This window comes from Blennius ocellaris (assembly GCF_963422515.1).
Source record: "Blennius ocellaris genome assembly, chromosome: 18".
Lineage (NCBI taxonomy): Eukaryota > Metazoa > Chordata > Actinopteri > Blenniiformes > Blenniidae > Blennius > Blennius ocellaris.
The window spans coordinates 5,712,765-5,782,930 of record NC_137667.1 but is presented as its reverse complement, the minus strand read 5'-3'; the positions used below and the strand labels follow the sequence as shown (position 1 = coordinate 5,782,930).

General features: G+C 45.1%; 6 protein-coding genes across 6 annotated transcripts; 4 read left to right on the top strand and 2 right to left on the bottom strand.

Annotated features, from left to right (window-relative positions):
• Nucleotides 1-10,307: 10,307 nt before the first annotated feature.
• Nucleotides 10,308-11,745, bottom strand: LOC308143002 (homeobox protein OTX2-like; the record flags this gene model as incomplete). Its single annotated transcript, XM_080513646.1, has 3 exons — nt 10,308-10,979; nt 11,321-11,472; nt 11,649-11,745. 3 exons carry the CDS (start codon nt 11,743-11,745, stop codon nt 10,308-10,310), a joined length of 921 nt encoding a protein of 306 aa, XP_080369772.1.
• Nucleotides 11,746-29,916: 18,171 nt separating this feature from the next.
• Nucleotides 29,917-34,010, top strand: naa30 (N-alpha-acetyltransferase 30, NatC catalytic subunit; the record flags this gene model as incomplete). Its single annotated transcript, XM_080513847.1, has 4 exons — nt 29,917-30,901; nt 31,538-31,661; nt 31,782-31,837; nt 33,873-34,010. The coding sequence occupies exons 1-4, from the start codon at nt 30,065-30,067 to the stop codon at nt 34,008-34,010; spliced, it is 1,155 nt and encodes a 384-aa protein (XP_080369973.1). The 5' UTR covers nt 29,917-30,064.
• Nucleotides 34,011-39,629: 5,619 nt separating this feature from the next.
• On the bottom strand, nt 39,630-45,831 carry armh4 (armadillo like helical domain containing 4). The gene is made up of 8 exons (XM_080513998.1): nt 45,707-45,831; nt 43,742-44,580; nt 42,178-42,570; nt 41,244-41,384; nt 40,974-41,132; nt 40,768-40,799; nt 39,822-39,971; nt 39,630-39,715 (listed from the first exon to the last, which is right to left on the bottom strand). Exons 2-8 carry the CDS (start codon nt 44,559-44,561, stop codon nt 39,641-39,643), a joined length of 1,770 nt encoding a protein of 589 aa, XP_080370124.1. The 5' UTR covers nt 44,562-44,580; nt 45,707-45,831; the 3' UTR covers nt 39,630-39,640.
• Nucleotides 45,832-46,768: 937 nt separating this feature from the next.
• On the top strand, nt 46,769-52,639 carry actr10 (actin related protein 10). Its single transcript, XM_080513697.1, has 13 exons — nt 46,769-46,949; nt 47,885-47,957; nt 48,056-48,138; nt 48,408-48,516; nt 48,810-48,917; nt 49,039-49,106; nt 49,210-49,289; nt 49,766-49,801; nt 50,121-50,200; nt 50,287-50,360; nt 50,458-50,539; nt 51,029-51,230; nt 51,553-52,639. The coding sequence occupies exons 1-13, from the start codon at nt 46,873-46,875 to the stop codon at nt 51,732-51,734; spliced, it is 1,254 nt and encodes a 417-aa protein (XP_080369823.1). The 5' UTR covers nt 46,769-46,872; the 3' UTR covers nt 51,735-52,639.
• Nucleotides 52,640-54,308: 1,669 nt separating this feature from the next.
• On the top strand, nt 54,309-60,966 carry LOC308143145 (vascular endothelial growth factor A-like). The gene is made up of 7 exons (XM_080513855.1): nt 54,309-54,391; nt 56,089-56,218; nt 56,293-56,489; nt 56,574-56,650; nt 56,734-56,763; nt 56,833-56,898; nt 60,384-60,966. Exons 3-7 carry the CDS (start codon nt 56,295-56,297, stop codon nt 60,418-60,420), a joined length of 405 nt encoding a protein of 134 aa, XP_080369981.1. The 5' UTR covers nt 54,309-54,391; nt 56,089-56,218; nt 56,293-56,294; the 3' UTR covers nt 60,421-60,966.
• Nucleotides 60,967-63,133: 2,167 nt separating this feature from the next.
• cipcb (CLOCK-interacting pacemaker b) lies at nt 63,134-67,194 on the top strand. The gene is made up of 4 exons (XM_080514552.1): nt 63,134-63,264; nt 63,992-64,181; nt 64,267-64,451; nt 65,335-67,194. Exons 2-4 carry the CDS (start codon nt 64,073-64,075, stop codon nt 66,256-66,258), a joined length of 1,218 nt encoding a protein of 405 aa, XP_080370678.1. The 5' UTR covers nt 63,134-63,264; nt 63,992-64,072; the 3' UTR covers nt 66,259-67,194.
• Nucleotides 67,195-70,166: the final 2,972 nt, after the last annotated feature.

Sequence of the window (70,166 nt, the reverse complement as noted above, 5' to 3'; positions counted from 1 at the left end):
ACAAGGTCAAAATGATTAAATGCCCTTGAGCAGTGCTGATAGTTAGTGTGGGGCTGATGATTATTATTATTTATTTTATTTTTTTTGGCTGTACTCCACGATCTTGGCTTCCATTTACATCACTTTACTGTAATTTTAGCGCTCGCTTTAGTTCAGCCGTGCCATTAGAATATATTTGGATGACAAAAAAGCCGCCGAATTACATCATGCACACAGAGGCAAGTGATTCAATTTGGCACGGCAGGAATTGATGGCGACTCTCAAAGCCCCTGGGTGCTGTTTGTAATATTGCTCGCTTTTATTCCTTCACTCCTGACATTTCCTTCATTCACGTCTCTGTTTCGTATGAGGAAGTAAAGGGAATTAAAGGGAATGCACCTGTTTTATTTTGGTTTTTTTAGCAGAAATCACCCCCGGACTCAAAAACAGGCCACAGGAAATGAGGACGTCCAACAGCGAGATCCGTCAAACCACATAGACCTTCAAATGAAGCGTTTTAAAAAACAGTTCCCGGGTGGGTAATCACGTACGTTGCTGCTATTGTGTTGTTATCATCTCACATCATTAGGAGCCTTTAATGAACACTTAGGCATGCGACCAAGCAAAGGGCTCTTCGTGCTTCACTGAGTCACTGAGCCCCCGTTTCCCTTTGCTGACATTGTGAGGTAAAGTCCTTCTGGGTAATCTTTAAAGAGGTGCCATTTGTGTTATACGTGGCACTTTAGCGCACCAGCGATGGCCTTCAGTGGCAGTTTTAGTTGTTTGTCCACTTTACGTACTCGGGGCGGCCCGTCGGTCAACGCTTGTAGACGTCACGCTGTTTTTATGGTTCAAAAGTAGGACAGCAGATCTGCTGTGAGTCACAACAAACGGGGAAAAACATCTCACACACACACACAGAGAAAGAAGCAGTAAAGCAGTTGGAACATACAGAGATGAATTGGCAGAGCAGAAACACACTCGCAGCTTCAATCAGCACAAATAGAAATATCACCTCCCATGTCGTGCAGCGCGCCCCAAGTCATCGCATCCCAAACTGTGAAAATATTGGAGATGCTAAAAGCGATTAGCGGTAAGGCCGTCCGGTGTGAGTGTGTGTGTGTGTGTGTGTGTCCTTTGTTGGCCGAGGGCATATTTGTGTTTGTGTATCTCCATTGTGACGCGTGTAATCCGCATGCTCTCTAATCCCAGAGCAGGTGGCCAGGCGTTTGGTGGCTGTGGGGGTGCATGAGGGGACACATGCCTCCTGCTCCCCTCAACACACACACACACACACACACGCGTGTGTGTGCTTACTCACACACGTATCCACGATTGATCTACAAACCCCATGGACGCATCGATGCTCGCTTGCTGATCATTCCCTTCTTTTTTGAACTGCAATCAGAGAGGAGGTGGTCCACTGCACTGGTCAAAAACCTTTGAAATGCACACGCACACACACACACACACGCACGCACACATGCTGGATGTTACTGGAGGAAGGCCTCCGTGGGGAAGCACGTGCCGGCGTTCCCAGCCGGGGCCCTCCCTGGCCGCCTCCTCCCCTGCGTGTGTCCACAACAGACACGCTCGCCTTCCCAGGAGCTCCACTTGCTGCCCTTAACAGGTGGGCCGGGCCGGGCCGGGCCGGGCCGGGCCGGGGCGGGGCGGGGCGGGGCGGGGCAGGGCGGGAGGAGAGGCATCTGTCGGCAAACTGTGCCTCCGTCCTCCTAGCAGTCCGCTACCTCTCCATCTGCCCAGAAAGAATGAGAAAGGTCATTGACGCAGGGGGTATTATTAGGTGACTGTAATCATGAGGCTCCTCCTGTGGTGTTACAGTTTGTCGGCCCTCTTTATTTTCATGGCCCACTTTTTTTTTTTTTTTTGGGAGCTGGATATGAATGTGAATGGGTTTTTTTTTTCTCTCTCTCTCTCTCTCTCTCTATCTCTCTGTCTCTGTCTGTCTCGCTTGAAAAGCAATGGGGGCCCCCTTGACCTTTGACCCCTGTATTGTAGCAACAGTACAGGAAGAGGACTGGTGGTTGAGGTGTCTGCATGTCTAACAAGTTGTCCACTTAGTGAGCTATGATGTGACCTTATTATAAGGTGCTGCCACAGCTGCTGTGAGCTGCAAATAGGGTCAGGCACACACACACACACACACACATATACAGACACGTACGCACACACACATATACAGAAACAACCTGCCACTGAACCTCACCCACTGTGTTGAAACCCTGAACACCATGTAATAAGACGGGTTCATGCGTGAGCTGTGTGGAAGTATTAAAGGTATTTTGTGTACCTAGGTTTTTAAATGTCATTCGACATTTTCAAACATTTGTGTTATTTATTTTGTGCAATTTGGCCCCCCTGTGGTCATTCTGAAGCACTTTATATATAAACAGATTAATGAAGTGTGTGGGTGGATTAAATAAAAACGGACGAGAGCCGCTGTGTAAAAAAACACTTTATGGCATGGATAGTAGGGTGTTTGGCACGGAGATGGTTAAAACCACATCTCACACCTGTATGATTTATTATTGGGATTGTTTACCAGGGTTTCTGACGTCCAACCGCTCATAAAAGTCAAGTGTGAGCTGATGACAGCCTGTTAATGTTATGAAATATTATGGGGAACAGCTGATTGGATCTGCAGACGGATCACTTATCGCATGTTGGTCGGATGATGACAATCACCTTTCAGCTGCTTGCTCCCTTCACAAGTCACATCAGTGGATAGAAGGAACTATTTGACAAGTGTTGTCGCTGCAGGGCGAGACTTTTAGTGGACTTCAACAGATTTGGTGCTCAAATCCCATTTTTTTCCAGTGCAAAGCTCGCTGCCCTGACCTTTAGTCCATCACTGCCCCCCTATAATGTTATACAAAGCCTTTTTTTTTAGTTTGATTAAAATCAGTTCTTAAGAGTCATACTTGACCTTGTCATTATCATGATTTCAAAATAAAACTACTAAAGTCTTGCGTAACAATGGCGACCCTGGTGACCCACATTGTTTTCTGATGTTTTGTGAATCCAGATGATTTGAATACAAAAGGCCAAGTGACTAACCCCCCCCCCCCCCCCCAGGTATCTTCCTCCACTCTCTCAGATTCTCTTAGAGTCTCTTAAAATAAAGGCCCAGCAATTGTATCTGTGCTGTGGTAGAGAAAAAACCCAACAAAAAAACATTATACTTCATTTTACAAGTGAAATCCTGAAAGAAACTCAATTTCCATCGAGCGTTATTTCACTCACAGCGCCTCCTCCTCATCGACGCTCTCGTGCCCGACGCTGAAACTTCCTTGACAGAGATTTCCTCAATCATCTGTTTACGCTTTGAGCTCGAGCTTATGGATGTAAATTTGGCCATTAAATGCATGTAATCTGTTATTAAAACATCTCCCCATTGCTTGTATAAGGAGATTTAAGTATTTTTTTCCCCCGTCCCATGCTAATGGTGTGTTCTCATAAGGGCAGGAGTGCTTTGTTGGCTGAATGTCCACATAATCCAGGCTGGTATGGTCTGGGGGCTAAATGGATGCCTTGTAAAGTGGAGAGACAGAAACATTAACTAGGCATTAACTTTATGTAAAGCATTAATTCTCTAATGGAAACTCATTCTTTTACATATGCTGGATGTTCTGTAAACCTGTAATCAGCTTTCTGCTTCGCATGCATGTTGCGTATGTGACGTTTAAGTGTGTTTTTAGCGCGGCGGCGACTCGTCTAACGTCAACATTTCAGCATTATGTGTATCGTGTCTTGTGTGTCACAACAAATCACATGATGGAGACTCAAATCCCAGCACCATTAACAAAAAAAAAAAAAAAAAAACCCTTCGGTTTGATATTTTGCTTTTTGTTTCGTAAGAGGTTTACACACATTCGGAACCAGCTCATGTCTTGGAAATCAGTTAATTCTACATAAATTAAGTTATCATTGGATGAGATTAGTTGCACAGAGATTATGAGACAAATCTGATAAGTTTCTATGATTTCACAGGGCGCCTGTAACGGGATTTTCTTAGATTGTGTCGTCGGGAAAATAAAACGACTTAGAAATCAATCAGTATTTTAAATGATTTATTTTTTTTTTTGTTAAAAAATGAGTTTGGAAAAGAGATAACAACAGTTAAATGTCATGTTTTGTTGTTTTTTGGGTTTTTTTTTATTAACTGTTCCCACATGGGGTTGGCCATGGAACAAAAATAGCCCAAACAGAAGCCAAAATCAGCCATTATTGTTGCTGGAGCACCACTCGGCAGGTCCAGTTAGAGAGCGATTTGTACAGCGATTTTCATCCTAACCTGGAATAAAGCCAAACCGACGAGGCAATAAAACACCCCAGTGATCTCCGGGGGGGGGGGGGGACCTGATAAATGCAGCTGAAAACCATCTGTTACGCCAAACATGCTCACGACAATCAACAGATTAATTCAGTTTGAACCAAAAGGTTGTTGCAGAGTTTCCATATTATGAAACCAGCTGTGTCAGAATTAGTCTATTTAAATTGTCCATTGCATTATTGTACAATGTATTTTAGTATTCTGTATACATTTTAGGAATCCAGGTGATTGGTTGTAATGGTTATTGCAAATGCTCATAATATTGTTACTAATTTTACTGTTGCTTATATTTATAATTTGTATTGTAATGTTGTGTCCCAGCTCTTGGCGTTGTTTTTATAATGTATTGCGTAAGATTATTTTGTATTCTGTGTGAATTTTATGAAACCTGGCCATACATTTGAATGGTTATTGCTAATGTGACACATTTTTTTTTACTGTAGGTTATATTTGTAATATGTTTTATAATATTGGCAACTCGCTACGTCTAAATCTAATACAAATCATCCTTTCTCTAAGATTATTGTTTTTCTGCACATGATCCCTGAAAAATAAGGAACAGAGAAAGGTGCTTGTCAATAAAATGAGAAAAACAAGCACCTTTACTTTCAAAACGTTAACTCGTAAACGTTAATTTCCTCTTTTAATTTCCTCTCTACATTCCCACACCTGAGTGTATTTATTTCCCTTCTGACGTTCCCAGTCTGGGATGTAAAGGCCAAACGATGTGTCGTCATTGGGATTCGAACTCGTGACCTTCTAGTTATAATCCTGACTCTCACTTTCACACTAAGTCTTATTGTGATTGAAGTTTAGTTTTTTTTTTAACAATTAAAATACACGTGATGAGCAAATCCAATTTCTCTCTGGGACTATAGAGGAAGAATTGGTCACCTGTGCTTGTTTAGCTTTAATGTTTAGATTCGTCTCTCCAGTGACAAGCTCGAGGAGGGTTAGTGGCTTCGTCACCCGGGGGGCCGGGATTTGAACCTCGCTGCCTCTGGGACCCTCAGTCAAAGCCCTTAATCGTCATCGCCTCCCCATGTGCTCCACGAGAGCCGCCCTCTCCTCCTGGTTACATGTACTTCAAAATGGGATTTAATGCATTGACCCCCAAGGGCGTCAATAAATAGGCTGGCTGGTTAAAAAGAATTTGGAAAAGTCACAATTGAAAGTGGCGGCTGTTTCTCTCCCCTTTATTTATTTAAAGAAATCAATTTGGATTAGAGAAGAACAAAGTTATTATTGGAGATTTTGTGTAGTCAACATACAGAAACAGACGTGTGTATAATAAATGATAATGAAACTGAGTTTAGATGAGAACAAACCAAACAGACATAATGGAATTTAAATTCAAATTTGCAGTAAAGATGGGGACTCAGATTTTCCAGGTCCAGGACTAAATGTCACCTTGGCATTTGACCAAATCGTGGCATGATAATCAAGATGACATGAGTCTCAGCAAATACCATCTGCACTGCTCATTTTTTAAAACAATGTGTTCAGGATCAAGACATGTTGTAATCTATTATATCACTCCGAGAAATTTTGCACAGTTGGCATGTCGAATGGTGGAACTGCACGACTGTATATCAAATTTAAAATGACTATACAACCTTGAATCAAACACATTGTACTTTGCCCGGCCAAGTTTGTGACACTCAATCCAATCATACACAATTTTTTGATGACAACATCATATATGATGAAGCAGTATCACACAGGATAGAATCGTCTGCATAGAGTACTAATTGGGGAAGCTCTGTAGTCCAAGGTATAGATCATTTGTGGATAATACTGAAAAAGTAGAGGTCCCAGGTAGCTGCCTTGTGGTATGCCACCCTCAAGGCCTCTGCTATACTGGACAGAGTTGCCATACAGCAAAACCTGCTGTAATCTGAAAAAACGTACTTCACAAGCATAACATAGAAGTTTTGCTCAAATCGCAAAACAATGGTCTATAGCTGAAGCATCAATAGCCTCTGAACAGTGAGCGGTTATGTGAATTTGATCATCATTATACTATTCATTATAATAAAAAAAAAAAATAAACAAGCAATTTAGCAATTACGCCTTTTAATTCCATTGAGCTTTCATGAGAGGAAAGGAAAACATTAGGATAACTCGAGCGCTTGACTGAACAACAAAGCCAAACATGTAAATTCAGTTTACTTTTATCAGCCACTTTAATGAAGTGTAACAGCAACAGAAGCTGAGATTTATCATCCTTTAATCGCACTCCAGTAACTATAGCGACAAAGACACTCTCAAACAGTTCTCCTGATAAAGTCCCCCATTGTCCTCTTGGTGTATTTACCGAGTCGATGCGCCACTGCTGAGCTTTTCTAACAAAAAATAACAGCAGCACTAACAGGTTCAACAGCTCAACAGGCGCCGCCGCCATTAACACCAGAATAAGGGGGCGGTTGCAAAGTGAAAGCAAATTCAAAATGAGCTCAGCGACGTCGCGGGCGTAAAGTCAAATTCGAGTTCAGTGTCGCGGGAGCAATTAACGGGATATTTTTAGTCCCATTAAAACATCAACATGTCGACGTTTAGTGTGCGCGTCCCATAGAATTTAGCTCTAATCTCACCAAATTGCATAATCCACGAGATGAAATCATTCCGCACGCCGCGTGGCTTAACGGGGACGGAAAGGGGTCGTGAAGTGTTAACGCCACTTTTAACCATTTACCATATTCCTCAACTGTCAAGTCTGACGAGAGCACAGGAACACTATTGTTTTCATTCATTTAAATGAGATTCCACAACTGCTGTTCGCTGCAGATGAATTATGTATGCGTTTGCTGTGTGTGGATATGTGATAGACAAACTTGCCTCCCTGGGAATGTAGGACACATAGTTATGCATAACAATGGTCTTCAGTTATATTCTCACCCAATTGTTTATCTTGAATGTTGTTGTCTTCATAAGAGAAAGTCTGTTCAGTTTATCTTGGGCAGGCTGCATGGGTTTTACAGCTGCTGCTGAGAAATGCTGGGTCACTTTCTCAAAGTGGCGGTTTGGGGGGGTGTCGCCCCAATACTTTCACTAGTATCTCTTCATCCTTTGAAAATGGCACATGCAGTCACATGACCATCAGTGAAAATGAGCGTTGACTTTTTTCCTTTTGTTTGTTTGTTTGTTTTAAATCATCTTGGAGTATTTATTTTTGATGAACTTTCAGAATCCTTTTTTTTAATTATTATTATTATTCTGCAGAATTCACTAATGCAATAAATCTGAGCTTTTAAAAAGTACGGTTTCATGAATAGGTTTGTAAAGCATGAATAGATCTGTGTGGGTGGATGATGGATGATTGATGATAAGCGGATGACGTGAATTGATGAAAATTTAAAAGAAAAATACTGGAAATTTGCGATCAAATGTAAAACTGCTCATGCTGTTATCAGTTATAAGTAAAAATGCGATTAAGTAGAGAAGTCCTCTAAAACTACTCAAAGTAGAGGTGTTTTATTTAATTAGCAGTGGCAGTCATTGGATTCACTGTTTATAAAAATATCAAGGCTCAAAACACAAGTCATCGAAGTCTAATGTTTAAAAAGGAAAACGCCGCAATTTGTTTCACAAACGTAAACACACACAAATGTTCTCTATTGATAAGAATAAAGTTTACGTGAATTAAAAAAAAAGATTATATTGTGTAGGAAGCATGAGTAAAGTAATCTGGATTATTCATGGGTGGATGGATGGATGGATGGATGGATGGATGGATGGATGATAGATAGATAGATAGATAGATAGATAGATAGATAGATGGGGGGGTGGCCAGGTAAGCCCTGCCTTGGGCAACAAATCGTGCTCTCTCTCTCTCTCTCTCTCCTCTTTTTCTTTTTGTTTAACATCCTTAAATGCGACGAGAGGATTATTGAAGCGCGTCTGCCTGGCCCATATGTCCTCTTTAGTGGCGTTTGTGCGTAATTAAAACCGAATGGATACTGTGCCCCCCCCCAACCCCCCCTAAACCTAACTTTCTGCTCTTTACCGACATTTATGATAAAACCTGTTGAAGTTGTGAATTGTTAAGAAGCACAGGGTTGGATATATTTTTTCCTCAATATATTAAAGATGAATATTTATGTGAAATGTTAATTAGGTTTCTGTCTTTCTTTCTTTCAACTTCAAATTAAAGGTTGACTTTAATCCAAAGAGCCAAGATCATTTGTAGTTCTCGGGCAATAACGCAGTCCCTTTTTTTCATCTCCAGATTTCTCAGGTCCAATAGGAAACACAAAAAAGCCCTTAAACTGCGGCGGAAAGTCAAAGCGAGACTTGTAAAGACCGTCTTTGACGTCTCTTGTCACATCCTAATTAGAGCAAATGCTTTAATCCATGCACAAGTCCCAGGACTCTCTCGAGGAGGCCCCCCCAGGATTCAGGCCCCCTTATGTTCAGCAGGGCTAATCCCAATCTCTCAATCTGATCAAATCATTGTAATGTTGCTCTATGTTCCGGAGCAAAGAATAACTTTGAAAAATAAAAAAATAAATCAGCAAATTTAAGTTTTTCTGACTTTAATCTTTCTGTTAATCCAATTTTAACCATATTTTTACTAAAGAACGGTCTATTTTTTCTGTTTGTTTGTTTGTTTACACGGGTTTTTAGCCCTTTAAAAGTCGTGTTTGTTTAACCTTCTGTGTTGTCTTGTTGCTAAACTCCTGTTTACCGTCGGACTCTTCCAGCAGAGTTTGCACATTTGTGTGAACTGGCCAGCGTCGGGGGTTACGGGACCCAAAGCTGTCAATAAAAATGTTGGATTATCCGCTTTATGAGACGGGATTAACATAGCTCTCTCGTAATTCCCCATTCCTGTCCAGGCAGGTGGAAATAGTTGTCGAGTTGTGAAAGTGGCAGCAGCGAGAGAACAAAAAAATGACACTGAACATGTTTAATGTATATCAGCAAAATTTATAACAGCCCCAAAACACCCTTCCCTTTGAATCTTGTTGACATGTTGTGCTCTGAAACAACCAGACAGAATTGGATGGATTTACACATGCAGCCAAGTTGGGTCAGGTCAAATTGCCTTTATTGTTATATTTAGTGTTTGTGACTCCCCCCACACACCACTTTACAAATATAACCCTGCTTTTTTTTTTTTTTTTTACTGCTGGCTTGATACAACCCTGCACTCCCTAGTCTCTCTCAGCTAGTCTGTCCTCATAATAATTTAGCATTTAACACTGGAGACATGGAAATAAAAATCAAATTCACAGCTGGCTTGTGGCAGAAAAAAAAATAAGAATCGAGAAAAAAGGGGAGGGAAAAAAATTGCATACAACTTACAAAAAATAATTACAACTTTGAAAAAAAAAAAACTATGACAAAGGAAAGGGGAGGGGGGTGCAGAAACACATTAAAGAAGCATTTCTCCTCACACGCAAACAGACTGATTGTCTCATAACTAATCTGCAACATATTTTCCTCATAAATTAAATAGTGCATCGAGATTCATGCCAGGGCGACACACACACACACACACACACACACACACACACACACACACACACACACACACACACACACACACACACACACACACACACACACACACACACACACACAGCTTTGATCAAAGGGACTCCAGCGTGCCAACAAAATTAAAAAAAAAAAAAAGAGAGAGAGAGAGAGAGAAGAGGGGAGTCCTTAAGGAGCTTAAAGAAGAAAAAAGCCTGACCTATCCCTCAAACTTAACCGGGTTAGGCCTGGATCTCTCGCTCTCTTGATCCTTTTCTTTCCCCCTTCTTTTGGTCAACACGTTTGTTCCGTGCCCGTGATCAAAGTTGGAGAGAAGTCAGTGTTTCTCAATAAGTTAGTCCAGCTCTGCTCGGGCCCGAGGTAGAAGTCAGGGCCCGCGGGCGTGACGCGTCGATTGGCCGTCCTGTTATTCTGCAAGTTTGTTTTGTTTTTGTTTGTTATGTTTTTGTTTTTTCCCCCCCTCAAAATTGTCAACTCACAACACTTGAAATTTCCACGCTGCTTGGTCTTTGTAATCCAGACAGTCCGCGTTGAAGTTGAGCTTCCACGACGAGGCCGTTTGGTCCTTATAGTCCAGGCAGTCCGCCGCGCCGCCGAAGCCGAGCCCCGCCGCTCCGTACGCAGAAGCCGGGCTGAGGTGGCTGGACACCCCGCCGCCGCCGCCACCGCCGACGCCCATGGGGCTCATGGCGGGGCCCGCCGCGGCCAGCTGGTGGTGCATGGGCGAGAGGTAGGAGCCGCAGTCCATCCCCGTGAAGTAGGACGAGGAGCCCGTGTAGGCCTGGTTGTAGCCCGTCGCCTGGGTGTAGGTCATCGGGTAGGAGCGCTGCATGCAGGAGGAGGAGGAGGAGGAGGAGGTGGACAGCGGGTCCGACAGCGGGGAGATGGAGGCTGGGCTCCAGATCGACACCGGCGCGGCGGCGCCGCCGTTGCCGCCGCCGCCGTTGCTGCTGCTGCTGCTCACGGCCGGCAGCGAGGTGGTGGTGGAGGGCGGGGTGAACTGGCCGCTGGCCCCGCTCTCCGAGCTGGCCTCTCGGACCGGGGAACCCTTCTTCTTCACCGGCCTGCTCACCGCCTTGTTCTGCGCCCCGGTCTGAGTCTGCTGGGCCTGCTGGCGATGTTTGGCCCGTCTGTTTTTGAACCATACCTGGAGGGGAAGAAGAAAAAGAAAACACACCATATAAATTCAATGTAAATATGACTTGATCATAATATTTTTTTCCCTATATAAAAATGAAATGCGATCCAATCAATATGTTTTACTTAATTCACCCCCAACTGAATTTGTTGTCCAAAAAATTAGTACATTTTCACCATTATTTTACACAACTTTTAGTAAAGAACGAAAAACATGATATCGAACGTCCATCCATATTATAAGGCCTGGATTTATATATTTTGCTCATCACACTTCCCTAATCCACTTCTAAAAACTATGTGATTTAGGATCATTATCTTAGTTTTTTTTGTTTTTTTTTTGTTACTCACTTGGACTCTGGATTCAGGCAGGTTGATCTTCAAGGCGACCTCCTCCCTCATGAAGATGTCAGGATAGCGAGTCTTGCCGAACAGATTCTCCAGCACGTCGAGTTGGGCCCGGGTGAAGGTCGTCCTCTCCCTCCTCTGTTTCCGAGGGGCCCCTGATAACAACGGAGCCACACTTTGTTAAGGCCACAGCGAAATTCAACGTCCTCACTCGACTGGGCTGCAATAATTTTGAGCCGGCGAATGCATTTATTTACGGATAAATGTGCAATTTACAGGAGGACGGATTTTAAGTGGTGATTTAAGATAGATCGAAACGGTTCTACGTTACCTTGGTATCCAACTGACGGGTGCAGCAGGTCCACTCCCGAGGCAGACAAACTCAGTCCGTTCACCGTGTACGGTGGTTGTTTCAAATAGGACATCATGCTTGCGATCGGTTGATGGAAAAACAAAAAGAAAAGGGAAAAAAAAAAAAGAAGAAAAATAGGGAAGAAAAATAATCCTCTCGTCCGTTCGTCCAGAACCTAAAATAAGACACGGGGGAAAAAAAGATAATGGTCTTTTTTGTTATTGTTGTTGTTTTTTGAAGAGCGTAAATAAGTCTGCCGGTCCGTCCGTTTTTTTGTTTTTTTTTATTTAACGCACAACCTTTTACGCACAGCGGTGGGTATAAAGAAGTGGGCGTCCTCGAACTCGCCGAGCTCTTAAAGCCAAGTGGAGACCCCCAGCTGTCCCTGCTGGACTGAAGATGCTCTGTGTGGTTGACAGGCGTTTACGCCACCAAACACACACACACACACACACACTACGATAACTCCGCCCCCCACATAAGCCCCCCCACCACACAACACTCTGCTCCTCCTCTTCTAGTGCCCGAAAACAAACCATTGTCGTTAAAATGCGCACACTCTCAGCGCCCCAACCGGGCTTCTCAATTAGCATATACCCACAGGTTGGGCGAAACTAAATAAGACAGCTGATTTGGGGGGGTTGGGGGGGGGGGGGGGGGGTGCATTTGCAGAAACAAAGCCCAGTGTTGACCGATAAGTAATGCTGATAACAAAAGACTTTAGGGCGCAAACAAAGAAGCCAATCCTGCAAACTGAGCACTCATTGAAAAAAAAACACCCCAACCACCGTCATTTCTATATATCGCGCCTATTGTTGGGTTCAACCTAATTCCTTGTTACATTCAAATGTGACATGATTAAAATAAGAAGGGACGTTTCGCCGAATGTTTCGACGTTCCCTTCCAAAGTGGGGGGGACGATAACTGCGCAGTCTTATCGGGTCTCTGGGTGTGATTACCACACAACTCCACTAATGAATCGCTCCCGGTAATTAGATTTGGGAAGGTGAGAAGTGTTGACTCGAGAGGAGCACTTCATCAAAACAAACGACGAGAGGGACCCATGGCTACTGGAAGACAGTTTACAGGAAAACAATCAATCAATAAATGATGCCTCATTTGTTAAAATGAAAATAATAATAATAAAGTGAAACGTTTAGGACAATATACAAGAAGGGGAAAAAAATTGCAAAACGTATATCGTTTTTAGCTATGTCTGAATATTTGGGTCACTGTACAAGTTCAATTTATTTGTATTATCATAATAAATTCCGATATTAAAACGTCCGAATTCGGAATTTATTTGGCTTAATTTTGGTCAAACTAATAACCCACAAAGAGTAAAAAAAACAAACAAAAACAATATTTTTTAACATTGTTTTTCTTATTTTAAATCAAGTAATTAGGCACAATTTTACGGTGAGGCCAGTCCTTGATTTTCCAGTGTGTCCTACCTGTAGAGTGAGTTTCCCAGGCCCCCGGTGCGCTCCTGTGTGCGGCCCCGGACCCCTGCACGCCTTTATACAGCCAATAACGGCCACTCCTCTACTCAATCTGTCACTTCTTGCACCCCCGGCTACCGGTTGCTCCACATCCGTTCAATAATAAATACCCAGCCCAGCTATTAATTATTATTGGCTACTCGAGTTTTTTTTTTTTTTTTTTTTTTTTTTTTTTCTTTCTGTAAGAAATTAACGAGATAATCCGGACGGCACGCGCTGGCCTGATTACAGGACGCCAGCCACGACTCCGCATTCAGGCCTCCTCAATTTTCTGCGTCACGAAAATAAAACAAAGCATGGCATTGTATTTATCAGACCAGCTGACTGCCAGACAACCCCCCCCCCTCCCCCCCATACACACAAATATACACACCGCCTCCTACCCACCCTCCACCACCAGAACCCATTTCCCCCAAAACCTCACCGCCAGCAACCCTGCAACTCACTTTCCCAAACGGACACGCTCACGCTCTTATTATTATTATTATTATTATTATTATTATTAATTATTATTATTAATTATTATTATTATATTAAATGGCCCATTAAAATTTTGCGTGGTGTCCCAATGGCTTCTGTTTACTCCATTAGTTTGATTATATACGTTAAATCCTCTCTTGTTATAAGCATTTTATTACTGCCCATGGTGTATACATCAAATTATAATTATTATTTATTTCGCATCAAAGTGCATATTGCATAATCCCAAATGAAAATGTATGTACACGCATTATTGCTGTGTGCCTACACTGTTGATATTGCTCTGTACTTCAGGTTGGATGCAAGTCGACGCGCACAATGAACAAAAATAAATAAATAAATAAAGATTTAATCCACAAAAGCTTTAAAGAATCGGGACTTTCGGTGTGTTTCTTCCCATAAGTCACTCCAGTCGTCAGTGTATTATCTGGAGTTGTGGATCGGTCTACTGTCCCGCTATTAATCGGATGAATGCCCCTTTTGCTCCGCGCCCACAGGGGCAACAGAGGAAAAGAAAAGTTCTGTTCCAAACACGCCTCCCCAATGATCCCCCTGCAGACACCCCCACCCCCAGCCCCCCAACCCCAACCTCCTCTCTGCACAGTCCCTCACATCTTTTTAGAAAGTCAATCTCCAATCTGAGAGGAGACAAAAAAAATATGAAAGCGGAAGTTGCAAAAGACACTTACTGGAGTCGTGAGGTTTAAAATGCCTTGATTAGTCTCCTCCCGGTAAAACCCGCTGCGTTTGGAGAATCGTAAGAGATGCTCGGGTATTTATGGTGTGTGTGTGTGTGTGTGTGTGTGTGTGTGTGTGTGTGTGTGTGTGTGTGTGTGTGTGTGTGTGTGTGTGTGTGTGTGTGTGTGTGTGTGTGTGTGTGTGTGTGTGTGATAAAGAGAGAGAGGGTGAGCGAGAGAGGGTGAGAAATGTTTGCAGCCAATGGAAACGAGAGGAACAGCGACGGGCAGAGGTGTCACAGGCTGCAGCTGGAATTAAACAACATCTGGGGCACCTCTGATTATATAAAGCCAGTGTGTGAATAAGTGTGTTTGATAACAAATGACAAAAGGAATTCCCTGCAACAATAATGAACGTGTGTGCGCACTGATTCTGAGATCTCATATGGAGAACTGAACCGCAAGGAAGAACCAATCAGAAATAACCAAGGGTTTTATTTTTTTATTATTTTTTTCTTTCTTTTTTTTATAAAGAGCTTTCAGTTCAGTGGGCAGGGGGATTTTATTGATACAACACCATTCAGACAAAAGACAATTGCTTTCAAGTGGAACCAAGGAAATACAATACAGTAGCAGTTATTTCCTGTATGAAAAAAGTACATCATTAAAAATAAATCACAGCTGCATGTTTTAGTCAGAACAAAATGATCAAGCACATGTTATTGTTGCATTTGGTGAAAATACCTTTTAGAAGACCTGTTCTTGTTTTATATGTGTAGATTTATCTTTGTAGATTTAAAGAAGGCCTTTAAAACAGTAGCTTGACATTTATGCATCCACAGTCCCACCACTTGGACATGTTTATATATATATATATATATATATATATATATATATATATATATATATATATATATATATATAATAATTTTTTCTCATTTGGACCATGCTGTGTTTTCATCTGAGATGATTGGACTTGCATTTCAAGATTACATAAACCTCTGCTTGGATTATCAATGGAGTTAATCCCGCCCTGCCCTTTCAGCCGATCTGCAGCTCTCATTCAAATCCAGACCAGTGGGAATTTATATATATTTATTAGCTGATTTTTAATTTTTTTTAATTTTTGGTTTTTATTTTTGAATATACCAAACTTTGGCAGCAGTGGATGAGAGGTTGGTGATTGATGCTCCCAAACAAGCAGCAGGTTAGAGAACTAATTAGGAGTCTATGTGCCAGATGAACAGACTGTGAGGCTGATGGGAAAATCAATAGGACCCATGCACTCCAATCATTCATAGCATTTATGTCATTTTTTTTCAAGAGTTACATCATTTTATTGCATCAAAATATATACGAAAAAATACAACAATATGAGATAATATGAGAATAAGATTTTTAAACTATATATTAACGTGATCAAATTCTAATAGTAGCGCTTTTCTCACTCTCCTCATATGCAGATTTACTGTAAGTGGAGTTTTCCTATTCCCCTCCTTCAACGATCAGACTAAAACAAACAGCCTAACGGGGCTTAAATATCTGCTCCCCTTGTTGTCCCACAGCTATGTTCTTGGCGCACGCAGAGGCCTTTCATCTTCAGCTCTTGATATATAATTCATCGGGAAAATATCTAATAGCCCTGGGGAGCGTTTCGGCTAAACGGAGCCGCGGTTGTTAAAAGGTGAAGTTGCTTGTTAATGTCTGTGGCAATACGCCCTCCCCCTGTCTCCCGGCGAATCGACCAAGTCACGGTTTCCCCTGCTGTTATGGGGAGACGAATCGGAGGCTAAGAATCGTGGGACTGAGACGCGCTCTCACGGCGCGCGTAACGCCGGCTGGCATCACGCGAATACTAAAAAAGAAAAAAATAAATAAATAACCCAACCAAAAACATCCTCTAAAAACTGCTCCACGTCCACACAGGTTCCCGGGTCCCCCTTCGTCCACGTCGCATCACTGTACGAGTTCATATTTCTTGATGCTCACTGCACAACCACGACACCCCCCCCCCCCCCCCCCCCCCCCCCCCCGTCCATATCAAGGTCAAATCAATGACTTGGACCACTACACCGATCGCCATATGTCACACACACTGACAGAAATCTGTGATTTTTTTTTGTTTTTTTGTTTTCCTCTGCCATCTGCACCGAATATTCATGGATTTATCGATAGGCTGTTGGTGGAGTATTGATAATCACAAGGAACCGAAATGAGCGTCTACGAATATTGAACTGCGGCGTTATGGGAGAGGTTCCGCGAGCGCTTCAGACAGCAGGTGTTTCAGGGGAAAACAACAGGGATGAAGCTTGAGATTGCATCGCAAAGAATGCAGTAGAAGTAGTGATTTATGTCTGGTTTCTTTAGAGGAAGCATACGAACAGTTGGCTGCACAGATTTTGTCCTGTCTTGACAAAGTTTCATTCATTTTCCTCCCCAAAAAACAAAAAAACAGCATCCATACCATTAAATATACATGTAAAAGTTTCTTAGTTTCCTTCAGTTTAGCATGTATAGCCAGTAAATTGCCAATATATTACCAAAAAACTGATTGACGATTGACACATACTACTGCTACTAATACTACTACTTCTATTATTACAGCTCCTGATACTAATAACCGCCTGAGGATGCTGCTTGGCAAAACAGCAAACACTGCTAACTGTGAGCGGTTTACTGATCTCTATAGTGTACAGTAGGTCAAAGGAAATCCTTATTCGGCTGCAGGAAATATGAGAAATTGAGAAAAATGTGAGCTTATTTAAGCTTGATTTAATTGGATTGTTCATCCCAGACAAGTGTGTCTTAATTTTTTTTCCTCAAATTGAATCAAACAACCACCTTGTTATTTCTGTGAGCCGTTTCAAAGGATGTAATCGACGTCCTTCACTGGGAGACGCACAGTATTTTCAGGTTAATGCATGTGACGCGAACACAAATCAGTACAGTCGCAGAAAAAGTTTGAAATTTGCATGTCGATTTTAGGTTGCGTCTTCAACGTCCCGGCTGAAAACGGAGAATCAGTGACCGTGCCACTTTTCTAACAGGGTAAGACCTTCTGAGATATTATGAGATACCGTTGTTGGATTGATTTTGTACTTGCTTTATGTAATGAATACATGAACTAAAGAAATGTTCCCACAAACATTATAAAAGTTGGTGAGCCAAGACCTTTTCCAGGAAATCGCCATGATGGATGATTTGTCTTTGATAGCCATGGATCCATTCTGTTTTTCATATTACACCTGCAGTGCAGCACTTTTTTTTTTTGGTTCAACCCCCCCTTTGGTGCCCATTGCCCTATAGCCTGTATTACATCACATTCATGCCCTTCATTGAGATACATCCACCACTTGTGGTTCGCCCAGGGGAGGGTCGGGTGTCTTGTGCCTGCTGGTACCTCGTTAACCTCCCACGGCCTGTGGCTATAGTGTTAGCCAAACTGAGAGACCTCATACCTGGGCCCCGGTCAGCAGGGTCTGGCCCCGGGGGGGGGCGCGGACCCCCCAGCGGGCGAGGGGCGGGACGCAGGCCGGACAGAGGAGGGCCAAACAAAAAAACACAACCTGGCATCCCTACGGCAAACAGCCCACCTACTGTCAGCCGGCATCTGGGGCACAGCACACACACACAGCCCCTCTATTCACATTCTGATTGACGGAACACACACACACACACACACACACACACACACACACACACACACACACACACACACACACACACACACACGAAATAAAGTAAGATAACAATCGCAACTGAAACCGTCATTTGTTTCACTCTATAGCCGAGTTGCAACCCATCAAATTCTGCAAAAAAACCTAAAAATATATGTATTTTCCTTTCATTTCTTTTTTTTTTTTTCCCAAATCCATCTATCCAGCTTAATGCCGCGAACGAACACATTCAAGAGAATAAAGTGAACGTGGGGAGAAAAAGTTCTGAAATTGTGAGATAGAAACAGACCGGGGGAGAAAGTGACAGAGAGAAATAAGGAGGAGGAGGAGGAGGAGGAGGAGTGTAAAGTTAATCCAGTCTGAATTGATGGGCCCGGCTGCAGGAGTGACACTGAAAACAGTTTTTCTTTTCTTTCTTTTCTCTGCAAATTTGCTCTCTCTCTCTCTCTCTCCCGCTCTCTCTTTGCTTCCTCCCGTGCCTCTCGCTATTTTTCCTGCCTTCTTATCCTTTTTAATTAGAGGGGCTATTCTACCGCACAGAGGACCTTAATCCCCAACTGACCAACAATGTAAAAAGCCAGCCTTTGAACAGCCGACCCGCACCCCTCTCTCGGCCCCCCCCCCCCCGAAACTCCGCCAGCCCCATCGCCACCAATCAGCTCGCCGCCCGGCCACTCCACTGCAGGCCGCTGTGGGGAAGCAGAAGAAGAAAAAAAAAAACCCCAGACCCTCTCCTCTCCATCTCTTCCAACATCTTGGACACGACGCGCCCGGGGAAAAAGGCGAATTCGCAATGAGAGCTCGTCTGAAAGAGCGATTCAGTCTCCGTCAAGGTCCTCAAAAGGGCTTCGGTCGGGCGCCGAGACAAAGCCCCCCCCCCCCCCCGAGGTCAAACGGCAGGTGACTTTCGGTCGCTAAAATAATCGCCTGGCGTCTGACGGACATGGAAGAGAGCCGAAGGTTACCAGGAAAATAGAGAACGGGGGTTGAAAGAGTGAAGATCGGCGCTTTTGTTTGGTTTATAAGTTACAATTTTGTTTTCTTGCCGTCACAGTTCTGCAATAAAATAAAGGAAAGAGACGTATAAAGGAGCGGCTCGCTCTCACAAAAGAAGCGGGTTTAAAGGAGATCAGTGGAGGAAGCAGAGGCTCTTCAGCGGATCTTCACATTTCCCCTCTGGGTCTTATTTCCATATGATCTCCAGATTGAGTCTATTAACAATCCCCTGTTGTCTTGTTCCATGATTATGCGGATTATTAGTGAATTACCTCCAGATCAAAATAATAAGTCAGGGTCACAGGGCAGGGAACACCAACAGGGTTCTATATTAAAAAAGAAACGAAAAAGAAGTTCATACGAGAATAGAAGTTTATCAATTAATCATCTCCCAAGTTACGTTTGGATTCTGAATTTGTTATTAACTGAAAGGAGTCCAGATATTTATAACATGAAGGGGCGAAAAAATAATTTGCTTTCGCAGTGCCGGCAGTGCCGTAACAAAACCGCTAAACTCTGCCTGAAAGTAACTGAACTAATTTTCCTGTAATTTCGTTCAAGCCGATTTCCTGTCAACATTTTGCCAACATAGCAGTCTGACAAATTGCCACTGGAGCACAATAACAGCCCTCGTGCTTTCAACCCCGCTCCGCATTGCAAATGACAGGCAAAAAAAAAAAAAACCTCTTTCTCCGCCGACGGCTGCGCGTTCCTATTTTTTTTTTTTTCCGACAACGGGCACGCTGGCGCGACAGAGTCCCTCACACAGACAGGCCAGCCAAACCCTCTGCCTGGCTAATCACAGGCCCAATATTTTCCATAGCAGGCAATTAGCATCTCGCTTTTATGTGCGGAATGGCTGAGGCGAGAGACGGAGAGAGTCGGGGAGAGAGGCAGAGTAGAAACGGGGAGAGAATAAAAGAGCAATTAAGATGTTGGGTGAGCAGAGGACAGAGACAGGCAGTCTGCTGCCGTGTGATTTGAGGCTTGCGGGCCCGGTAATTAGCCCTTCATTGTGAGATAATGGACTTGGCCGATCTTCCCGGTTCCCCGAGCCGCCCGGCTCGACTCGACCCGAGGAAGGTCAAAGGGCACAATGTGCAGTTTGGCTCCCTATATTTCCATGTGTATGTGTGTGTGTGTGTGTGTGTGTGTGTGACTGAGGCTCGCAAAGCATCCAGTAAAGTTCAACTCGGGGGGGGGGGGGGGGGGGGAGAAAAACAAAGCATTAAGGTGAGTTTACAATCTCCCTTGGTTGGATAAGTCTGCTTTGGCGTTTGGCTGGCTGCAGGCATCGGGAGTCATGGCCCTCCCGGCCTATCACTCCTTTCTCCCACCATCTTTAGAGGAGCGGGTAATCTGTGAACCCTGAATCAGAAGCTTTGGGTAAATCTATGTAATACGGGTAATTCGATGAAGCAGTATTTTCCTGGTGAGAGGGGGGGGGGAGAAAAAAAAATCCTGTTGACTATTCAGGGATTGAATCATCCAACAGTAATGCCATTAGACCAGTGCCACGGATTCCTCAGAAAATGCTGTTTAATTGCCAGTAACCAGCCATTGTTTGGTGACGGGTAAACACTAGCCGGGGGGGGCGGCGGCGGGGGCGGCGGCGGCGGCGGCGGCGGTGGTGTTCGTGTTGGCGATTGTGAGTGATGAAGCGTGTGAAAAAAGATGGCCCCTTCGGCTCCAGCCAATCGCCGCTGAGAGACGGATTTACTCGATGAAGCCCGCGCCGCAAAGTGGCAGCGGCACTGGCTTAACTAAAGTCTTCAAGAGTATAAATGCAGAGTAACCCTTTCCTTTTAATACAGGATTTGCTCAACAATACGATTTAGGGTGGTGGTGGTGGGGGGGTTGTCTATTCAAGATAGACATTTTTTTTTTTTTTTTTTTTTGTGAAGTGGCAAGGTTTTTAAGGATCAGGCCTTGTTGCTCACGTTTATTAGCGCAGGACTCCGCAGCTCAGGGATTGTGGTCGTTGTAATCGTGGCGCAGTTTATCCATGTTTGTGTTTGGCTTTATGTATATGCACCCTGACACTAAGTCCCATTCTTCTGCGGAAAATCTTCAAGAACAATACCCCCTACCTACTCTCAGCCGCTATTCTAAGCCAACGCTGATTCCCACTTTTTTTTTTTTTTGAAACAATAAATACCGATATTAACTGTCTAAATCAACACAAAATCATCTAAAGCTTACTTTTACTTGCTAATCCAATTCTCACCACACAGGGACTTGGGGTTTTTTGTTGTTTTTTTTTTTTTTATGAGAATTTGAACATTTTTGAGGCGCATTGTTGTGCCTCCCCGTGGTCCTGGGCTTTCAGGGCCCGTCCTGGAGGAGGCAGATTGGAAGTGAGAGGTGTGGCGGCCGAGGCTCTCCTCCATTGTGAGCCGGTGCCTGGGAGACGAGCAGCACTGCCAGACCAGACACTGATTGGGTCTGACACTGCGTCCAGGAGGCGAGAGAGGCTTTTCTTTTGCTCTTTTTTTTTTTTTTCTTCCCTGCTATAAGTAAAAGAACCCCCTATTTTTGTAAGAAATGCCCCTCCTCTCTTCTTTCCTCCAGCTCCCCCCGCCACCCGGCTCTGTTGTGCTGCTCGCCCTCCTCCTCGGTCTCTTTCTCACTCCTCTCTTTACATTCCTATGACTCCCCCAGTTTTTTTTTTTTTTTTTTTTAATTCTCAGATTAAAACCGACGGACTTCTGTTTCTTTTGTCTCCCTCTTTCATTGTCCCTCTCACTTGGATGTTGACCAGTAAATTCTGATCCTCTGCATCACAACATCACAGAATTACTTTTTTTTGTCACCGAGTCCCTAAAGCAGAATCGGCGATGACTGTTACAGTTAATTGTAGCCCACAAACACGGAGGGCAAACTGAAACAGGTCTCCCCTCCGTACGCCCGGCACTGCGCCCCATACTGAGCCCTACACCGAGTCCTCGGGCGCACGCCTTGCCACATAATGCTCCCTAAGCGCCGCCGCCTCAGGCTATGATCACACACCGCTCAATATCGGGCTTTTACACGAGCTTTATCCTGCCATTTACTTTGCATGCGACACATTTCGTTCACAAATAGTACAGCGCGCAATGGATTTCTGTCTTTCTAATGTCATTTTGAACCAGTAGTTTGACGCACTGGGCTCCAGCCAGATGGCGGTGAAGGGAAGAGCATCATCGAGTTGGACATGTCATGATATAAATCTGCCTGACAGCACATACAGACATTGTGGGATATAATAGAGCTATTTACCGACTGGCCGTGAGTTAAATTAGCAGGGCAAGGAACAGTTTACATGTGTAAAGTGAATCATGAGGTAGACATAATGTACACTCAATTTTGGGGCTTAAATCAGGAAACAATTACCAGTAAAAGTTGGGTTGACAAAAAGATTTGAGGAAAAGTACAAAGTACTCTTTTACAAATTCACCCAATTTACTCTGCTGACTAAAATGCGGTGGCATATTTAGTCTGATCAGGTGGTTTGAAAATTAAATGTTGGCTTACTCAATGGCAACGTGTAGTTTTTAGGAGCAGTATAAACACATTACATACTTTAAATAAGTTATAATACTTCACCATGAGTAAAGTACAGACATGAAAGAACTCATAATTACTACTCAATTGCAATAATATGCACTTCTGGTTTTTTTCTTACATCCTCCCCTGTTATTAACAGACAAAAGCTTAAATCTGTTAAGGTGCGTGACCCAAGTGCAGAATGCAGTTTTCACTTTTTTTTTTTTTATGTTTAAACTGAGATTACACAGTCTGATATTAATAACGAGCTGTACATGGATGTTAGTTTTATTCAGACACATTTAGATGAAGTTTAGTAACTTTTTTTATTCCCCTTTGATTGTTGTTTCCAATGTATGGCTTCAGGGCAAAATCATCTTCTCAAACTTTTTTTTTTTTATCACCTTACTTACTGCTTACATGGCACCATTAATGTGGTGCAACCACGACCTGCGACTAAACAACGCAACAGTGAACTCACATGGGTCGTACGATTAAAAAAAATGGACAAATGTCACAAACAACCACGCAGAGATTTTACATCCAAAAGTGTTTCCTCGGGCCAGAATGCATCACTGGAGTCTGCAAATAGATTCAGATTATCGGTGGCTGAACTTCAACGTTGCCTCAATGCTCCTCTAAGGCCGCCGACATCAGAGGCTCTCGGAAGGTGAACTTTTCTTGGAAATGATTTATCTTCCACGCGGATCACCAGAGCGGAGCGCCACCATCTCGATCCGCTTAATGGAGCCACTAATGACGAGGCCCATTAGTTTAATACATGCTTTTATCACTGTGCCCTTAGATGACTGTAGCGTTTCATTAGACATGTCTGCCTCATATCTCACTTTGCACCCAGAGGAAACTGTGAAGGGATTAATTTTATGATGGACCCCCTGCTTCTTCCTTGCTCCCCTCCTCCCCTCCCCTCCCTCCCCGCCTCCCTCTCTCCCTCCCTCCCCATCCTCCCCTCCTCGACTCAGCTCGCAGCCGCAGCCATGGGGACCCAGGAGGAATAGTGTCTTTGTCGTCCTGCCGTTTTTTTCGAAGTTGAGGAACAAGAGGAGTTTAATCCTTATTGTCCAGGAGACTGCAGAGGGTGAAGGGGGGTCCTCCGGCTGTAAAATGATCCAACTGGCCTCAGCTAATCCCCTCCTAACCCCCCCCAACTCCGCCGGGCCTGACCCCCCCCCACCCCCCCTCCCGGCCATAATTCACGCCCCCCCCTCCTCCCTTATACTTGCACAGTATCATACTATAAACACACCAGTCCATGCTCGTCGATTCGGGAACAAACACGCTCCTTCAAAAGACATAAAAACAAGCCAGTGATGACGGGATTCACCCGGAATATGAGTCCGCCAGTCGTCTTAGTGTGACGCCCCTTTCAAATATGCACGCTGCAAAAATACTGTCATTCATAGTTATTCACTAAGTGGTTTAGGGGGATATGTTTAAGTGGGATTTAACTTAATCACCTGCACACGGGCTTAATCAGGCACTCGCCCAGTCGGAGGATCTTCCCCATCAGGCGAGGTGTCGAATTGGCTCCGATAGCGGGGAGACAACCTCCCGGCTCGGCTGTGATCACAAAGTTGTTGGGAGGGGGGAAAAAAAAAAAAAAACGGCCTCGGCTTGTTCTCAGAACTTGCCGAGACGAACACTCTGCGTGGACGCGTGTGGCGTCGGCGACAGGAAAGACGAACGACAAAGTGTCTCGCGTCGTCGTCGGTGAGATTAGAAGCGATGACAGTGCGTGCGCGCACCGACTTTTGGCGAGTGGAAATAAAAACAAGCAAATTCGCCCAATTTCATTGTTGCTCTTATTAACTGGGGGATTATTTGGAGATCAGACGGGACGGGGCCGGACATCTATTTGACGTTAAGTCTTTCTCTAACAAGACGGAGGCTCTCCACTCCGTGCAAATCTTCGCCTTTCAATTTCCCCACCTTGTGCAGAAGCCCTCCCCTCCTCCTCCTCCGCCTCCTCCTTCTCCTCCTCCTCCTCCTCGAGGCCCACTCCCGTTCTCTCTTTATTTCTCTTCTGTTTCTCTCTCCCCTCCTCTCTTTCTTTTTCTGCGCTCCTCCCTGAGTGACAGCTCAATACCCAGCTCTCCCAGGCTTATCTAGCCTCAGCAGATGGTTGACTTGGATCACTGTTCATACGCCACGATCTGGGCTGTTGATAAAGACTGCTACAGAGGGAATATATGCTATCTCCTCTTTAGCGTGCGCTTTCTTCCCTTTCACTCCTTCTCCTCTCACCTCCCCTTGATGTGCACGGTCGCTTTCTCCCTCTCCACCTGTCTCTTTTTCAACTCCTTCACTCGGCACCCCCTCTCTCTCTCTCTCTCTTTCTCTCTCGCCGTTTCCACCTCAACTTCTCTGCTCTTCCCCTTGCCGTGTCCTCCACCTTGTTCTCAGCTGTCCTGTTTGTCCCCCCCCCCACCCTCCCCTCCCCTCTATCCCACCCCTTCTGCGTCTCCTCATCTCCCACCATCCTTCTATCTCAGCGCGTTGAATCTGGTGCTGCGTGATTGTCTCTGGTTCCCTGCTGGGCTGGCGCCTGTCTAAAGGGCCCCAGGACCCTCACACACCAAGGGGCTCCAGCCATTGCCAGAGACGTCTCTCCTCTCCTGTCCTCTCCTCTCCTCTCCTCTCCTCTCCTCTCCTCTCCTCTCCTCTCCTCTCCTCATCACTTCATCTGGTCCCCCCCCCCCACTCTCTCTTTCTCAACAGGGTTGTTTTCTGTCTTCTTCTTCTTTTTTATTTAATTTTTTTTTTTTGCACTTCCTCTGCACTATAACCAAACTTGTTTGTTTACGCTGTCTATACTATGCGCCGCCTCCGAGTTGCAGAAATACGCCACAGGAACAATAAAACACACAGTTAACCTTCAAAGTGCTGCAGCCTTCAGTTGTTTCGTTTACACGATCACTTCATTTGAGCAACTGATGTTGGCTTCATAGGCCATTGGTTGCCCATTTTATGTACACTTCACTTGTTCGGACCGGTCATTTGATGTCTCCCTCACATTTTTTTTTTTTTTCATTACGCACAGCCAAAGCAAAGGGGAAGGGTATAGCTGCCTCTCGCAGATGAAAAACAAGGGACTGAGTGCTGGGAGCGATATGAATGACAACATACAACGCAGGCACCTTGTATGGCAGCGGGGAAAAACGCACTGGCAGAGACATCACTTGCACGCACCATACATTATCTGCCGTGTGATGTGTGCCAGTGTAATGTGAGACGGGGGGTGGGGGGGGGAACATGAAAGCGAACGGTGAGTCGAGTGAACGCGAGGCAGTTCCTCGTGGAGAACGCAAAAGGAAAGGGCTGCTGAAATTCGTCACGTGAGAGGAACAGTGATGCCAAAAGAAATCTGGGTGCGTAAAGGAAGCCAGCCGTCCCATATGTGGTGAAAATTACCGGTGGCTCTCGCTCTCTCCTTAAATACTCCAGACAATTTACGGCCATCTATATCTGAACGGTGGTATCTGGCAACCTCTCCGGAGCACCTGCATCCGTCCAGCCTGACCCGCTTTTGTTCGGGTCCGACCCCCTAACTTTAGCCCCTAATTAACCCAACAGAAACTAATTAAATACAGCTCTAGTGGACCAGACGCCAGACAAAAAAAAAAAAAAAAAGAGGAGGAGGAGGACATAGGGAAGTGAGCAAAGTGAGGGGAGCAAGCCAATGTGACAGGCAGGAGTAGGAGGGGGGGGGGGGGGTCCAAAGCTTGGCCTCCAGCCCCTGAGACCGGTTCAGATAGACAGAAAGACACAGTGACTCAAAGGAGGAGAGAATCTGGGTGTCAGTCTCAGCCTGAGATGTCCTGAACTCCTTCCCTGACCCGACACCTCCTTTTAACGCGCTGTCATTTTTGTAATTTTTTTTTCTCCAAGGTATTTTGGGTTCTTCCTCGTAGATTAATACGTGTTGCCAACCCGCCGTAATCGCAAGCACACCAGTCACATGATGCAACCGACACCCCGGAGATATTTGGAAAGGGCTGGAGATGGGATGGGGAGAACCACGGAGAGACAAGAGGAGCATACAATGAAAGCGGGAGGGAAAGGGGGGGGGGGGTGGTGTAGTCGGCGGAGGGGGAGAAGGTATGGGACCGGCTTGTGAGAAAGAAGATAGGCCTATATAAATATGGGTTCAAACCAGCCAAATGTCTCTGGCAAGACACTGCTGCTCTCCCAGGCACCGCTCGCTAAGTGATAGAGAAAGTAATTAAGAGAAGCCTGTTCAAGTAGATAGGCCTGTAAAGGAGATTTGAAGAGGGGAACTGATTGTGCATGTCTGATTCCAGCTCTTCAGAGAGTTCTCAGCCCCAAGGCTTAACTTGAAAAGGCCCCGTCTCTCTCCTCCTCTATCGCTCTGTCTCTGTAATGTATATTTCTAAACAAAATACTCTTCTCCTTTATTAGCAAGACCTTGATTTATTATTGACTGCAGAATGGGACGCTGAAAGAAAGACAACGCAACGTGTCAGCGTCTTAATGGAGGCACCCACCCCTCATCTATCTATCTATCTATCTATCTATCTATCTATCTATCTATCTATCTATCTATCTATCTATCTATCTATCTATCTATCTATCTATCTATCTATCTATCTATCTATCTATCTATCTATCTATCTATCTATCTATCTATCTATCTATCTATCTATCTATCTATCTATCTATCTATCTATCTATCCATCCATAATGCAAAAAGTAAAATCTTGGCAAGATATCATTTCTTAAATTAAGTGAAAGATTACTTGTTTTTTGATGAATAAGTCATTTTTGCTTAAAACAAAATTGTCCGCTAAGATAATTATTCTAGTTTTAAGATGATTATTACTTAATTTTCTTATTAGCTAGAATGGTCATATATATACAATGGTTATAAGTTCTGTTTGACTTAAAACAAGCATTTTTCTCATTTTATGATGACTGATCAGCAATCAAAGGACCTGAAGTAAGCCCAATCTTATTTTAAGTTTTGAAAATAATAACACATGAAAATAATACTTGTTTTAAGTCCAAAAATGCTATTTTCAAGACGCTGGGTCACATGGGGCTAGAATTATTTTCTTATTTTTGAAAATCTTGTCAAGTAAAAATTTCTTGTTCAGTTGGCAAATAATTTAGCTTATTTTAAGTATTAATTTTCTTGTTTTAGTATTTTTTTTCTGGAGAAATTTTTGCAGTGTAGCTATCTATTTATTAATATGACAGCCGGTTTTTCTGTGTTCGCCTGACTTTCACGGTCACCTGTGTACATTTGGATGTAGTGAAATGAAAATGATGTGCAATGGGGGTAATCCTATCATGACACCATGGTGGGGGAAAAACAACATATATATATATATATAATATATATAATTTTTTTGTTTAATTTCAGGACTGTCGGTTTTGGGGAAAGATTAATTTGGCTGTGATGGTGCAGTACGTATGGTTTAATTCTACGATCACTTGGACAGGCCAAATACCTGAATAAGATTGTTTGGTGCAGCAAACAGGGCAAAGGTTATTTGGGGAAAACAAATAACTGAATCGAATTTGATCAATGTGAATGTCGTCACTTGCAGGTACAGTCTTGAAAAGCAAAATGCAGAAGGGATCTGAAGCATGAAGTTCACACGCCAAATGCATTTTCCAGCTGATTCAACAAGCTGAAGGTTATAGAGAAAATGACCGGAACTAAAAAAAATATTTTTCCTTTATTGTTTTTTTCTTCTTTAGTGTCATGCAAAACTTTAAATAAATTGCAATTATTTTCCTCTTTAAGCTCTTAACAGCCAGCTTCTATCACATCTCTCGTAACATATAAGCCCACCTGAACACCTTGCTCTCAGACTGAAGTTAAATGGCATGCCATTTAACTTTAGTCAAGTTAAATGGCATGTAGACTCCACTGTCGTGGGACGAGCTTTGAGTTTCAGTTTGGGAAGTAAACACGGTACTTTTTAATGAAATTCATAGTTCTTGTTGGCTCTCATCACACCGGGCCATTACCCAGGTCTGGCATTTAATTTTTTTTTATTTTGAGTGTATTTTTGCTGTTTACTCTTGAAATATTTATACGATACCATTAGATGTCACTAACACCGTACCTTCCTGCAGGGCCTCGGCTGCTCCCATGAAGTCTGTGGTGAGTTGACTCGCTTGTAACTTGGTTACTTTCTGTCCTTTTCCTCTTTTTCCAACTCCAACCAAAGCAAACAGATCACTGCTCCCCCTCTGTAATAACATACGGTCCGCTTGCGACACCTGCTGGAAGAGCTGCAGGATTGCTGCCTCTCCCGAATTTACTGAGGGTTTGTCGCCCTCTGCCGATCAATCCCAGGAAAGCACATGTAAACGCGGCAAGAAATGCATTTACAGATCTGCTATGATTTTTGACCTTGATCTAATATCGACATAGAGAAGATAATATCTAACGTCATCAGGAAAAGTGCTTAATCTATATTGGGAAGACTCTTTCATCTGGACATTTAGTAGGCTTTAATGATAATTTCCCTTAAGAAATTAATCTACTTTTAAATGTTTAAGTCAATCTGGTAAGAATTGAGAGAGTTATAGCTATTTCTGGGTAATAACCTCTTCTTTAATGAAATAGAATTATCTGCTATGTTGTGTTGTGTAGTTTTGTGAGAGACTCTTTTTGACTGGGACGTTTCGAAATCAGAGGATTATTGATTTTTGTTTCCCCTTCGTGCTTTGTGTGTTTTCATTTTGCAATAAAAATGAACTACACGTGAGCCAAAAATGGGCCATCAAATCTCTGCTTTACGTTTCTTAATTTTTTCCCCATTGCTCTTGGTCTGTTGGTAAAAAAGAAAAAAAAAAGAAAAAAAAGTGGAGCCATTAACAACCCAGGATATCAATACAATAAGTAAAAATTGAAAGCCAATTTGATATTGTGCTCAAAAGTGTTCTCAATTCACTGCCAGAAGGTAATTAATTATATACAGTCTGTAACTGTCATATTTGTTACAATTGTGGTTTTGCACTGAAGCCCATTTTTCTATCTTTTTTTTATGGTTAATTACATTTACAAGAAATTAATTCGTAGAATAGAATAGAATAGAATAGCTTTATTAATAAAATTAAAAAAACATCATCTGACCATGTGGCCCCTCGAGGAGACCCTCACCTCTAAAACCACACACTTTCGGACCAAATACTACTATGAAATGTATTTATAAGCTTTCGACAACGGAAAACAAGAAAACAAGGCATATGTAGTGTGCGTGCGCGTGCGCGAGCCTCGGCTGTCATGCGTCCCTCCACTGTCGTAAAACGTCTCTGACTGCTGTTGCAATGGCGTTTGCTGCGACAGCACTTTGCGGCAGCGGGGAGACCGAGGAGAAAGCGGCGAGAAGCGTCTCCAGCGGAAAACGCCTCAGAAAGCCGGTGAATTCATGTCGAATTCGGTAAACCGACCCCCACACTGACTGCAGAGCCCCTCGCTTCGCGGATGAAATTGCGTCCAAACGTTTCCCCAGCGCGAATCTCGTCCTTAATGCGGTGGGATGGCCACAGTGCCGCCTGGGCCTAGCGCACTGCCTGCATCCCCGGCTGAGAGTCCCCCTTTCCCCGCGGCTGGGAGCGGCGACCCGGCGGCGCACGACCGGGAGCCGGGCGGCCACGGAGAGCACGGTGTCCCCGCGGGTGCGGGGACGAAGACGCCGCCGGTGAGCCAAGAGACGCGGCCGGTGAAGAAGAAGCAGACGAGCATGCTAGCCCGAGCTAGCCCGGCGGCGCTGCACCTCAAAATGCAAGCCCGGGAGCAGCAGCAGCTGAACGGCTTGGCCAGCCCCTCGGAGGACGCCGACAGCCACCAGCACGCGGGGAGCCGGCCTGACAATCCCACGTCGCCCGTGGACAACTGTGACAGCGGCGGCAGCGGCGGCTACGACGGGGCTCCGGCCGCCAGAAACAATAGCGAGGACTGCCAACACGAAGGCCACAGCCCCTTCTCCAAAAACGGCAGTCGCTCTCCGCCGGTTAACAATAGCATGAACGGGATGCCGGGCTTCACGAGGACTGAGGCGGCCCGCGACGGCAAGCAGGAGTACGAGCACACGCAGCCCGCGAGGCCGCCGTGCTGCGACGAGCCCGCGCACGGCGTCGGGCCCGTCGGGGACGAGAGCCGCGCGGAGCCGCCGGCCGCGGAGCTGGCCCGGCTCGACCTGAGCGGCTCCCCGGGCCGAGCCGAGGCGGACGGCCACGGCATCCGCTACGTGCGCTACGAGTCCGAGCTGCAGATGCCGTGGATCATGAGACTGATCACCAAGGACTTGTCTGAGCCTTATTCCATTTACACGTACAGGTACTTCATCCACAACTGGCCGCAGCTCTGCTTTCTGGTGAGTACGGACGCCTTTCGTGTGGGTGTGACTGCACGTCGGTGGAGGTTTAATCCCCCTGTCAGTGTCTGTTGAAGCGAACCACGCATTCTCCCTTGACAGGCTTGACATGTGCCACTGGCAGCTTTGAGTTGGGTTTTTTTTTTTAACAGATTTGAACTCTTGTTTGTTGCCACACGTCCTCGATCCTTGTCAGTGTTGTGGACAAGAGTCTGTATAAATAGCTTGTCAATTCACAAAAAAAGTCAAACTGACAGGACAATGGCCGGTCGATGGCAGAACATCTTGTCTGGTCTCTGACAGCTGAGAAAAAGAAAAAAAAAGATAAGAAAAAGACTTGTAGTTGTTTATGTCGCTTCCTCTTCCACCTGCATTGTCCAGTTGGAGTTCCACTTTACAAAACACTGCCCTTTCTTTGTTTATCCTCTGAGCCTCAAGGTCATAAACTTCCCAGTTCCACTTTTCCAGGAACGCCGCACGTGATGCAAGAGGAAGTGCAGTGAAATTAAGGTCGGAGGTCGGCCAGGGAGTCGTGGCGGCGGCGGCGAGAAGCTATCAGAGCAGCTGCCCTGCCTCCTCGCTCCTGATTTAATTTTGGGAGATTGTGTGATTGTGAGCGTGTGTCGTCTGTGGCAGGCCATGGTGGAGCAGGAGTGTGTCGGCGCCATCGTATGTAAGCTCGACATGCATAAGAAGATGTTCCGCCGCGGGTACATCGCCATGCTGGCCGTGGACTCGAAACACAGAAGGAAAAGCATCGGTGAGGTCCCGGCACTCCAGCGTCCAGTTCTCCCCAAGTCCAAAACATCTACTGTGTAGATGTACTGCGCACACTGAGGTCCTTCAAACGTACCTTGACTGACTCCCGTCTCTGTTTCAGGTACTAATCTGGTGAAAAAGGCCATCTATGCCATGGTAGAGGGTGACTGTGACGAAGTAAGTAAACTGAACCCACTTCCTCCCTCACTTAATTTCATTTGTCAGCTAAGCTCCAAACACATCCAGGTTTCGACAGTATTTATCTCACCTTGCAAAACATTTCTGCGTGACGTTGGTCACAGACGCGAGCAGCACGAGGAGGCATTGTACCCAGTTTTAACGCCTTCACTTCGCTCCAGGTTCACTCATAAAACCTGGGGTTTGATTCCCATCTGTCTTCAGCTCCAAACGGTTCTTCTTCTTCCTCCTCTTTTTTGAACCCGTCACATGATCGTCTCACTCAAACACAGAATTTGAAATGAGATTCTTTAAAATAAGATTCCTTGTTGGCTTTGACACTGTGATCAACCGTTGTTGTATTTAATTCAAAAAGGAAAGTGGAGCTCAGACTGCGGCTGTATGCGAGCAGAATAGATTTCAGATTCGGTTGCGTATCAGCATTTTTCTCTGTTTTCGATCCCCGAAGGCATTGCTTGTGTCCTGGAAGCTAAAAACAGCCGCGGTGTGTCCGTCGAATTCTCAGCACGGACAAACAGTCCATTTTTCTCTCCAAGAAGTATGAAAAGATTTGCCAAATTCAGCTTTTTTTTTTACAAACATCAAGCCGTCGCATTAAATTCAGTGTTTGAGCTTCTTTTATAAAGACCAAGTTTTATATATATTTATGCTTTCATTGATTATGAGAAAGTCTCATATTTAACCAAATATCGCTGTAAACCTGAATCGTCACCTATGAGTGCGTTCACCTTTTCCCCCAGGCGTTCAAACATCTGTCGCGCCTCCACCTCACTTCTTCACCGTTTACTTGGAACGTCACTCGGCTTTTCCCACGACGACCAAGTCACAGTGCAGATCGACTCGTAAAGTTTTCGCCAAGTCATTTAACGACGACGTCACGATTTGTCGGGTGTCGAAAATAAAACGGACAAGTAAACGTGTGGCACGTGGACAAAGCTGCCGCTGAAAATCCCTGCAAGAGGGGCTTTTATGTTTTGTTATTGCTGCTTCGTCCATTCGGCAGACTGAAGGAAAAGCAACACTCGGAGCAGTGTGATCAGTGTGTTTCCTTTAGGGCTCCACAATATATTGCAAAGTCATGATATTGACACGACGAGACAGAATGACAGAATTCTAAATATGACAGAAAAGTGCGATTAATCCACTAAAATTGTGATTAACTGATGAAAGAAAAAACATTGTTGTTGTTTGCAAGGAAAATTTAAAAAAAATGCGCAAAGCGTCAACATTATACACTAATCTGTTTCGAGTTATCGCTGCGCCGAATAACATTATCCAACGTTGTATGTTGCAGCAGCGCGAGTCTTCTCTTTCCGGCTTTGCATGCTGAAGATATTTTTGCATAGCTCCGATTGTCATTTCGGTTGCTTTTATGAGTTGTGCTCCTCGCGCCGTGTCGCAGCTCTTCGTTTTGGTCGCTTTGCATCTCTTTTGTTAGTTTGCGTCTCCTGCTTTACATTTCCTTTCTGTATTTCTGGGCGGACGTCCTTGATGCGAGGAGGAATCTGCCGGCGCTGAGCACCTGTCTTGATGCTAAAGCACTTGGTCTGCATTTAAAAAAAAAAAAAAAAACCCGAGCTCTCCTGAATGTAGTCGATTTCATTTGCACCCGGAATTCAATACTGCGGTTTGAAGCATTATTGAAGACGCTGAGTATTTGAAGTCACTACCATCTGTTCCTTTCCTCCAGCTCCAGTGTGGCAGCAGCGTACTTTGTGTTGTGCCGTATGTTAATATGGAGTCGTCCGTTATTCTCGTGTCAAGTTGAGAGACACAATTTACTCGAACCAGATTTCATCTTCACGAAGACGTGACTTTTCATTGCACGGAATGAAGATTATAAAAACGTGGGATTTAAACTGCCGTCGTCCGTTTTTCTTTCTTTTTTTTAAATACTTCATACACAGCCTGGCACGATCGCATATTCCAAACCTGTCCCTCTTGGAGCTCGCGGTCCCCCCACCCCCCGCCGTGGCCCCACTGCATATCTGACGCTGTCTTCCTCCGCCTCCAGGTCGTATTGGAGACGGAGATCACCAACAAGTCGGCCCTGAAGCTGTACGAGAACTTGGGTTTTGTCAGAGACAAGCGGCTGTTCAGATACTACCTGAACGGAGTGGACGCACTGCGGCTCAAACTGTGGCTCCGCTAGAGGAAAGCAGAGGGGGACGGGGAGGGGGGGGACGGGGGGACGGGACGGGACGGCAGGTGCTGTCCACCTCCAACACCATCCGCTTCGCAGCCTCAGCTCTGCCCTGGTCATTTCACTCTTATGTTGACGCACACACACACACAGACACACACACACACACACACACACACACACACACACACACACACACACACACACACACACACACACACACACACACACACACACACACACTCTTACTCGTGTCCCAGGAGTATGCACGGTGATATGCATAGACACACAAACACACCCTCCTTCTATCCTTGACCTCTGGACAACTGTTGTTTAGGCAGAAATGGACTGAAATCCCACCATGAAGGGGGGGGGGTCTCTGGGATGACCTTGACCCGGGGGTGGGGGTACACACACACACACACACACACTAGATGACGTGACCTTGAAGCTCGGTTGCCTCATCAGACACCCTAAAGGACAAGGTGCTACACCAAAACCATCCTGCAGAACAGACACTGAGGAAGAAGAAGGAGAAGAAGAAAGAAAAAAAAAAAAGGACAAACATGTGAAACAAGGCAGCGGGGCAGTAAACGCAGACTGGGAAGAAAATATTTGTGGAGTTTATTTTTGTGTTTCTTTTTTAACCTTGTTAGGTGGGTGGGGAGGGGGGGGGTGGACAAAGCTATAGTATGACTGTGTGTGTGTGTGTGTGTGTGTGTGTGTGTATCGCCTTAAGTGGCTGTATTTTTCTTTTGTGTTCGTGTGTGTATGAGGTGTGGTTTGATTCACTGTGAGCAAAGCAAATGTGTGTGTGCGCGAGTGTGTGGTTGTTGAGGTTGGCGTGTACCGTGTATATTTTTAATTTTTATTTCCCCATCATTGTACGGCGGGTGCTGCACTTCCCCGCCGACACTCCCGCCACCTGCTGCCCCCCGTTCCCCCCCAGGACTGAAGCCTGTAAAGATATGCATGCTTTTATTTTGACGTGAGCGCGGGAAGACGAGCGTGTGACGCCATCCGAGCCTCCCAAGTTTCTCCCCCCATTTAGTGTGAGCGTGTTGGTGCAGAGCAGCTGATTGCAACAAATCACTCCATGAGCACCTGAAACTTTGCCCAACTTGTGATTCTGCCACCCCCCCCCCCCCCCCCCTTTCTTTTCTTTTCTTTTTTTTTGCTTCAGTGTCCTTCACTATAACTCTTTGATCTCCTTCAGGGTTTAAGTCGAAGAGATCTTTCAACCCATTTCCCCCCGAAATGCACTGCCAGCCACTGCAAAATCCCCCAGAAAAGGAGGAAATCGGCGTCTTTTTTTTTTTCTTCTTTCTTTCTTTCTTTTTAAAAGAGACTCCTTGCCAATCGTGGTGTGGTTCAATCTCCTCTGTGTTTACTAATTATTAGTCAGATTCTCCTCGTTGCAAAGTGCCACTCAACCCGTCAGCACTAAACACCGCGGCTGCAGCGGTTCCCCACCCCCCCTCCAACCCCCCGCAGCCTCGGCCCACCTTTGGTCTGCCTCTGTGATGAAATCGAGGCAGAGTGTTTGCAAATGCTGGATAGTATGGTGTGTGTGTGAGAGTGTGTGTGTTATCGCTTGGAAAAAGAAAAGAGCGTAGACAAGTATTCTTAGCAGATTATATTCTATTGTTTGTGTTGTTTTTTTTTCGGTTTTCCTTGGAGTCGTCTTCTTACACACCTGTATAACCTCACGCCGCCTGCGAGCGGCTGAGTCCACGATGCACTTCCCCCGGTGCTCTGACGCACAAGTAACCTCGCTTCACAGTCTGAGATCTCCAACCCGGAACAAACTCCACCGCACACACACACACTAATTGGCAAGGAAAGTGTGTTTTGACCGCTTTTGTTTTTTGTTGTGTGTTTTTATTTTCTTTTTTGTTTTGAAGTAAAATGAACAAAAGGTCAGATGCACTTCTTTGGAAAATTGCTGCAGTGTGTTTGTGTCGGAATGAATGTTTTCATCCTGTTTTGACAGTGGCGTGGATCTGTTCCGTTACACACACACACACACAGAAAATCAGAGCCTTTCATGGTGCTTGTGTTTTGATTACACTTTCATTTGTGGTTTTTTTTGGCCTAATAAGGACAAACAGGACTTGTTAGCCACAGAAAGGAACAAGAACACACACACACACACACACACACACTTTGTTTTTAGCATTTCGAACTGGAGTCAGTGCTCAAATGTTTTGGCGACGGCAGAACATCAAAAGGGAGAATAAACTCTAAATCACACAACCGAGGTGGAAAATGCAAATTTTTGTTGTCCTTTGTAGCAATTCAAAATATGCAGTTGGGCATTTGTGTGCTTGTTTTTTTTTTTTTAATCTACAGTGTTTAAAGTAAAGGAGCACTGTCAGACACTGCCTTGTCGCACTGTAAATTCTCCAAATTTTTGACGACAGAATAATGGAAAAAGTGTCAAAAGTTCTGCCGGTTTAACTCGTAGATGAGGCGACCCGGAATCAGCGGCGTCGCAGGACCGCGTTGATCTTTTTGGGGTTTATTTTCCCTTTTTTTAGCAGTTCAGCTTAGATTCAGCATCTGAGGACTGGAAGGGAGAGTAAATGTTTACAGAGTTACCGCCTGCATAATGGTGTGTCTGTGTACATCTGTGTGCATTTGGAACAATGGATCAGATCACCTTTTTTTTTTACCCCCAGATTTGTGTGTTCCAGAGTGTTCTATTCATTGGATATATTGAGCCTTTTATTTTTATTTTTTTTTAGGGTGAACCATCTGTTGTTTGGGGTCGACTTTGGTTGATTTATCAGATTAGATTCTATATTTTTTCTTTTTGTTATGTTTTGGATTTCTGTGCTACTTTCGCCCATCCGCAGGGGGTTTCATTGCCTAGAATGATGATGAGCAAACAAAAAACAATCACAAAAAAAACAACTGTTACCTTTTGCCGCTCATCGCAAACTGTTTCGATTTTTTTTTTTTTTTTTTTACTACCCAGTTCAAAACTTCCTCTGCTTGATTCTCCACGATTGGATATTCTGTTCGGATGGATGCTTTGTTTCCCTCGTGTTTATTCCCGCTTTGTTTGTTTTCTTTCTCTTCCAACTGCTAATGAAAGGACGAGGCTCGGTCGCACCTTAACAAATGAACCTGTCTTGTGTTTTTAAAGCAGTGGGACAATAAGAGGTGTTTCAAGAAGTTGAAGCAAATGAGTCTGTAATCCTTTTTTTTGTTTGTTTGTTTGTTTTTCTTGTCTCGATCCTGTGAAACTCTCAGCAGTTCCTTCAGGTAAAATGGGCATTACAGCCCGCCGCGGCCAACTGAGTGGCTCCGTCTCGATCTCAGACTGAAGGGCTCCGTCGTCGATATCAGTTCGCCGGCCCAAGTTTCCTTCTAAAGACGACTCCTCCGCTTTCGGAATTGGAACTCGACGCGCCAGTTCAGTGTTCACACGTGTCGGAAGTAGTTTATTTCCTCATCCCCCCCCCGGGGGGAGGGGGGCGGCTGCCTGCCACCCCACGTTTATGACAAGAAATCCCGATAATTAACATTTCGATTGGCTGTGCCACTAACCACTGAAGTCCCCGCGACACAACTCGACGGCAAAAACCAAGCAGCTTCGGGGGTGTCCTGCACCCGCCATCCATCAATGTGTGCGAAAAAGGAGTTGTTGGTGGGGGGGGGGGTTGCATGTCTGTTCCCCTCTGTTCCTCTTCCCTGTCCCCCTCTCTTGATTTTGATCCGGAAATGTCCGATAGCTTTTATTTAATGTGGGGGAAGAAGAAAAAAAACCCAGAACACAGAAATAAATTATTTGATTTTTTTAATGCCGTAAAACTGGGTTATGTTGTCTGCTGTGTGGAGTGGTTCTCATCAACACGAGAAGGGACGCGATCAGACGTCCGAAAGAAAGGTTTATTGAATACAACCGGTTTCATATCTACGCAGATAAAAGAGTGTCCACTATGTTACATCACACTGAAACTTGTATTATTGCGAATAAACAAGCAAGTTTTTGTTTTTTTTTACGTGAAAGCAGTTCAGATGGTTTATGAAATCTTTAAAACAAAACGCACCTTTACAAATATGGCTCAAATTACAATTACGATCTCATCTTGTGGTACATTAACGTCTTTTAAAAAAAAAAAACTTACACTGACCACAGCCTCCAGCTGCCCTCTGGGGGGACAGATTGGCACAGGGAATGAGGTGGTGCGGCCAAACCGAGCTACTTGTGAAAACATTAAACTATTCTTCATAATCCTCAGTAGTTGTGCTTTTCCAGCCGACCAAAAAAAAAAAACCGCCTCATTTGCCAAAAGTCTCTGCAGCGAGTGTGTGTGATGAGACAAGGTCATGTCAGTTATATTGTACATCAAAGACGTGTGTTTTATGCTACATACTTCAATAGGATGATGGTATTTTGTATGTGCTTCTCACGGTAATTTCTATGAACAAATGACTTTGAATAAAACATTTACATTTCCACAGGTTTCACATTAAAAAAAACAAAAAATAACCTTAAGTCAAATGAGTTCTAAAAAGTGTGGAAATTCTTGCTGTTGCCGATTCCAGAGTTGGATGAGGAGAGACCAGTTGTTCCCACAAGTTCTGACAATATCGGCGATTACGAATAAAAAATAAAAATCCCAAATTATTGAAATAAATGTAGTTTTAATTGACTGCTGGAGGATTTGAACCATTTAAATAAAGGGGGATAATTGTATGACAACCAGTCCACAGCCTAACATTTAACGTTCTGGAGCAGTAATTCTGAAACTAATTCAAAAGGTTTTGTTTTTTTTGTCATAAACCTTCTAAATAATTCAAATCATGGCTGCTTCCAAAGTCCCTGATATGAGCTTTAGAAGCAACAACTTTCAATAATACTGGTTTCCAGTTTGTTTACGTAATAGAAAACATCTACCGGGGAGCTTTTAAGTGATGGTTGATTAGTTGTGGTGACTGTTTATGACTTATTAATGATCTTCATAGACAAACCCCCCCTCATCCAACTCTCGGAGGAAATGCACCTAAAATTATTCCTTAAATATCCCAGACCTTCAGCAAGAAATAAAACTTTCTTTTCACAAACACTACTGACCCAAAGTGATCGAGACATAAGCTATTTACATGATCAATGTAATGTTAACTCTTCTACAGCCCTTTTATTTTACAGAAAATGTGGCTCTGGCTTTTCCCCTGCCGCCTCAAAAACTCAACGGTTCCTCCTGCCCGGACTGCTCTGCTGATGCTTTTAGGTTTTTTTTAATTTAATTTTAGTTTTGTTTTCTGAGCAGCAATTACTCTTTTGGTTGTTTGTTTGTTTGTTTTTTTCTTCATGTCAAAGTGCAAAATACCAGTCGTCAAAGTCATCTGACAACATTTTGAAAGTGCTCACATGGTTTCTTTTCTGGAGGGGGGGGGGGGGGGGGGGGGGTGGAGGCTGCCTGTGTGCAAATTGTGCCTGATACTCAATCATGTTCTGTGGATCAGATGAGTCATACCCAAACAGCCCGGGGGTGATTGGAGATGCGCTCTAGTTGCGATGGGAGTGTTTTGGCCGGGCCTCCGTTATGGGAGCGTCGGCCGTTTGGTCACCAAACAAAACAAAACAAAAAAACAACCCAGCCCGCGGGGGGGGGGGGGATCTCGCCTCAGAACTCGTCCTCCGAGCTGTCGGCCAGCAGCATGGCCTGATCCTGGCGGCCGGTGCCGGGCTCCCGAGGTTGCTGTGAAGAAAGTAGCAACTCGTCCTGACTCATCCTCTACAACGTACAAAAAAAGAAAGAGAGAAAAAGAACGTGACACCTGTGATTTACAAGTGGGGATCTTTACCTCGGGCTGTCTGACCTTCCTCCTCTGGTGTTTGAAGCTGTTCCTCCTCTTGCGGTGAATCATCCGGATGCTGTAGAGGGCGCCGACTATTAGCAGGGCCCCCGTGATCCCGATGCCTACGGGGGCCAGCATCCCAGACACATAGCCCGCCTACCGGGGGAGGAGAGCGCAGAGGTTTAATCAGACGTCTGCTCAGCCGAGTCTGTCTGATGCTTCTTATCCCACTGAGGCGTCAACTTTAAGTAAGGAACATTATCATTGTTGCCATGTTTATTTCTTGTGAATTTCTTCTTCTACATTGGAAACATGACGTGTTTATTGATTACAAGATGACCTTTGCCCTCACTACACCCCCCCAGACACCATACTGGTCAACACAACCCCCGGTGCTTGACTTGTGACAAACCCTGGTTGAAGAACAGGATCGTCATCCCGTCCTGGCTTCAATCATCTGATCCACCGAGCAGAACATACTTGGGAAATCAGGTAACTCTGCTGCTCATCCCACAAATGTGCTCACCTTACAAATATAACTGGCTTCTACAACAATAATAACACTTTTCTGTCCATTTTTTGTTTCGGCAAACACATAACCCAGGAAATGTCTTTACTGTTTTATGGATGCCTCGCTGGCCGCTGTTATTTTAAACAAACTTAGAAGTTGATTATGTCGATTTCCTGATTATTTTCTCTGCTGTAGTTCCTCTCTAATGTTACTCAGACAGACTTATAATAGACAGGCCATTTGTTCGTTAGTATTAAATGAGGGGGGAAAGCTTCTCTTGAGGTTACGAATTTTGAGGGTTTTTGAACTGATCTGAGGCTGGAAAAACTTTTTGCTGTTGGTTTTCACTTGTGGGGTTTGTTGACTATGATGCAGATCAATGAGTAGGGCGGCTCTGACATGGTTAAAGGACTTAATGAGGACAGCAGAGGGCGGCCTTACCTTCTTTCTAATCAGCTCTACCCAGCTTCGCACTGGAAGACAAGAGGCACACGTCAGTCTGAAGCATACATCATCTTTTTAAGAAAAATGTATATATATATATATTCCTGTGTGTGTATGTGTGTTAACTGCTCGCTTTATTTTATGAGTGCCGAATACATGTGAATAAATCCCGAGGGCCGATGAAGCACATTGTGTGGTCATACTCAGTCCCTGGTTGCGTTGAACCCAGACTGCAGGCGGAGGGATGAGGCTGTACGGAGGCGGCGTCGGAGGGGCTTTCGGTACTTCCGTCAGGTCCTCCTCGCTGTCCTCTTCCACCGACTCCTCCGAGTTCTCCTCGTCCTCGTCCTCGTCCGGCTCCTCTGTGGAGAAACGAGACGAAACGATCAACTCGGCAGCCAGAAAGGAGTAGAAGAAGAAGGGACAAGAAAATGAGCTGCTGTTGGTGAATAATCTGCTTCCTTCGCCCCTACCCTCAGACGCCATCTCCTCTAATCCCGATCTGGATGTGTGCGCCGGCTGATGGGTTGCCATGGTAACCGTTGTCAGGATGGAGGAGAGGGAGGGCCTGATGGTGGGCAAGTTCTCCTCAAGGTTTTCTGTCCCCGCAGCAGCTAGGAATTGCAAGTCATGCAAAAAAAATTTAATAAAAATGAGGAAAGAAATTTCACAGGCTTTTACTCTTGTGTGAGGATTGTTAATCTATTACAGTGTTGAGCCTGGGGGAAGAAGCGGTGCAAATATGGGGTTCGGAGGGATGCCTTTTCCTGTCGGATGTTTTAGGAAGAAAAACTGAAAAACCGATGGTTTCCTTCAGAAAAATAAAATTGATTTGTCGGGGTTGTGTGAAGGGTTTTGGTGGCCAAGAGGTTCGAGACACAAGCTCGTGTTGGAAGGTCCAAATCCCCACTGCTGACATGTTATCACTACCATAGGGTGGGCTAAATGTAGAGAAATAATTTCCCAAGGGAGATCAAAAAAATATCCAGAAAAAAAAAACCCTCCAGTTCAGAATCTTACTAGCAGAGAGAATTATTTTCATCTTTATTTTTAATGGATCGCAAAGTATGGAGAAACCCACTCACATTCACCTGAAGCTATATTTTAAATTAGACACATTTTGGGAAGCTGAAGCTATGACACTTTGAAAACATTTGGTTTAGACATAAATCAGTTAATGTAGCTTCAGTGGAGCTGAGATTCTCACGTGAGCCTCGCAAAACACTGGTGTCAGGGCATGTTCAAGCATGGTAGAGAACTGATCACTGAATATTAAATCAGCTGTCAGATATATTTGCTGTGATAGAAGCTTTGTCATTTGAATATATGAAGTACCAGGACAAGGTCAGAGGCCCAACAGTAAATTTGTTCAACAGCTGTACACCATTCATCATCCCTCCGCAGTACCTCCGTCCCCTTTTTCCCATCGACCCTCCGGCTCACGTCCGACCTGCCGCTCCGCCTCTGACGGACCGGGGGAGCCGATCGGCTCCAGCAGCTCGGCCCCAGACGTCTGCCAAGTGGACGGCCACTCCTGCGCGGGGTGGGAGGGCCCGTTGGCCCCGTCGGTCTCCACGGTGACCAGCTGCTCCCCGTCCACCTCTGACGGCGGCGTCCCTTCAGCCGCCGTGCCAACCCCGGGAGGCTGGGCGAGGGTCACCGATGCCGCCGATGCCGCCGCTGCCGGCGCCGCCCCCTCCGGCGTGGCTTCTTCGAAAGGCTCGAAAATGAGCGGGAGGGACACCGACGACATGGTGGCCTCCGTGGCGTCGTCCTGAGACAGCGGGGCCGCCGTGTCCACTGCGGTTTGTGTCAAAACAAGCAGAAGAAAGGTCGTCGATGGTGAAAAGTCAGTGGAACGCTGCAGTCGAGATTAAACGCAGCGACAAAGTGGGGGAACGAGTAAGTACACACTCCTGCTGACAGCCGAAATGAAAAATGTATGCATTTCACTGAAGAAGAAGGAGAAAAAAGAACACAACTGTATAGCAGCATGAAGCTTATTCAGTATTTATAAGAGTGCCGCTTTTTAACCTCACTGATTAAATGCACCGACACGCTCAAGTTCAGAGCAGCAAAGATACAACAAAGAGGGAAAAAAATTCTTTCTTGATAAGAGACTTGCTTCAAGGGGTGGGTTGTCATGAGAGAAGCTTCATTACTCTTCGTCCAAAGGGTTTCTAAAGTAGGCCAAAAAATGCTTATGAAGGCTGCAATCCTTTTGCATAATGTCATTTTGGGAATTGAGGCTATTTTTTTTTTTGTCTGATTTCTTTGCTACTGGGAGGAAGCTTCATCAAACAGACAGTCCCCATATGGACACGTATTGGCTCAGACAGACTCCTTTAATCCATTTCCCCTCTTCCGATTCACAGAATAATAACCTGCCTGGTTCTTCACAATAATAGCCTTGTGGGGGAACGTGAAGGGTGGGACAGAAAGGGGGGGTTCGGGGGCTTGTGTTGAAACCTCCAAAGACTCGTAATAACACGCCCTGCCAGTATAGTCCTTTACTAGCTGGTGTGTGTGTGTGTGTGTGTTCTCTCCTGTGTCTTTTTTTAATTTTTTTTTAATTTTTTGAGACTGGAGTCAGGAATAGAAAGTAATTAGACTGCCACGGGTCCCAGCTGGGGTTCAAAGTGGAGCGTGAAGATGCAGGCGCCTGCTTTGCCAATCATCAAAGACAATCTCTGCCACGAGATGGATCACTTTAATTTCCACCACAATTTTCTTTTTTTCTTTTCTTTTTTTTAATGAAGCCTCCTGGAAAATCCAGAAAGCTGAGAAATGTGGCTTGTTGTGTGTGTGTGTGTGTGTGTGTGGGGGGGGGGGGGGGGGGGGGGGACAACAACTGCAGGGGTTTATATATCTGAGGAGGTGGAATCAGTGACCAAAAGGTTATCTTCAATAGAAAAGTCCATGCATGTCTCACTTCTGTTACCAAATGTCTGTGTTTAATGTTTTGACTCACCGTCCCCAGGCTTTGCCGCCTCTGTCCACAGACTCTCTGGGCCGTCCTCCTTGGGCATCAGGTTCTGTCTGATTTCAGCGAGAAAAGGGTCAGGGAGCGAGGACATTGTCGCTCCATCGCTCCCCCAGTTCATCAGATTAGTGAACGTCCGCGGGGTGACAAACAGCAGAGGCGGGTTGTCACTGCGGGAGGTCGTAGGGACGTCAGGATTTCTAGCCTCAGTGGAAAAAAGTGGGCTCGTTTCTGGGTCTTGGTCTTCAGAAGAGTCCACACCGAGCAGCTGTGTCGCGTCGCCCTTCCGGCTGCCCGACGTCTGACCCGGTGGCGCCCCAGTGGAATCCACCGGACTCGTGCTCACGGTGCTCACGTCGGCGTCCGGCTGCTGTCGCCCACCTGTTGGCTCACTGCTGAAGGGCGCCTCTTCCTTTTCGCCCACCTCGTCAGCAAACAGCACCGAAGCCGTCTCCGGATCGGAATCTCCCAGCTCGGACCTGTTCCTGATCTTCTCGCCCTTTTGGCTCCACGCCTCACTCAGCCCAGATCTCCCGTCCAAGCCGTCGCCGTTTTCGGTCAGCGTCACCGCATCCGTCCCCTCAGGTCGTCCGTGTGGGCCAGTCCCTCCTCCCGCGCCTCCATCTAACATCGGGCCCGCGTCTGAGGGTGTGAACTCGACACCGGCGCCGCGCGTTGACTCGCCGAGTGTCACGGGGGTGTCCCGCGGGGGGTCGGGGCTCCGGAGGAGGACGGGGGCGCCGCAGACACACAGGCAGGTCCCTGCGAGGAGGACGAGGAGGCCGCGGAGCGTCTCGGTCATCGACATCGTGGTCTCGTCTCAGCGCCTGCCGACAATGAGCACAAGTGATGAACACTAACAAGCTTAACAGGTGTGAACAGTCACTGACTGGAAAACTTGCACGCTGCATTACCCAGCAGGCCCGCAGGCGGGGAGACAAAGCGGGGGCGGCGGCGCTCGGGATGGGGGTGACAGGTGACGGGGCACATTGCAGAGGCGTGCGACTACAGATTAAAGGGTCAGAATATAAAGTGGGCTTCGCTGGGAGAGCTCCATAGGCTGTGATAAGCGCAGAGGAGGGGGATTAGCAGCATTTCTGCTTTGATGCTGCAGGTCCATGCTTTCAATTCGGATGAAATTCCCTTTCATCTCTGACTTTCCTGTTCGTTTTGTTGAAAAGGAAGGAAATGCAGCACAGAGAGAGAGAGAGAGAGAGAGAGAGAGAGACAGAGGGAATCTGACACAGCAATCCTCAGTACCCCTCCGCACTTCACCTAAATATAGCATCAGGTTTTCTATCCTCAAGGATTCTCTGGCAGAAGGCTGCACGAATGGTACATTTTGCACATTCAGAGCACTTTCAAAGGTATACACACACACACACACACACACACACACACACACACACACACACACACACACACACACACACACACACACACACACACACACACACACACACACACACACACACACACACACACACACACATGTATATATATATATAAACGCCACAGGGCATCCAAAACAAACTCTGTGTGTGCGGTGCATTTGTTGCTCCAAATGATGTCACGACTATAAACCAACTAATAACCAATCACGGACAACACGGGAGACTGGACACGTCTGATGTTTTCAGGGTGACACCCTTCCGATCGCCCAGCAACAGCGGCGTTACAACGCAGCCCACTTTTCCCCTGCGATCAATACAGCTGGTCCACTCAGCCAGGGTGCACATGCAGTCCACCGTTTGGACTGTAAACAACATTTAAGCCCACACTGCGGTGTTGAGTCACACAATTTCCAATGGCTGTTGGATAATCGCAGCTTTTACAGATACAATGCGCTTCTCTAAAATCGCATCAAGCTTCTCGTTCCAGGGTCGAGCGCCACATTTGCATACGGCAACAATGAGAGTCGCATGTATAGGGCTAAAAATAAAGCAGCCCTACCTTGCAGAGTTCATGACGGATTTGTCTTTTTGCATGGAGGACGCGGCGTTTCTTCTTGTTATTGTGTTTGCAGCGTGCAAAGGAGAAAATCTGCCACTCGTCCGGATGCAAATTTCCAAAAAAAGCATTAAAAAAATTCCACAGTGCGAGAAGCAATGCTGAAGGAGAGGAGAGGAGAGGAGAGAAGAGGAGAGGAGAGGCTTGTTGTTGTGCAGCTGAGCGTCACTGCAAGAAAGTCTCAGTTTCCTCTGCGTGGGTCCGCCTGCTTCTCGAGTGCTGCCACCAAACGCTTCAATCCCACTGACACTCCAGCCTGTGATGGATGAGAGGCGGATGTGTCCCTTCTGATACTGTCTTCACTTCATTTCTGGGCTCTGACACTGTGTTGCTGTGGAGGGTCGCCTCAGGCTGCAGTTGGTGCTGAATGAACAGCTCCCTCGCCAGGTCGACCCGGGGGGGGGGGGGATGATCTTTCTCGTTGTTGACAAAGAGAACAAATCTAACTTTGATTCTTTTTTAATTCGAGTATATCCCAGCAGGCAATGACACTTCATCTTGTTGATGTTTCTGCTGTTATTGATCCTTTGTCCAATCCGTTTACTTGACTGGCCGTAAAACGCTACAGCACTTTATTTTTTTAATTGAGTACCATTTTTTGATTACTTGACTCTTGACATTAAATTGAAATGAGCTGTTATTATTCAAATGCAACTAGTCTGATATCGAACAGCCACGTCTATGTCTATGTCTATGTCTATATATATATATATAATAATAATAAATGTATATCCTTCCTATATATATATATATAAGGAAGGATATAAATTTAAAAGTGTATAGTTTATCATCCTTTGATGCCCCAGGGAGGATATTTATCATTAAAGTAAAATTGGCTATGATGACAATAAAGACTCCAATTTATAAAACTATATATGTATTGATAAAATGTATAGTTTTATTAATTATAGTCCTAGAATAAGAAATCATATTCTTTTTTTTTTCTTTTAATCATATTCTAATGCGGGCGGTGTTTGTGTATGACGTCACTTCCGGAAGCCCCAGCCCAGGCTTGCAGGAAGACAACAGATCTCTCTTTTTATAAGTTTGAGACTGCTGTTGCTGAATAGCGGCTTCGCTGCTGCTGAGTGACAGAGGGAAACATTAAAATGCCATTATTTGATGGTTTGGGAAGTGGAGGAGAGAAGACTGCAATTGTTATCGATTTAGGAGCAGCGTTCACAAAGTGAGTATCACCGTTAGCACGCCCTGCTAACCGTTAGCATCCCATGCTAAGATGTCGATTTAACAGAAATAATTTGATTTGTCTTCTGAACTGTGTCATTTTTTTAGAAGGTATTTAATCATAAACGGAGTGGGTAAACCTTCCGAGCACACCTCGTAGTCGGGGTTGTGTATAATGCACGCTTGCTAGCCTGTGCTAGGTTTACAGGAGCTGTCAGTGCTAATGGTAAACAGAAGTAAACATTACTTCTGCAGGATTCAAAACAAAATGCACCAAGCACTATTTGTAAATGAATTCCTCTTTTTTGAAGATCCCATATTAAGGAATGGTAAACGGAGCCATTGTAGAGATAAAAGATAACTTCATAGCAGAAGTGTTGTGCATTGAAAAAGCTTATTTATTACTTATTTGGAGCAATTCTTCACAGTGCAGCACAAATATAATTGTGTTTTATAAAAGGAGAGACGGCTGCTACCATCTGTTTATTGTGAGGTTACATTACTACCTGCCAATGACTGTTTTCTCGGTGACCTAAATAGTTTACCAACTGCATCTGGTCTCCAAGCTGCCTTACACTGCAAGTCACGCGTCATTGTTCCTCACGTGTGTCACAAACTTTTAAGTATTTACAGCCACCACATTAATGGGAATATATGAGAACCCAGACACTGTGATGTTGGTGGATCTTGCTAGAAGAGAGACCGATTTGAGGCAAGTCACATGAATATCAAAAGGCTCCGTCTCCTCCTTTCACATAATGAAGTCTTTGTCTGCTGCTACTAGTCGACACACTGTTCGTTTATGTACAACTGCAGCTTTGGCTCTCAAACTTAAACCGTGACGTACTCCCATTTTAACACTTTAGGCCTCGATTGCCATGGTAACTTCAGTAATTTTTGCGTTGGGGTGATATTTCCTGCCGTCTTTTCTCGCAGATGTGGCTTTGCAGGGGAAACGGGGCCCAGGTTCATAATACCGAGCGAGATCCGGAAACCGGGACAGCAACAGGTGAAACCCTGCACGGCTTTTGTTGAACAGAAAACGTCTCGATGTGAAATTTAGCAAAATGCAGTGCAGTGATGCGGTGTACGACGTCTCACTTTCAGGCCATCAAGGTGGTTCAGTACAACATCAACACAGAAGAGCTTTATGTCATCCTCAAAGAGTTTATCCACATACTGTACTTCAGGTGAGACCTGCCAGGATTAACTATAAGAAATATAAACTTGTTGAACTGTATGTGTTTACAGCAGATAGATGGTGGGGATGTTTTCAATTCATTGTTTTCCTCTTTGGCAGTACATTATGATTGAATTAAGGATACTGTTTATTGTTACGATGGGAATATCTTTTCACCCCTTCACTTTGCCGCCGACAACAGAACTCTGCAGTTTTGCACCCCGATGCAGCCGTGACCAATCAAAACGTTTGTCCTCCACTCGCTCTCCTTTTCTTCAGGCACCTGCTGGTGAACCCTCGCGACAGAAGAGTGGTCATCATCGAGTCCATCCTCTGCCCGTCCCACTTCAGGGAGACGCTCACCAAAGTTTTCTTCAAACAGTTTGAGGTAGCAAACGAACAGAGGGGAAACAATTATGTTTAGAAAGCCACAGATGAGATGCGTGACATAGTTGCAGTACAAACTGGTAATTAGCACCATGATATGATAGTTTAAGTATAATTGTAATTACCTACAAATCCAATTGCTCCATTGCAAAGCCACTTCCATGTAATCGCTTTTAGGTGTCAGGAAGATGTGACAAAATAACTTAACGTGAAAGCTGAACGTCTTGATTTTAAATCGTTTGGAGAACGAGGCTTCTATGAATTGACATTAAACTCCACGATTGTGTTCTCCAGGTTCCCTCCGTGCTCTTTGCTCCCAGTCACCTCATGGCCGTCATGACTTTGGGTATCAACTCTGCGCTGGTGATGGACTGTGGCTACACAGAGACACTGGTGCTGCCGGTATCCTTTTCCCACCTTCTCTGGGCTACTATTTTATTTTTTTGGCGAAATTTCAGGAATTTCGTGTGACGTTAATGTCTTTGCAAGATATTTACAATGCCTTCCTTAACTGGCGAATCAGGTTTATGAGTGCACTCCTATCCTGCCCACCTGGGAGGCCTTGCCTCTGGGAGGAAAATCCATCCACAAGTGAGTATCTCTCAGACACCGGGGGAATGTCGGAGCCCTACCTGGTGCAAAGCCTGTGATACGTGTATTTATTTCATAACCGCACGTGCGTTTGTGACTGCAGAGAGTTGGACGGCCTTCTGGTGGAGCAGTGCACGGTGGACACAGACGCCACCACCGGGCAGAGCGTGCCGGCTGCCATCGGTACTTACCGTCACTTTCACACTGTCTGCGGCGCCTCGTTTTATTCTTCCCGGTCGTTTTCCTGCCGTTAAAAAAAACCCAAACAAAATCCCCAAAAGGATTTGTTGTATTTGGCTGTAAGATCTGCAACTGAAGCACATTGAGAAGGGAAACACACACACGAGCATCAATAATTGGAAGAGATAACCGACTGGCTCACTTCACCGGCCACAGTTCCACTGTGAGCACAAATAGAAAATATTTCTCAGCATGTTGTTTAAAACAGCAGGAAAACGGGACTTAGCGGTGTTTTGTGGAGCGAGTCTTCGCTGACCTTCATTTCACTCCAAGCAGTCTCACTTAATTGTTGTCCCTGGCAAAGTCACTTCGCACTTCTCCGGCTGCTGATTCAGCCTCATTACAACGAGTCCAACAATCAAGGAACAATTCAGCAAATGAAAACGCTTCCTTTATTCCTCCGTCCGTCTGCTCCTCAGGCACCATCCCAGAAGACATCGTGGAGGACATCAAGGGTGAGTCTCACTCTTATTCCAGATTTATTGTTCCGTCGCTCTTTCTTGCAACTGTAATTGGGACACAAAGGCAGTAAAGCGAATGAAGCGCCGGTCATTTTAAGACCTCGGTCGTGCAGCTGCTTCTTCTCCACCCTCCCCTGGAGTGTTTCTGCGGCAAAGCTGACCTGTGTAGTTTGGTTTTTTTTTCTTTTAGTAGTTTTAGCTACGCAGTCTGCCTTATTGCTAAAAGAGGTTGTCAGTAATTCCTCAGCACAAGTGTGCAGGAACGTGGTTTTGTGTGGACGTCCCATAATAAAGATTTTCTCCCCCCCTACAGTCAGAACCTGCTTTGTCAGTGACCTCCAAAGAGGCCTCAAGATCCAGGAAGCCAAATTTAACCTGGACGGCACGGCAGAGGTGAGAAGACGTTTGCACGCCGAGCTGCCGTGACGAGATTAACCTGGACTGTCTAAACGGAGCCCCTCTTCTCAATGTGTTTGCAGCGTCCAGCTCCTCCTCCAGATGTGGATTATCCTCTGGATGGCGAGAAAATCCTACATGTCAAAGGAGCTATTAGGTAGTACAACACCTCGTTGTTGTTTTTTTGTGGCCTCCCACAAAAAAAACCTGTTGATTTTGACGTTTCTTTTTCTGTTTCTTTTCGTTTGTCCCAGGGACTCTGTGATGGAGATCCTGTTTGAGCAGGACAATGAGGAGAAGAGCGTGGCGTCTCTCATTCTTGATGCCCTGGTAAAGGTAAAAGTGACAGCGTACTAATTATATTGACCACTTTTCTAAAATAGTCTAAAACCGTGACGGGAAGAAAAAGTGCTTGAGCTCACGCCTGCTTGCGTCCTCGGGAACATTTAAACAGTTTTTATTGGACTCTCGCCTCATTAGTCGTCGTCTTCGGACTTGTTTTGTGCCTAATTATCCGGCGGTGTCTCTGGCAAGGATGAATTATATTGACCTTCTGTCTCCGCCCGTTATGAAGCTGTGAAGCCGAGAGCACGGTTCGGCTTCGCTTGTACGGCTTCAGTCAGCTCAGGACAACATAATTAACAGCGGCACAGCAGCTTTAAACTTTCCCTGTAGCATTAAAATTTCAGTCTGTGCTCCACTCAGAATGTACTGGAGGAGAGAGGCTGCTTCAGGACACGGACGAGTCTCTGCATAGGAGGCAGAATGAAGTCTGAACTTTAATGTCCAAAAATAAATAAATAAATCTCTTTTCGGTGTCTTCAGTGCCCCATCGACACCCGCAAAGTGCTCTCGGAGAACCTGGTGGTGATCGGAGGCACGGCCATGCTGCCGGGCTTCCTGCACCGCCTCCTGGCAGAGGTACGCCTCCTGGTGGAGAAACCCAAGTACAGCGAGGTGCTGGCCAGCAAGAGCTTCCGCATCCACGCCCCACCGGCCAAACCCAACTGCACTGCCTGGCTCGGAGGTCAGATGTGACACGGCTCGACACATTTACTTGTTATAGGCTCCTTCACTCTTTATACGACGAACATATGTCTAAACAGACATTTTAACTTTAATTTCTGGCCTTGAACGATGAATATATGCTTAATTATGCACAATTAGATGCCAATTTGGAATAAAACTAACCTCTATTGTGGAGGATTCACCATTTTTAATTAATAAAATGGTCGCAATAAGCTTGTACTTCCAGTACAATGTGTTATCCCAGTATTGTAAACGAGTAAATGTATTTGCTCGTTTTTGCCTCCCCCGTCTTGTAAACCTCTGCAACCCCTGCTCTCCAGGCGCCATCTTCGGGGCCCTCCAGGACATCCTGGGCAGCAGGTCGGTTTCCCGCGACTACTACAACCAGACGGGCCGCATCCCGGACTGGTGCTGCCTGAGCTCGCCTCCCCCCGAGTCGCTCTACGAAGCGGGGAAGACCCCGCCGCCGCTCATGAAGAGAGCGTTCTCCACCGAGAAGTAGTGTTTTTTGACCGTGACGCCACTTTGACGGGGTGACGTAGTGAGCGGATTTTTTTTTTTTTTTTTTTTTTCCCTGAAAGGTTCCATTCCGCTGCAGTGACGTTACACAAAGTGTAATACAGTGTTAAATATTTGTAATATTTCCATGTCGCACCTCAAAGTCTCCCTTTATTTAATTTCCTCATTTATTGTGGGAGGTTAGGCTGGAAAAAAAAAAAACTGCTTAGAAGTGTGCTTAAACATCTTAAACATACAAAAAAATATATGCAACCAGACAAAAAAATCCTTGGATTTACTGAAAAAGAACACATTTTTAAGGATATCATTTAATGTGTAATGGAAGTTTATTGGTTCTGTCCAGTCACGTTTTTCATAAAAAGAAAAAACACATTGGATTGTTTATATTGTGTGAAAAGTCCCCCCCCCTTCACCCTCTCCTGACAACTCTGTGTATAGCTTAGCATTAAAGAGGCGAGTGTGAAGGGCGTTTGAGAATTCACTGGCAGAAATCACGTGTAACAAGAAGATTGAAGAGGAGAAACCTCGGCGACTCATGGGAAGTGTGACCAGAAGTCAGTTTCCTGCCCCTGATGACTGCTGTGCTTCATCACACCACGATTCAAATCAATGGACTCTTATCAGAACGCTTTAAACCAGGCGGGAGCAAAAAAACAAAAACAAACAAACTCTGAAATGACAGTCGTTTACGAGTTCCCAGTTAGTAAATGGAAGATTTATAGGCGAAGGCCTCCTGTCCGTGAGATTGAAAGGCTTCTGCAGAGGATCCATTAATGTTAATCGAGTGTTGCGCCGTCTGAAAGCACTTCGACAATAATATGATGCTCTGTAAACCTCATAACAAATAAATACTCCGTCTCCAGCTTGACGTGATTTTTGTCCCTTCTTCTATAAAACAATATTGACCAATAAACATTTCGTTTGAAATTAATGCTCATCTCCACGTGGAGCTTTTTAAATAATAATAAATGTGACTTGTGACATTTAAGCGAAGTGATTGTTTCGTTGTTTCCAGTCGTGACACACGCACACACGTCCCTATATGGTAAAGTGTTGCTATGACGACTCGCGGCCAGCAGGTCAGATTTCCCCTCAAAAAGTTGAACTTCCTGTGGCCTTTCGGGTCGCATTAATCACTCGGATGTTTTCTCCGCCTGGCTCCCCCGTGGGCTTGGGAACCAGTAGCGTTATGTTACCCACAATGCACCTTGCGGCAGCTCGAGACTGGCGAAACAAAGTGTGGGAAATCTGGATGATGTTTTGGGTTGGTATTTTTTTTAATCGCCCAGCACAAAAATAGGCCCCAAACCGCCGAGTCGGGGAGAAAATGAGAAAATCTGCAGAGCTTGAAGATGGCGAAAGGGTTTCAGGAGAGCTTCTTGTCCACCGTGTGGACGGGAGACGCTTCTCAGATGTGAAATCCGTGTGGGGAAAGTGAAGGCGGACATGACTTTCGTCCACATCGGACGGAGACGCTCTGTCCCACCTGCTGCAGCCGAGGGGAACTCCACCACCACCCCCCCCCCCCCCCCCCCCCCCCCTCCTCTAATGCAACTGGGACCAGAGTGTCCGCCTGGTTCCCAGAGACGGGAAGCAGCAGATGTCCGTCCGTCCGTCTGACCTCTGACCCCCCCCCCCAACTCTCCTCCGAGTGGACGAGCTCCTGTCCGTGACACAAATACCGTCTTATTTGGCAAAACTGTCTCGGCGTCCAAACACCCCACCGGCTTCTCAAACGTTCCGATCGCAGCGTCTGAGAATGAACTATTCATACATTTATCACAAGCGATGAGGGATTAAGGTGATATTTCCGGCCCGGCATCAATCAGATGGTTATGAAAGGTGAAGGCCTCGTCCGTCTTTGTTATCTCCTCCCTTTTCAAGAAGCTAAATTGTCCCGTAAATCAAACCGGCCCGGGGAAAACACATCTGAGCCCCACCAACCTATTAAAATGTGAGGCCTCCTGTTTGTCGTCCCTGTCCTGCACAATTATACAAGAGTGGCAACGTATAGTAAGGATCCCTACATCTGTATGTCTTTTTTTTTTAACTGCATCTGTTCAAAGTGAAGATTAAACATCAGCTCATTTTGAATTTCACATCGATACCGTATGTCTGTAAATAACCTTGAACAAGAGGAAACTGAAGGATGGATAAGAAAACAGGTGAAGGAACAACCGATTAGGTGACTTAGAAAAATGTTTTATATTTCAATATATTTCTTTGATTCTGATTTTCAGACGGTGATTTATTACCAGTGTAAATTCAGTAACTTTTTCATTTCCATTCAGGCTCAGATTCCTCAGAGAGACATAAACGTCCGGATTAGACTCACCAGAAATAATAAAAGTGATTAAAAAAAAAAAAAAGTAAAAGTCACGTGGTGAGCTCAGAGAAGGATTCACATCAGTTTAGTGTTTTTTCTCCTGAAATCCCATATGGATGGATCTCTCTCTCTCTCTCTCTCTCTCTCTCTCTCTCTCTCTCTCTTTCTCTCTCTCTTTCTCTCTCTTTCTCTCTCTCTCTCTCGTTCTCGTCCTTCGGACAGACCAGAGGAAACTCACCACCGGCAGCATGCAAAATCTGACCGGAACCTCGAGAATCTGGCTGGTGCTTCTGCTGCAACTTCTACCTGCACAGGTAACCTGATGATGACGACGATGATGATGATGATGATGATAATGATGAGTCCTGCTTTACTTTGTCTTATATCTCCATTATTTCTCTGATAACTGTTCTCAAACTTTCTCATTATAAAGTTGAATGAATCAGTATCGTCAATTCAAATAAGTTAAAAAGAAACCAATACTTTCAACTTTCACGCAAGTACTGTTTTTTTTGTTTTTGTTTTTGTTTTTAAACAGTGCTTTTATTTGTGATACTGAAAACGAGAAGCATAAAGAAGTAGAGTGGCAATATAGGAAATCAAGTGATTTTTTTCCTTCCGGTTCGCTTTACATTTGACCTTTTTTGAAAAGTGTTTCACAGAATAATAATAATATTAGAAGGGCAGATTGAACTGATTCCTAACTCCACTGTCTTTCCCACTCGCACCGGGCGGGAGGGAGGTGAAGAGTCAGAAATAGATAGCTGATTTCTTTAAGACGAGGAGAGCCAAGATCAACTCTGCACTTGTGTGTCTGTCCCAATGGATGTGGAGGAATCTCCATTGTGGGTTTTGGGGAGGGGGGGGGGGGTGATGGTTGTGAGAACTTCTCCTAAATCATGCTGTTCTTTGGTGATACTTTTCAGCACTGCCTTTGTTTTAACCGTGTTTATGGTGCATGGAAGTCCCCAGGGTAAGGGCAGAAGCTATTATTTACTGTTATTCTTTGCATAGTTTGAGGGTTTTTGCTTCTTATGATAATACACCTTCTATTACAAAATTTAAGACATCTCTTTTCCTTTTCTTTCTTTCTTTCTTTTTTGTTGTTGTTGTTGCTAAGAGCCACACAGTGGCGCCCTTCTTTCTTCCAAAAATCCATAAAGTCTGCACTTGCTCGTCTCCTCCAGCAGATGGAGCTCTGCGCCTTGTAATTGACATTAATGCTGGCGCGCGTGCGCGTCCTGTGTTTCCCTTCATTAATCCATCACATAAAATGTGCATCACTGTACAATCTATACTAGATTTGGAAAAAGTATATACTCTGGATCGTACTGATATTTTTTTTCCAGCCACAATTTGCAAACCAGAAGCATTTTACCAGGGAATTAAAATCATCCGATAAGGTGCAGCACCTCTTTATATATCAGGTAATTACCTGTTTTTCATCAAATAAAGGACATATAGTACTTGCTACAAGTATGATAGGTTTTCTTCCTGATTCAAAAACAGATGTAAACTCTTAAGTTTTCATCTCATTAAAGGTTCCTACTGTTTATAATCTGTATACTGAAACTGCAGTTCCTAGTAAAATAACACCAAAGCCACACCATGAGGAGTAAGTTTGGAAACAGGCTTATGAAAGGCCACGCTGGTCTGAAGAGAAGTGCTGTGACAGATTCTGGACAAACTTATTCTCTGGCAGATTTTCCTGAAAAAATAAACGTGCAATGATTTCCAGGTTGCACTTATATATTCTTGGTATTGAAATGAAGGTAAAAAAAACCAAGATGTTGGTATTTATGTGCATGCATCAGTCTAATCCTCTAAATTGCTGTGTGGTTGATAATCCACCTGGAAGTCATATGATGTTAAGGTCTAGTTCTGAAGGAAAGTGAAATAACCAAAAAAACCGAAGTGAGGATAAAATCATTTGACAGCCTGATGGCACCAGTTGGAGAGACTTTGTGTACTTTTCTTGAATCGGCTTGTCACTGTGTGTTCCCTCTCTCAGTGCCGGGAGTGGGTGCCCGTCATTACTGACGGTGGCGTTCATCTTTCCTGGTCGACAGCCCACTGACTTTGCAGTATTTGTATTTTATTTTTGCAGACGTCCCACTTTGCCGGAGAAGACCGCTCCACAGGTGAGGCTTCGAGTTTCCACCTTTCTTTTTTTTTTAATTACTAAACGACTCCGGCTCACAGGCGTCTCTTTCAGCGATGGACTTCCAGGAGGTGCTGGCGAGGAGCATGTGTCGGCCCATGGAGCGGCTGGTGGAGGTGGAGCGCGAGCTCCCCGAAGACGTGGAGCACATCTACATACCGGCCTGCGTCCCGCTGCGGCGATGCTCCGGCTGCTGCGGCGACGAGACCCTGGAGTGCCGGCCGACCCTCCAGCGCAACGTCACCCTGCAGGTGCGCGCGAGGCGAGCCCCCCCCCCCCTGTCGCTCACGAACAGGAAACACTCCTCCCCTCACGCTGCGCTCATTGTTTCCCAGGTGATGAAGATCCTCCCGCTGAGGTCAAGGCGCAGTGCAGAGGTCAGCTTCGTGGAGCACCAGAAATGTGAATGCAGGTAAACGGAATGACGATTTTCCACCAGATTTTCTTAATCGTTCAACTAACTACCAGCTGTTTTTCTTTGGTTTTGTATTCCAGAGTTCGTGAGAAACATCCAAACAGTAAGAGGTTGGTAGACGGACATTTGATTTACTGGGCGTGACCACATCAATATCCTGATTGCTCTTTGCTCTGCAGCACAGAGTTTATCAAGAACAGGCCGCGGAGAAGAAAACACAAGAAGACAGCAAACGGCTGTGGGAAGTAAGAAATTGAAACACACACACACACACACACACACACACACACACACACACACACACACACACACACACACACACACACAGAGTTTGTTAATGTCAGGATAATTACAGCTGCATATTCCACCCCTCTCATCTTCACCTCTAACTGCAGTTGGGCTCGTGCGTCCGTGAGGTCATAATAGAATAATCTGACGGCTTAACTCGGAGACCGCCGGTCTAATTTAGGCTGAAGTCGTAATTGCAAAGCCTGTTGACGAGGATAAGTGTTCAATGGCGTTCAGAGCGGGCCGCCACGTCAGATCCCGTTCTTTCATGGTGACTAATCAGTGTGCAACTGGCTCAATTAGACGTTGACGTTGGCATTTGCAGATAAACATGTCATTTAAGCAGGGTTCAACTATTTGTGTGTGTGTGTGTGTGTGTGGGGGGGGGAGGTTTGCTGGACCACCTGTGTTTGCTGCCTTGACGACAGGAAAGAAAGAGAAAACAATTACCAGTGTGGAGAAAACCCTGAAATAGAACGGCTGCACGGCGTGATTCTGCAGCTGTACTGTAAAGAACAAGAAGAACCTGCAGCAGGTGGCGAGGGGGGGGCGGAGCCTTTCACCAGACTGAACACTCAAACACACGCACACATGTATAAAAAGACACAAAGCACAGGTTTGTATTGAGCGTCTAAAAATAACAAGAAGGGAAGAATCTCAATGGAACCAATGAATGATTAAATATGGATGAATTATGATGAGGCAGTTTAAAAACAATGGCTTCTCCGGCTCCAGAGACGAAGGCCAGCTCCGACTTGAAGGAGCCCACCCACCAATGACATCACCGGTTTTCCAATTTGAGAGGAGATACAAACTCCTAAAGGCTCATTTTTGATTGTGGAACAAAGAGAATACATGATATTCTGTTCTGTTTCATTCCTCTTCATCTCTCGGCTGCTTTGCTTCAGGAGTTCCCGCAGCCTCCACTTCACCTTGTTGAAAATGTTCCTTTATTCTACATTATTTTTTTGCTTTTTAATTGTTTCCTCTTTAATGCAAATCGCTGTCTAATTGTGAACTCATGTCCATTTGTTATTAGTATGACATTGCCATGGAGAATTAAAACACCTAAACATGACACAGACCAGTTTTTCTAGATCTATAAGCACAAGATTAAACATTAAACATTAATACACTCATGGTGTCCGTGTGCAATTTGAGAACAATCAGGTTCACCTCTGCTTTTTTCTTTGCACTGGATAAAATTATTGAGTTACCTTTCTCATCAGCTCTGTTCAATAAAACAACCACACCTTGAATAAAAAATCCCTTTCTAAAGTAATGTAAGATCCTGCATACAGTTTCTCCTTTGTTCAGTACCACTCCCACAATTCAACAAAGAAACACAACGGGAACGTTGTGAAATTCATGTGAGAAGAACTGAACTTGAGTAAATAAATGATTTATTTGCATGAAATCCAAACCTGCACGTTTTCACTATTTACTTTTTTTTTTTTAAAGACACTTTATAGATAATTTGCAGTGGAATCAGATGCTCATGAGCACATTCATCGGATAAAAGTCACCACACCCTCACTTTGAATAAACAGGCATTCGAAGCTTAAACTGCTGTTCTGCAGCCTTTTCTTTTACTAATGAGGAGCAGACGCAAATTCAGCTCTCCCTTCTGGCATCAAAGCCACAAGGAAAAAAACAGCAATTTTACCTGGCAGACCACACAAGTTGTTGATCGAACGCAACCGCGATGTCTCACTTTGTATTTTCATGTCATTTTGAGTGGCCGGTGGTCTGAAGAGACCAGGTCGAGCAATTAAAGTATCTTTAACATACTGCTTGTATATATATATATTTCAAAGGCTAGGAGTTTATTATTATCTATTTATTATTGCTGTTCTGTCACACACTCCCTGTAAGAAAATAGTGTCCCAAATCAAGGTGAGTCTGTAAAAATTTGTCAAACATATATATATCGAGAAACGTAAACATGTATGTCAGACTAACACTCTAAATAAAAATATAAATACACTTTTGTTTTTTGCTCTCATCTTTCATGAGCTGAACTCCAAGATCTAAGACTTTCTTTTTTTTTTTTTAACGAAAAATGTCCTCGAACGCATCGTTTGCGAGGAAACAGGGGCACCCATTTAAAATCCACTGCACCCACAGGGAGGCCATGTACTGAGACTGATCAATGATCAATGAATTAATAATTAACTTTATTATGACGTCCCACAAAATCTCAAGAAAGAAAGAAAAAGTGGATAAAAGCTCCTATTTAGCCTTGCATTGGTTGTTGTTATAAAGTGTAGAATAAATGACTGCAAAGGAATGACACTTTCATTTCTTTTTGAGTTTTGAGCTTTTTTACATGACGAGACTCAAAAACCCCCCTGAAAAACGATGCTGCCATCGACATAAACCCAACACAGAATGAGAGCCAGCAAATCTTCTCAACTCAGAGTTCAATTTAAATTTCTCCTCTGAATTTCATTTTTTATTTTTTTTATTTTGAAGTATTTCACTAACGTGTGTGGTCCTGCTCTTGTTGCGTCACACAACCCCGATGCACGGTGCACCACGCTGAGTCATCTTGCGGTGTTTGTGCCGATCTCATAACCCTGTGTTTAGCAGAGAAGCGACCACACAGCGGCGTTTGATTTCTCCCATCAGACGGCGAAAGATAAACAGCATTTAAATCCTGAAGGATGGATAAACACGCCCCCCCTCCCCTTGTTACATCTCGACTGTGTTCCTTCCTTGTTTACTGGGGGTGAACTGTTTGACCTCGTTGCTCTGAAATGTAACGTCGCACACCGAATCTCCGTCTGAATACGACCTCTGACCCCTCCTGCCCGACCTACCTGGCCTTGTATTCCACCCTTGCGCGCGTCAAAATGTCCAAACGTGGTGATTTGTCACGCTCAGACTGCATTTCGCGCGTCACCGAGTCTAACGGCCTTCAGACACGCTGTGATTTCCGGCTGGCGTGGCAGCACGCAGTTTTAGGAAGCTCCAACGAACTCATTCAGAGTCAATTTTTATGTCCTCGCCACAAAAGTGGCCAATATGGAGGTGGATTTCACGCTCTTTTAATTGGCAAAATAGCACAACTTAACTTTAGAAAACAAGGAGAGGATGAGATGTCTGGGTTTGGGATGTTTTTCTGCTCCAGAAACATTATTTTTATGCTGCAAAGTGTGAAGAATGCTTGTTACTTACTATTTTTTTCCCCCCCGTCTTTTTATCTGATTTAATTATGCGTTCTACAAGCCATTGCCCCTCAGCGGGATGTCGAGCAGGGGGAAATATACTCGGAGTAAATAACTAGTTTTTTTTGTTGGTTTTTGTTGGTTTTACGGTGTCTGAACGAGTTTTGACTGATGGAGTGGATGAGCTCGTTTAAACTTTGACTAAATAACAACACATGGTACCAGTTTAAAACCTATTAATTGCGCTTTTTTTTTTGTTTGTTTGTTTTTAGGTGTCAGTTTCCTCACAACAAGATAAATCTTCACTGACTGGAGTTGGAGAAGTAAACACTGAACTGTGAACGACACATTATTGAAGATATCTGATTCTTTACCTTCTTCTTCATACGTCCCTTCACATCCTCGAGACTTTCATTCTCGACTGTGACCTTGTCTTTTCTTTTTGATTAACATATATATATGTGTGTGTGTACTCTCCTGTGCCCCTGGCTGATGTTTGCCTTGGACCAAAACCATGCCTGTGCTTTATTATTATTTTTTTAATCTAACAGTTCTTGTGTGAAGTTTAGAAAACATGGGATCCAGAGGAGATACGAGGGTCCGCGGGCATGGAGATAATGGCTGGAATGCTTTTGAGCGTCTCTCTTGCCAGGGAAGAGGATTAAAGCCTTCATCCATTATTAACTTTTAACTGATTAACTGTCAGATCGGCCTCGACATTCAAAGCAGGGGGCCAGAGGTCCTCCCCATGACTCCAGGTTTATTTTGACTTTCATCGCTTTGAAACAAGATTTTCAATTTAGAGCCAAATGATCAAAAGGAATCACCGTATTTGACTTGATGCATGTTAGTTGTACTTTTTTTTTCTTTTACAGTTTTGCCTTTGTTGTACGAAATGTTTGTTAAATAAAATGCACCGTAAACTCAAAAGAACTCCGTTGTCAAGAGTGTGTAACACGTGAGAACGCTCTCTATCTGTGGTAAACACACTGTCGGCGGCGCACAAGGGGTTACTGTTGTCCATTGATCGGCATTGAATTCGCAGCCTTGCTGAGACATGCGAGACGAGGGAGGCGCCGCTCGATTTAATCGGAAAGCTTCCTGGTCGCGTTCGACAAAAAGTGGATGACGAAGCTCGGCGGACAGCTCTGAGGAGCGATCGGGCCACGGCGGCCGTTCAATACGGGCGACGTTCTTACATTTAGAAAGGTTAAAAGTTCCAGGCTTCAATCTGCAATCTTATCCCTTCTGTGAGAACTTGCAGAAAAGTGATAGGTCAACGTTTTTCTGTGGTGTGGGCATCCAGAGGTATTGTCAGCAATCGCTGATACCGCATGGTTGGAAGAGGTGGGGCGATTGGGGGGGGTACATTGATCCATATCAGCGACAATACGATGGAACCTCTTTTAGTCACACACTGTCTGCAGCAAACACAATCAGTCGGGAATAGTTTCCTGTGTAGCGGCTAAGAATAGGGGGCCTCTCAGAGACAGCGGGCATTTTTGTGCATCGGTCAATAATAAACGACTTGTTGGGGAATCTCTCCGACGTGCTGCTATTGGGTGAAACATTAACAAAACAAAAACAAAAAAAGGTACAAGCTTCATTCAAGTTGATGATAAGACAGCAGCGGTGCAGTACTGCAAGATTCGGTATCGACTGAATACCAAGTACATACAGGGCAAGTATAGTCAGTCCGATACTTTTGTAATATTCATCAAATTGCTAAATCTGTGTTTTTATTATTTTTCCTTTGGCGTATCCATTAGTTAAACCTAGAACAGAATAGAGAATGCTTGATTATCATAACAAAAAACATTTCAAACAACAGTAAGACTTTTTCTCTCATACATTGGATTTTTTTTATTAAATAAACAATGTGTACGAAACTACGACTCCAGAAGAAATGAGGACGAAATACAGTTTCCAGGTAATGTTCAGGATAGAGCAGCATGCATACAAACACTGCTATTATACGATATCAACAGCAATGTAGATATAGATATTCTCCATATCAGCAGCTGGAGAAGCGGACTTGAGCTCTGAAGTTTGCAGGTTTGAATCCCACAGTGGACAGGGTCCCCGAGCAAGACCTTTGACCTCCCCAGAGCACTTTTATGTGTCTGCCCACTGCATTCTGGACGGATTAAGAAAGTATAACTAGTTTAGTTTTGATATTGAGACGGATGATTTTGATTTGTATTTGAGCTCTCAAGATACATATATATATTAAAACAAAAACAAAAAAGCCTGTATCTTAAGCATTAGTCTCCTTGAGACTCCCTGTCTCTGAAGCTGAGAGGAAGGTCCCACAATGTGTCTGTTGCAGGAAACGTGTCTTCGACCTCATTGAGATTTGGGAGCAGGAACAGAACATGCAGACTGGAGAGCAGCAGGCCGACACGTGAGAACGTTTTGTTTGAAGGGACAACGTTTTGTTTACTCCTCCGAACACGCCGCAGAGAGCCTTCCTCTCCTCGCTATTATGTAATAAGCCCAGCGGCTGCTCACGTCAGTGGATTCCCCGCCGCTGCATCTGAGACGCCCTGCCCTGTACAGTACACCTCCAAAACTGCACGCCGGACACGATGTCCTTAACTTGCCACACATTTGGCAGCGGTCACGTTTTTCAGCTGCTGGCAGCGCCGACCAATCAGAGGCCGGGAGACAAGTTCGGTGGGCGGGCAGACAGTGACGTCTCCTACGCTCCCGACGAGGCCCCGCCCACAACTGCCAAATATGGCACGGTGTCAAAGCGCCGTGTCCCGTCCTTTTAACGTCTTTGCAAAAATCCGCGAACAAAAAAATTGGTAAATTGAGTTAGCGACGGACCGTCCGCCGGCGACAGGCCGCTTCCTCGTCAGGCTTGCCCCCCCAGCAGAGGACGATTCGGCCGCAACCGCCAGCGTCTGCACGCCGCCGTCCTCCTCCGCATGTGACCGGGTTGAGAGCGCGCGTCGCGAGGGGGCGGGGCGCCGTGTCTCGTGTACAGTACCGTGGAACACCGAGTCCTCAGACAGCAAAGCAGCCGCCCAGACTCCGCCGTTGCTCCGTCCCGGATGTGAGCCAGCACACCCGCAACCCCTGCGTCCGTGGAGCAGCAGCAGCAGCAGCGACGGCAAAGCGCGGATATTTCAGCAAACGAGGACAAAAGTAGGACTATTTACCTTGTCTGTCGCTCAGTTTATAGTATATCGAGTTAGTTTGCGGCTGTCGTGGAACCGTCCGGGGCATTAGCTTGGCTCGGCTAACCACAGTACAGGCTTGAAAAGATGTTTGTGTTTTTAAAATGTTCTTTTTTAAGGTTTACACTTTCGTAGCAAACGCTAAAACTATATACTTTTACTGTTTGAGACATCGTTAGGTTAGTGTAGATAGCCTGGTCATCGTCGTTACAGTATAGAGTCAACGCTACTAGTAATAATATGTCACATTTAGACAAAGAAGGTTTCACAACATGAACAAATGAAACGTTGCTTTTACGATTTCATGCCATTTATACTAACTTGAATGCAGTTTTGTGCCAAAAATGTCGAAAGTACTGATGCAAAACCACCTCACCAAGAGTTTTAGAGTGTTTTCAGAATATTTTGCCATAACTTTTGGTGGCTGACCCGAATAACAATGAGGGTATTTGATACGCTGGTGTGAACTGATACTGTTGCATTCAGCCCAGCATTGTTTAATAAGGGTGGAATAACTGTAAAGCAGCCAAATCAGGAAGAAGCTATTCATGATACAATACTCAAAGGGCAAGTGATGCCCAGCTGGTAGTGAGCTGTCACTTTTTTTATTGTTTTTTTTTATTTTTATTTTGGGTGTGTTTATTACTGTTGTAGAAATGGAAAGAGGCTCATCTAAATGTTGTTTCATCCACCAGCTGCAGCGTTGATATGCTGATGTAGTGTCGTGAGACGTTGCGGTGCCACAAGGACGTTAATAATACAGCAGCAACGCAGTAATGAGCACTAAACGGAAGGCGGAGAGTCACTCCAAGGGAGCGAGCCGACCACGCTTCATGAAGCCCGCCGGCTCCCGGGCCGACTCGGAGAGGGACTCCGGATTCTCAGGTTCGGCCGCAACTCTGACCCACCGTCCGACATGCTTTGAGATTATAGCGTGGGACTTAATCGGAACTATCATTGTGCTTCACAGACGCGAGCTCGGAACACATGGGCACGCCGCACGCCACGGACGTGGAGGATTCGCCCAAGCCCGGCGCGCAGCGGCGGCCACAGTCCGCCGGCTCGGGACGGCAGTCGTCTCAGCTCGCCGTGGTGGGAGGCTCCTACTCCAGCCTCTCTCCCATGATCATCATGAACAACGTCCTCCTCAAGCAGGTAAAAACCCCAACGTTTGATTGGAAACCCATTAAACATTAACTCAAATAAACATGAGTTAACTCAAATGAACATGAGTTAATGAATCACCCGCTGGATGAATTCCTGCGGCTGTTTGTCTCGAGGGTTCAAGCCCTCGGCTTTATAGCGTCGGGCGTCAGGTCGGTGAGGGTCAGCGGGAACATTTGTTTAGCCGAAATGCGTCTTCGCGGGCGAGTGTCTCCAGAAAGACTGGGTTAACACTTGAACCGATCCCACGTGAACACGACGCACAGGCTCAGATTGGATGAGCATAAGAAACCAGAAAATTATAAAAACAATGAAAACCAACTCATGACTCAGGCTCTTTCAATTGGTTATTTAAGTTCTGTTGTTGAGTTGTTTTGGGGTTTTTTGCATGAAGAAGTATTAAATGAAATTTGTTTAACATCTGTCAAACCCAGGCGTCTCGCTTTTTGAACTTTTTTTTCTTTCATTTAATTCAACAAAAAGTTACAGAAAACGGTACAAAAATAGCAACTTCAAATGCAAAATAATCACTTAATCTCTAGGACGTCAGCACGCCATTGTGGTCAAGGTTATTCCTTTTTCTTCACCGTGCGTCATCAAATGTTTGTTGGTGAAAAGAACAGACAGCCATTTGGAATACGGGGCAAAACATACTCCCAAGTGGAGTTATATCCACTTTCTGTTTGCTTTGCGACGCTTCCTGCACAGATGAATGAGAATCTGCATAGACGTCTTGGATGTGTTGTGGCTTCGCCGTAATGCAAAGAATATATGTTGAGCAACTTGCTGCAGTCACAGGATGTTGTAGAAAAGTTGTAATGTGGATTTGTTTTGTTTTTTCAATTCTAAATATTGCTGATTCTTGTCTCCGCAGCCCGGAGATCCTCCGCCTGCCCTGAAGCCCTGGAGCTTCAGCCCGGCGGTGGAGGTGGTGCAGCCGGTGGTCCAACACCCCCAGGTGGTCTTCCTCCAGCCGGTGGTCTCTCGCCAAGCCTCGCCCGCCTCCAAGGAAGCGGCCCCGAGACACAGGCGCCCCAAGAAGTATCTTCCGATCCTCAAGTCCTACCCAAAGATCGCCCCTCATCCCGGAGACAGCTCGAGCTCCTCAGGCCGAGGAACCGCCTCCTCCTCCTCCTCCTATTCCTCTTCCTCCTCCTCTTCCTCGGGCTCGGAGAGAGGCTCCTTGACGCCCAGCAACCGAGACCACTGTCCGAGGGAGAAGCCCCAGAGGAGCGCGTCGACGTCCGGCTCGACCACGCCGAGTCTTCCTGGCACCCCGAGCTGCATGTCTCCGAATCCCCTCAGTCAACTTCCTCTTCCTGCGACGGATCATCGCAGCGGCGGCCTCGCGAGAGAAAGACCCTCATCAGCCATCAGCCAGTCGGAGCTCGCGCCCTCCCCGTCCTTCGCTCACGCCGCCGCCGTCTCCCGAAACCAGACGCCCCCCGCCCCGTGGGCGGTCGCCTCGGACGACGCGGCGTCCGGCGACTGCGACCCCTGCTGCGACGGCGATGGCGACGGCGACTCCAAGCGCAAGCGCTTCTGCAACACCTACAACATCCTGAGCAAGTCGGGCCTGCTGGACATCACGCTGCGCACCAAGGAGCTCCTGCGCCAGAACCGCCGCACCCAGAGCGACCTGGAGCGGCTGAGGGCGAACACGGACCTGTTCCTGCGGGCGCTGCACAGCGGCGACGCCGGCGTCTGCGCCAAGCTGCAGGCCAGCCTCCTGGAGGAGGACCGGGAGAGGGAGAGGGAGAGGGAGAGAGCCCTGCTGGCCGGCGCGGGAGCGGATTAGACCACGACTGGTGTGTGAAGCAGTAATCCTCCAGCGTGAGACGGAGCGCAGGGGGTCGGGGGGCGAGGGGGGGGCGGTTTGGAGCATGCAGAGACAGATGGACTGAAAGTAACATGCTCTATAACGTACAGCACCCCCCCCCTTACACTCCCCGGCTCTTAGGCCGGGTGCTGTGGCCTACATTTTGACTGCTTGCCCCCCCCCCCCCACATGCGCCACACCATCCTAAAAGACAAAAGGAACATTGGTGGCCTCAGATCTGCAGTTAAAGTTGCACTTGAACGCACCGTGGGTGCAGCAGGGTGGTCTGCGGCGTGCAGTACTTTGTAAAAAAATCCCAAAAAGACAAGAGACGCCCCCGAAGAAGAACATGGCCGATTCACTGGCGTGGTGCTAAAACGTGTCGGGACACGCTGCAAGAAAAACTTCCCGATAAAGCAGCGTTGGCTTGGCTTGGTGTGTGTGTGTGTGTGTGTGTCCGGTGGGGGGGGCCACCACACTTCACCGTCGGGCCACGACGAGCCCGGGTGCTTCCACTTGACACTGGCGGTCCTCATCCGGAAGCATTTTTTTATGTTAAATCATGAAATGCACAATAGCGGTTCGTTAATGTCGGATTTAATCGAACGCAAAAAAAAAAAAAAAAAAAGTCAAGCGTCCCGTCGCCATGTTGTTTTGGTTACATAAGACTTGGTTACATCTCCCGTTTCGGCGGTTCGGAGTCGGACTTTCGCGCAGCAGGTATAATTATATCAAAAGTACAATTATGGCGAGCTTAAAGAAACCCCCCCCCGTGAAGAAGAAACCAGTGCCTAAAGTCTTTGTTTTCGTCTTCCTGTCTTTGTTTCGCATTGAGAGAAACTGGATTCCTGCGATTATTAAACGGCCCTAAAACTGTATTGAAGAAACAAAAAGCAAGTGAACTTTCTTTTTCCATCCCGGTGGTGGAGGAGGAGGAGGAGGAGGAGGAGGAGGAGGACGTTCCTGTGCAGACTGGCTGCAAAGGAAAAGCTCTTAATGGCTGTTTTATGTGCTTTCCAGGCAACAGGAGCTCGGCAACATTCGTCACTGTTTGTCTTCTACGTGTGATTTTTTATTTTTATTTTTTTAAAGTGGCGACGTCATCCAACGTCAAACGCAGATTTCCATTTTTTATATGTGTGACGTTTCTTCCTGTTTACATTTGTTTAATGTACATCACGTGAATGGTCATCTGCTAGAACGAGACGTTATTGTGCATTTATTACAGGCCGAGAGGTTTTTTGTTCTGTTTTTTTTTGTACTACGTTATTCTATCCAACTTAAAGAGCAATTATTGACTTGACCTTTTCTTTTTTTTTTTCTGGTTTTGATGCACTATTCTTTTGTGTTTTTTTGTAAATCATGGCCTAAATCTAAATTCAGTGTATGTCAACCGAACTTTTGCACTAAAATGATCTAAAAGTGTCTCTGAAAGCAGAATGAACTGGCAGCTCTGGTACTGGAGCTCAGCGCGGCTCGCAGATTCTTCTTTCTACCGGGAGATTTAATGTTCTTTGTATTCAAACGGAAGCAGTCGGCGAATAGGAACTGCACCGTGACTCGTGTCGGCTTGAATCGAATAATCGCCAAATAATGAGGGATATTATTGTTCGTTTGACAAGAATAGTTTGTTTAAAAAAAAAAACAAGCGTTTTACAGGATTGGAATGAAAGTGAAGGTGTGTGTGAGCGGATCGTGAGCGCCGAGTCGACGACCTGTTGCCAGTCTTTGTTTGTTTTCCTCTGAAGGACTGTACTTGCGTCAAAACCATGTCGTTATCTCTGGAACTCGCCGGATTAAGCGGAGACGACGGGCGTCTTTGTTCCTCTCGCCGAAGCCGAGCTTTATTCCGCCCGCTAGATCATCGCCAAAAAAACCCCCAAAAGTCAGTGTGATAGTTTGAGGTGAAACTGAGGAAATTCTGAGGAAAAAATTCACATTTTTTTTACCCCCCTCATTGTGGCCTTATCCATCGCTTTAATACGTCGGTTTATTTCAGATATTTGCAGGCACGAGTCCAGACGTCTAATGTGTTCTTGTAATAGATCAGTTTTAACTGTAACACCGCGTGTTTTTATCAAGACACGTTGAGGATTGAAGACTTCTGGCACTGTCACTGTCTTGTTTTTGGGTTTTTTTCTCCCTTTGCCAGAAACTCAAAAACAAAACCGACGTCGAGCATTTCCTCCGCTATCAGACGCACAGTGGACGATCTGGATGTTTTTTGCTTGTTCGGGCTTGTCGAAATATTTCGCGTGACGCTGACGTTTACCAAAAAAACAACCCCAAAAAAGGCAAGAGCACAATAATTGAAATGTTCGCCGCCACTTCGGATCACAGCACAAGGAGCTTGCCGTCATTTGCTTGGGATTTCAAAACGGAGAAGCTTTTTTTTCTCACTATATTTATTATTAAACTTAAAAAAAAAAAAAAAACGAATTTGCACAATTTTACAAAAGTCTAATTCAGACAGATATAAAAGTAAATCATCGGTGGTACGACGTGACCTGATCTGACTAGATTTCCCAAAAAAAGGGAAAAAAAAAAAAATGGCTCCACACTGATGTTTCCTATTTATTGGTTGAACCAAGTCTTTTTTATTTTTTTTTTGCCACTGTTGTATTTGCCACATGCATGTAATGAGTTGTTAGTACCGTCGTCTGTTTTCAACTTTTAAGAACTAAAATGTCCATTTCGAGAGTAGAAAAGATGCAGTGCAGTTCTTCACCCCCCCCCCCCCCCCCCCCATCAAATCTTGGCAGCTTTGATTCCCTCTGTGTATTTCTGTCTGCTTTTTGTTTGTTTATTTTTTTGTTTTAAGTTTAAAGAAGCTAATCGGGCTTCATGAATCCCTTTGGGGAAATTCCTTTTTTATTGAGTAGTACATCCACAACAATGACGGGAAGAAAATGATTTAAAAAACTCCTTTGGAATGTTCTATTCAGAAAGATTCAGTTAATGACGGTTTGCAGACTGACTGAACCAAGTTTGCTTTTCATCTTCTACTTTTTTTTTTTTCTTTTTAGAACGTGACAGAACTCCTTGTGGGATTTTAAAAAAAATGTTTTTTTCCCAAAACACAATCTCACATCTTGAGGTGATGACACTCTTCACGAACATGAAATACGACCAGTAAAGAGGAAGAAAGGGTTTTGATGTGTTGCGCTTTAGGGCTCTCTTTTTCTTTTTTTTGTACGTTTTTAGAGACTCATTGCTTGTGTAATAAATGTTGTTCCAACAAAAGACGCTCGGCTCCGTGTTTGATGTGGTAAATGGTGCGAGCGCTTCGTCTACGTATCACAGAAGTTTTAAAATACTTTGCACTTGTTGGCACATTCACAAGTCATTTCATGGTTCTCGGGGGATTCTGGCCTCATAAAACGAAGTGGATGAAGTCTTAAATAGAAATTTCAGCTTGAATATAACACAAATGAGCATCACGTTATGATTTGTGTAATCCATTCAGTCCTTGTTTGATTTGTTACCTGATTTAAACTTCTACTTTTCCTCTAAACCGGTTTCCATTTGCAGGATTATTTGAGTTTCCACTCTTTTGTTTGTGCTGTAATGCAGGAGGAAGGTAAAAAAAAAAAAATCAGTTTTCGACACTGGATGTTTACTCTCGCCGGAGTACGAGCTGATTAGAAGACGCAGCCCGGAGGTCGCCGTGACTTCTCGTCTCACTCTAGTGTCTCGGGGGGGTTGGCGAAACGCGGTGACTGCAACCTCACACGAAGCGCCGCCCAGCCTGTTGCTCCAGAACCCGAGTCGTATTCGTGACGCACGCCACTTCCACTTTTAAATAATTTGTGCCTGAAAAGATAATATTCTCTTGTTGACCTTGCGGGCTGGTGAACGCTTCTCTCCGCACGTATATATGTGGACTC

Coding starts and splice junctions, on each gene's coding strand:
- armh4 (XM_080513998.1), bottom strand. CDS start 44,561: ATGTCGATGACCGAGACGCTCCGCGGCCTCCTCGTCCTCCTCGCAGGG. Junction 41,385..42,177: donor ATGGGAAAAAGGGGACGGAG/GTACTGCGGAGG, acceptor TGCAATTCCTAG/CTGCTGCGGGGACAGAAAAC. Junction 39,972..40,767: donor TAGAGCTGATTAGAAAGAAG/GTAAGGCCGCCC, acceptor CTCCCCCGGTAG/GCGGGCTATGTGTCTGGGAT.
- actr10 (XM_080513697.1), top strand. CDS start 46,873: ATGCCATTATTTGATGGTTTGGGAAGTGGAGGAGAGAAGACTGCAATT. Junction 46,950..47,884: donor TTAGGAGCAGCGTTCACAAA/GTGAGTATCACC, acceptor CTTTTCTCGCAG/ATGTGGCTTTGCAGGGGAAA. Junction 48,517..48,809: donor TTTTCTTCAAACAGTTTGAG/GTAGCAAACGAA, acceptor TGTGTTCTCCAG/GTTCCCTCCGTGCTCTTTGC.
- LOC308143145 (XM_080513855.1), top strand. CDS start 56,295: ATGGACTTCCAGGAGGTGCTGGCGAGGAGCATGTGTCGGCCCATGGAG. Junction 56,651..56,733: donor CACCAGAAATGTGAATGCAG/GTAAACGGAATG, acceptor TTTGTATTCCAG/AGTTCGTGAGAAACATCCAA. Junction 56,764..56,832: donor AAACATCCAAACAGTAAGAG/GTTGGTAGACGG, acceptor TTTGCTCTGCAG/CACAGAGTTTATCAAGAACA.
- cipcb (XM_080514552.1), top strand. CDS start 64,073: ATGAGCACTAAACGGAAGGCGGAGAGTCACTCCAAGGGAGCGAGCCGA. Junction 64,182..64,266: donor GAGGGACTCCGGATTCTCAG/GTTCGGCCGCAA, acceptor TGTGCTTCACAG/ACGCGAGCTCGGAACACATG. Junction 64,452..65,334: donor ACAACGTCCTCCTCAAGCAG/GTAAAAACCCCA, acceptor TTGTCTCCGCAG/CCCGGAGATCCTCCGCCTGC.